This window comes from Urocitellus parryii, chromosome 16 (assembly GCF_045843805.1).
Source record: "Urocitellus parryii isolate mUroPar1 chromosome 16, mUroPar1.hap1, whole genome shotgun sequence".
Classification (NCBI taxonomy): Eukaryota; Metazoa; Chordata; class Mammalia; order Rodentia; family Sciuridae; genus Urocitellus; species Urocitellus parryii.
Window position 1 is genome coordinate 3,240,865 of NC_135546.1, and position 71,249 is coordinate 3,312,113.

Genomic DNA, 71,249 nt, shown 5'->3' on the forward strand with positions numbered 1-71,249 from the left:
TCGGCTGCCTGTGAGGTCTCCGCACGCACAGCTGTCCTCTTTAATCGCCCCCACAGAGAGTTCCATCGATACTTTAAAATATGATGATTATGATTGTTATTTCCTTTGTCCCCCAAGCTGGTACTTCTACCCCAAGCAGCTCAAAGAGCTTTCTGAAATTGTCCAGTTAGTCGTCCCCAAATTCCTGTGCAGGTCAGTGGGAACCTGAGTTCCCAGAGGAGGGGGAGGAGGTGTGAGGTGAACGTGGAAACTCGGGAAGAGTCCCACATGGGAATGGGGGACCCCTGTTCTCCCGAGTGGCTCTGGGAGACCAAGTCCGTCCCCGTGCCAAGTGCGTTACTGTTCGGACTTCGGTGCCACCTCTGGGTGAGGCACAGGCCTCCACACGAGTCACGCAGCCTCCCTGAGCCTCAGTTTCCCCATCTGTCAAAAGTCACAGCCACCTGGGTAGCTGTGGTGTGGACAGGGCAGCTCGGCCACCCAGAGCAGGGCTCCTCCCTCCCAAGTCCTCCCCAATGGGGGGCACAGCCTCTGAAATCCAGTCCCCAGTGGGCTCCTTTGGAATTCAAGCCCTGGGCAGTTTTACACAGTGCCAAGGGCATGATCTGGGGCAAGAAAGCCCAAGGACAGGCTAGGGAGGTGGGCAGCCTGGGCAGAGATTGGCCCCGGCAGCCTCTCCTCAGTCCTGTGCTAGGCCACTTCACCCCTCTGAACCTCTGTTTCCTCCTCTATAAAATGGGGGTGGCCATGATTCAATGAGATGGCGCATGAAAGGCCCTGGCATCAAGTAGGTGCTCAGTGTATACAGAGAGGGAGCATCAAGTAGGTGCTCAGTGTATACAGAGAGTGCTCCTAAGAAGGAGCCTGGGGCCAGCACATCTGTTCTCAAATCCTGACCCTCTGCTCTTTAGTCACCCTGGGCAAGTCCTGGGAGCTCAACAGGCCAGAAGAACAGAGTGAGTTAACACTGTAAGTCATACAGGGTCCGGCCTGGAGCCCATGCCGGCTAGCTGTGATTATTAATTGTGTTTTAACCACTGCTTAATGTCTGTGTTCCATGTCATCATGGGGAACCATGGGCCCCACCTGCGCCCCAATACAAGGTGGTTACTCTACAAGGTAAGGACAACGGCGGGGGTGGGAGCTCACGTAGCGCCTCCTGGTGATCGGGAAGCAGGGTCTCTTCAGAGCCAGCCTGCAGTATAGTGGCCATCGACTTGTGGCTTTGACCTGCTGGGAAGACCCCCGAGTCCCTGCCCACACAGGCACCGCGTGGGGTCTGAGGGCTGCACAGACCATGAGCACCCCGAGCCCAGCAACACGGGCCACTTCAAAAGCCCACAGGGATCTGCGTTGGCATTGGAACAAGCGAGGACTCAGCTGTTCCTTGTGTGTGTTTCTGGCTTTCCTTCCTTTGAATCACAAGGGAAAAAAAAAATGGAAAGCTCTTGTCCCAGGTAGGAGAGAAAGTGAAGGCACTTTCACTTCCGGTGGTGCCAGCATGTGGGGTTCGGGCTTTGTCACCAATGCTGTAAAACCAGACCAAAAAGGGGACACCCACCCACCCAGAGCACCGCCCGTCGGTCTGAGCTACCTCTGCGGAGCTCCCCAGCTCCTTCCAAGCCCGGAGGCCCCGAAGAGGTCCTGCTGCTGAGTTCCCTTCACCAAACACGGGGAAGACTTCAACAAGAGAGGCAGCAGCCCGCCGAAGGAGAGGGGGCACAGAAGAGGAGGAGGGTGCGGGCAGGCTGAGCCCAGGAGCAGAGCCTGGTCACCTCCCAGGAGCAGAACACGTCAGCTGCAGGCAAATCTCGGGGTCCCCCAGCTCTGCAGCCGGGGGACAGTTCAGGTTGTGGCCCAGGAACACTCAACAGTGAGCTCGAGAGGGGGGAGGGGAGGGGAGCGAGTTATATTTCATCTGCCTGATCATGATTATGTCAAAGGAACCCCAATATTAGGCATGACCATGATGCACTAATTAGCACCCCCCAAGCAAACTTGACTGAGCAAATGCTATAAATCCTTCATTGCTGACCCTGCAAGCTGCCATCCCCATCACAAGACAAGTACAGGACCCTTCGAAGGCATAGCTGGTCCCGTCTCCCTCTTGGTGACTCCAGCCGGGCCCCTGGAGGGCAGCCTGGGGGCTCTGCCAACCTCGCTGCTGGGTTCCTGCTGACACTGAGGTGCACACAGCTCTAGAAGACTCTAGAAGTACATTATTTACCTACCCGGCTACGGACCAAGCTGGGGATTTCTATGACTTTTTTTTTTTACCAGGTACCAGGGATTGAACTCGGGGCACTCAACCACTGAGCCCCATCCCCAGCCCTATTCTGTATTTTATTTAGAGACAGGGCCTCACTGAGTTGCTTAATGCCTCGCTTTTGCTGAGGCTGGTTTGAACTTCAGATCCTCCTGCCTCAGCCTCCGGTGCTGCTGGGATCACAGGCTACAACTTTGAAAAGCAGACCCGCTCACCTGCTGTGAGCGTCTTACAACAGAGAAAGCCACTCTGAGAATCAAACATGTGAAGTCTGTCTCTTAACAGGGTCTGCTTTTGAAACCTGTGCTGTCACAGACGGGCACATTCTGTCCTTCAACCCTTCAATCTCTAAACTGATTAGGTTGGTGGGTTTTGTTTTGTTTTTGTCTGCGACCTACGCGACTTTGAGTTGGGTTTAAAGATGACAGGCACCATGGCCACTGAGCGGGGAGAATGAGGACGCGTCAGCACCATGTCACGGACACCTTCCCGTGGGTGGAACCTTGGGAAGCACCCACTCAGAGTCTGGGGACCCCCTGACACCTCTGCCACCCCCACTCTCTGTTCTGAAGGACACGTGAGGCTCCTCTGAGGACACTGTGTGGACGGAGACCCCATAGACCAGGTAGCAGATCGGGGTCACCCGGGGCCATGAGCCTCAGATTTTTGCCTTCCCAGGATCCAGCACAGACTTTAACTCTCTGAGGCTGCCCAGTGAGATCGTGAACCGGGGACCCCTCCAGCCCTGCGCCTGGCGCTCGGCTGTGTCACCGCTGGTGTGACGTCCTTGCATCCACGCCCCACGCTGGCAGAAGACGGAGAGCTGCCCTTCGTCGGCACTTGGGTTTCTTCAGGCCCATTTCTGCCTCTTGGTGTGAAGACAGGTCGCCTGTTGGCCAAGGTGAGTGCTGGGCTGGTTCTCTGCAGGCAAGGGGCTTCCAATTCCCTTTTTCTTCCTTCTTTGGAGACGGGTCTTGCTGGTTACCCAGCCTGGCCTCGAGCCCCTGCCTCCTGCTGCCTCCTGAGGACTGGGGACTTCCGGATGTGCTGACCTGTCTTCTGTCTGTAGAAGTTTCCGGAGGGACTCTAGGTTCTTCCTGGCCTCACACCTCCCTCCTACCTGCAGCCAAGGCAGAGTGGAGGAGGCCCTCCTGGTGTCCCCACAGGAAACAGGGCGCTCATTTCCCTGCAAGCATGTCTGACTACAGGAGGAGACAGGGCTGCTGATAAGCCGTTTTCACAGTCTCTCCTGAGAGGAGGCAGGTTCTCTCCACACACCCACCTTAATCCCTCTGTCCCTCCTCCGCCCTTGCTCAATCTGCTCTTATCTCAGCCCCTGCTCCTGGCCTCCATCCCCCAGCAAACAGCTCAATCTTCGTCCTCGTCTTTACGTATCCCCAGTGTCATGTCCTACGAGTGTCTTTAGGATCTTTTAAAAAAGTCTTCTCTTAGCCAGGTGTCGCAGTACCCGGTGTGCACCCATAAATCGCAGCTCCGGGGGAGGCTGGGGCAGGAGGCTGGCACTTATGAAGACCCCATCTCAAAAGAAAATAAAAAAGGCTGGGGGTGTAGCTCAGTGGTAGAGCACTTGGCCTGGGGGGAGAAAAGTGTTTTTTTGAATTGGTGGGGGGAGTTCACTATTGTTATGGCTGTATTGGTTAAACTGAGCATGAATTATTTTTGTCGTAAGAGTGAGAGGTTTGTGGATAAAAAAGAAAAACACCTTTTTTTATGATTTTAAAAGAAATGGCTAAAAACAGGCCACCTTGACCGGTGCCCTGGGCCCAGGAAGGGTCAGCGTCCGGCCTCCCCAGGAGCAGCACTCCACCTGGGGTGGGGCCAGTCTGCTCTTCTCAGGGCGCACTGGGTACTCCTGCTAGCCAGATGGGCCAGCTGCACCTCAGCAAAGCCAGGCGGGCACCAGGTCATCGGGTCAGCAGCTGGGGTACGCTGTGGGCTGGGGGAGCTGTTCTCAGCCACGGCGTGGGCTCTGTGCACACCAGCAGCCCCCTCCCCAGGACAGGGATCAGGCTTTTTAAAATGGGATCTCCCTCGAGCTAGTGGAAAGGTTGCTTTTGAGTTCAGCCCACAACCCTTCCCCCGCGAGGGGCTGCGTGTGGGGTGGACAGGGGAGAGGCCAGGAACTCTCAGTCGCACTTACAACCAGCCACATGCTGTATGTAGGAGTCGAGGGCCACCGGGAGGCCACAGAGAACATCAGTGTCCCCTACACTGCCAAGGAAGAAGGGGTGCTGGCCACTGTGCTCAGAACAGGCGTCCAGAGCAGGGGCCTGGGCTCACAGCTGCCCCAGGAGGCCAGCCAGCGACCGGGGGCTGAGCTGCATGGAGAGCAGAGCAGGGAGCAGCGGGGCGGGGGTGGGGGGGCGGTAGGGCTCACCCTGTATTTGCTCATCACCGGGATCTAAATCACAGCTTTGAATTAGGAAGCCTCGAATGACGTCACACACACCCTGAGAACTGCCCGTCAGGGACAGAAAGGTACTTGGAGGAAGAATCTTCAAACCAAGAGTCAGAAAGGAGACATGGGCCTGTGGGAACCCTCTGCAGATGGGTGGCAGCAGCGTGCCTGGAAGTGGTCCTCCAAACCCAGGTTTGCAGATGGGTGCCCTCTGCCTCCACAGGAAACATCCTCAGACCTTCCTTCTGAAACTCGGCTCCGGAGGTCTGGACCCTTCATTTCTCTAAAGCACCCAGAGCAGTCAAGTGACCATATTTTTGCAACAGCAATTGTTCTAAATCCAGAACACAGAGCCGTCCCAAAAGGAGGAGGAGGAGGCAGGCGGTGTCCTTGGATGCTCCCTGGAGGAGCGGGCCAGGAGGAGCGGCCGGGAGGCTTTGCACTGGAACCCTGCGTGCCCTGCTTTAGCAGGGGGCTGCCTCTGTGCTCGCCAGTGGGCACACCCCTGGCAGTGGCTTCTCCCCACCCCAGCCTGCCTTCACAGGCACATCCATTTCCCGGGCTCAGGGAATGTCTTTTTTTTTTTTTTTTTTTTAACCCTGCAAAAGAAAATGTCCCAATCCAAACCCGGGCCCTCGGTTTCCATTTGCCGGGGAGCACAGGCTGGTGGTTTCTCTTCTCCTTTCAAGTCATCTTCACAGTGGAAACTTGAAAGGGGCGATCTATAAACATTTCAGATCCATAATATACTACTTCCTCTAGGTTCTTCAGAGCGGAAGCTTTGCTCTTGAGAAGAGGTGGTGTGCAGAAAAGCCCTTTTCTCTGTCAGGAGGGCTCCCCGTGCACTTGGCCGCAGCTGAAACCTGTTTTAATCAGACCTTCCTCTTTTACAAGCGGGGCCGGCCGCAGCCACGGCCGGCCAGGAGCTGCAGGAAGAGGGCTCCAGCGATCCTTTTGTTACCCTAATCAGAGCCAGAAGGGCTGTATTGACTTTTGGGCCTTGGGGACTTGTCCTTCTTTTGTGTCCATCTCATTCGAGAAATCAAGTTTGATTAATTTGTCATCAAGCAAAACTGCAGGATGGGAAGCCAGCCCTTTGAAGTGAGAGGAGGATGAACTTGGACTGTGAAGCCCAGGTCAGCGGGTGGACTGGCCGTGGCGCCCCGTCCACCCAGACTCTTCTCTGCAGAGCTGCCTCTTCTGGTTTAAAACCCTTTATTTTTTCTTCTTTAAACCTTTCCTCCATGAAGGGCTCGGAGATGACCCCCGCCCCTCCGCCTTTTGTTTTCTTTAATTGTTAAAAGCCAGTCACCAGGCTCCGCAGAGCCAGTCGGATCCTGAAAACACTTAGCGGCTCCACCAAGCCTGGGGCTGGAGGACTTGACCTCCCGCCAATCTTGAAAGACCACTGCGCGCGGGCGAGGCCACGGGACTGAACCCAGTGTCAGCGTGCACTTCTGGAATGAATAACCGGAGGGGGCTCCAGCTGGGTCACGGGACAGATGCTCATTTTCGATGCCCTGGTCTTGTTAACCTGCACTTAGCAGAGTCCCCAAACTGCTGAGATCGCATGAGGCGGTGGCCCCGAGATATTATTTAATCCTAGACTTAGTGTCATATTTCTTGTTCAGATGGTCTATGTGCTTTATAAGGAGTCACAGGGCTTTAAAAAAAATTACAGAGTAAGCAATCTTGATCCCCCCACCCCCACCCCGGGTAACAAAGTCCCCACGGCTGACAGTTCAGTGCACAGGGCTTTTTAGGATGCTGGCCCCTCAGGTAGGCACAAAAAGCACAAGTCCAGGGCTCGCTCAGCTTTGAAGAAAGGTTTAAAAGTCTCCAACCAATTATAAACAGCCGTTGTGGTTACTGAGTTTGGTATCGAAGCGATTGTTGGGGAATTTTAAAGTAATGAGATTAGTGAAAACACTCGGCTTTAGAAATCTAAGGCTATTTTGACTTCAAAACCCCAAACTAAACCAAAGCGGCTCACAACAAATCCAAACATCTCTTCATCGGCCGCGAGGTGGGCTGGGGACGCCTGCCCCGGGTCTGGGGCCCAGAGATGTGGAGCACACACTTCCTGTCCTTCCCGTGGCCTGGGAGTTGGGTTTTAATGGTCTTTCTCAACCTGTAAATGGCAGGCTCCGTGAAGTAGACGGACGTCTTGTTTATTTTTGTAGCTGCAAACCTAGCACATCAGAGTAGTTTAATAAGTACTCGCTGGGCGGTGGAGTCAATGTCACACGTGGTCCTTGTCGCAGCTCTGCCGAAGCCTGCCGACTGTCCTTTAAGGTGTCCACGATTAAAATAATATGCACATCCTGCAGGGGACGCCTGGGAATGTCCCATAATCACCCTGTGATGGCAAGTGTGAGTATCTTCCATCCGCAGGGGACAATAGGAGGCCTTGGCTTCAACCAGAATTTGTTCAGGCTGGGAAACATTTCTACCCACTGCACTTCCTTCTTATAGACTTGAAAAAGGATGGTAATGATGTCCTTGGAAAAGGATGGACTGGAAAGTTCACCTAGGTGGTTTTTTTAGTTGTACATTCACAATGCCTTTAATTATAGGTGGTGCTGAGGATGGAACTCAGTGCCTCACACATGCTAGGCAAGCGCTCTACCGCTGAGCCACAGCCCCGTGAAGTTCACCTAGGGTTTAAGTGAGCTCTGAAGTCAGGTATACAGAACTCAATAAAAGGGGCCACCTGTTTGTCCCAATAGGGTGCCATCAGGCAGGAAGGGCAAGAATAAAGCAGCAATCAGGAGACAGGAGATTTGGCCCGAGGATTGTCACCACAGACTCGTGGGGCCTCAGACAGGCAGGCTGGACCCACACCTTCCCCTTGAGGGTGGAGTGAGTTTCCTTGGGTCGTGCCTGCACTCTCCGTGCCGTAAGGACGAACGGACGTAGACAGGAGCACCATTTTCTAACTCTGCCGTGTGCCAAGGGCTGAGCTGGGTGCTTCCTATCTTACTTGCTTTGAAGCAGCTCAGCCCCTTCCGCTGAATGCTGAGGACATTGTGACTCAGACGTTGAGTCACTTGCTCAAGGCACAACCTAACAGGATTCCAACCCAATAAAGCAAATCCCACTCTCAGCTCCTCACATCCGGGCCTGTCTGCTCCCCTGCTCATGTTCAGGGTCAGGCTGGGCACCCTGCAGTCTCTCTGTAGCCTTAAATGGTGACGCTACCGACCCTTTGCCAGGACACTTAATGCTGTGGTCTGGAAACCAGATTCCATCTTCTCTGGGCTTCCCCTTTCCCATCTCCGGCAGGAGCCTTCCCAAACACCAACAGTTGAAGGTCACCGGGGAGAAGTAGAGGAGGGATTTTTGCATGATCCATTTGTGCTGGGATAATCCAGAATTGGCTGTCAATGTGTTTATGGGCCTACATACTGCACAAGTAATTCTTTTTCACCTGCCATCCACCCCAGTCAAATGTGTTATTCTTGTACATTTTTCAGAGAAGAGTGTTAGGCATGTGTGCCTACAGATTGGGCACTCAATAAGTGAGACAGAAAAGCAAGCTTCAAATATAAATTTTTTTTTTTTTTTAATTCCCAGTTCAACTTTGAAGAAAAGGAGCCAGTAGCTGGTGTGTCCTAGCTGGAAAGCCAGTTTCAGGGCCAATCTGCTCACGTGGACCTGAAACACGGAGGCAGGTTAGCAAACGCATACTCGGCCCACATGAGGGACAGAATTAGGAACAATCGCTGATGCTCAGAGCCAAGAGACAGGCGGATTTGGTTGCACCTTTGCCACCAACCATTTGTGTGATCTTAAATAACATTCTTGATCCTGGGTCATTTTCTTCATTTGTAAAGTGAAAAATTAGAAGCTGGACAGGGATTCTTTTTTCCTTCCCATCTCCTTTGTCATAGCTAACGAACCTTTGCTTTAAAAACGAACTCGTTACGAATCACAAAGTTCTTGTCCACTGGAAGCTAGCATGAGAAGAAGCCGGATCCACCGTACCGTGGATGTCCCTTGGCTCTGGGAACGACTCATCTGTTCCCCTGGGAAAGTTATGTCACACCCGACCTCAGTTTCCACGTACAGAATGTGGAACAATCATAGCTCGGCTCCCTTAGGGCTCTGGGGAGAAGAAATCTACATGCCGAGGTGGCCTGGAACTCGATACCTGAGCCATCCTGATGGACGCTGCCAGTCTGCCCAGGCTGCAGGAACGCGTGTGGGTCTGTCCAGTCACTGGCTGACAGGGAGACACGTCCCTATGGTGCAGAGCATTGCACTTCCCAATCAAAAGGCTTCTTATGGGTGACTTTTGTAAGCAAAGTCATAAGAAAAACGTCAAAACTGGTGTTTATCACTTGTGACAAAGCCAGGGAGAAGTGCAGGTGCCAGCATCGGCAGGGACAGTGGGTATTCCAGTGAGAGGGAGGGGCGTGGGAAGCAGGCCACCAGGTCTATGTCTTGACCTGCTGTTGTAAGAGTCTTTTGTTTGTTTGTTTGGTACCAGGGATTGAACCCCCCAGGGGCACTTAACACTGAGCCCCATCCCCAGCCCTTTTAATATTTTATTTACAGACAGGGTCTCACTGAGTTACTTAAGGCCTCACTAAGTTGCTGAGGTTGGCTTTGAACTTGGGATCCTCCTGCCTCAGCCTCCTGAGCCGCTGAGATTAAGGACAAGAGTCTTCTTTTAACAACTCACTGAGTTACACATTTGTTTTGTGTGGTTTTTTGTACCTTTGTTTTTATAGGAAAAAGGTCTTAAAAAGTGACTCTCCCTAACATCGGTGCGTACTTAACTGATGCTTCCTGACTCCCCAAACTTTAAAATGTCACTGTGCAGTGCACATTGGTGTGGGTATATTATTATTATTTATTTTAAAACATACTTTAAAAATGTGTCTTGCAAGAACAGCTTTGAAGTATGTGCCGTACCTCTGTGGAAGCAGCCTCCTAGGGAACACTCTTTGAAGCCGACCAGCCTCTGTCAAAGTTTGATTGGATTCAAAGATGTTTGGTTTTTTTTTTTTAAGATACATTGAGAAAGCTGCAGTCCTTCATCCCTGGATGACCTTCACAAAACGTCACTTACTTTTGCCTGAAAACGGAACACAGCCCTAGACTGTACCTTCATCTCCACACTTCCCCAGAAGGAGACCACCCCAAGGCCTCAACGTGTCCTCAGACCTGAGACCCCCCTCTGGACCCATCCTGTGTAGAACCCTAGAGGTGCAAAGCCCAAACGATGGAGAGGAAGCTGAGGAGTCGGGGCTTGCCCACGTCCTCGCCGGGCTGGGCCCCACATCTGTACAAACCCTGCAGAGCCCAACAAGTTCACGATCACAAAGCCTGGTGATTTATGCCCGCACGTTAAGCATGCTTATGATTTAAACTTATTTTCTCTGGCAAGAAATAAGCTAGTCAGCACCGCAGCCCAGCCAGATGATCGGAAGGAGAAATCTATTTCAATGATACATATTTGAACTTGCTGAGCCTTGTAGAGGCTACTGCCGTCTTTTCTTCCTATAACAAAGGGCCTATCATCCTGGAAGAGTCCAGAGATTTTTAACACATTCACTAGAGGAAAGCGGTGAGTACTTCTTGCAACAGCAATTATTGGCACCTAAAGAATCCCGTGGAAAGAAAACACAGACAAGGGTCTTGGCCTCCCACACACCGTGTGTTGGGGGAAGTGGGGTCTCTGCCAAGAGAGTCACCAGGAACTCCATCCAAACAGGGCATCCGATGACCAAGGGCAAGGAGAAGGAGGGGTGGCGGCAACAGACTCAAACGTGGCAAGGAGGTATCACGAAACTTTAAAACCTCCCATTCCTGGTGCCCTGCCCCTCAAAGAGTTCATTAAATTTGTTGTGTTAAAATTAATTGGGCATCACACACATGATCTCGGGGCGCTTGCTTCTACAGCGTGAGATAGGACCGTCTGCAGGTGGATGGAAGAAATTAGAGTCTGCTGGGTTTGTGCTGTTTTTAAAGGGGGGGGGGTATTGGACAGCAGGAGAGGAAGAGCTCATTCACTTTGCTTGGCCCAACAGGGGACCACTGAGTCACGTGGGCGAATTACAGTGCGAAAGAGGAAGAGATTAATCGACTCGTTCTAAAGCAAAACCATTCTGAGTTTAAGGGCAAAGGAAATTAATTCAACAAACAAAATGTGTTTTTTAAGAGACAACCAGAAGCCCCACGGCCGACTGTGTTCCGCGGAGGCGGGGACCACAGAAATGGCTGCTTCTCACCAGAGTGCCAGGTGCTCTGCTTAGGAGCCCCAAACACAGCGGGTGGAAAGTTCTGACCCACGTGGAATGAACAAGGGGGTATGGAAGCCACCACACACACTTGGAACTTAATTAAAATTCTGCAGGGTGGCTGATAAAATTGCATAGAGTTTTAAACCTGCAGGATTAAAAAAGACATTTCTACACTAGAAGAACCCAAAGACAGAGTGGGAAATCGGTGGCAACAGATCAGGAAAGATCTCAAAATAAAGCTCTGCAAACTAATAACACTTAAGCACACTCTGTAAAAAATCTAACTTGAAAGAGGAAGGAGCACCATTCATAGCAATGGAGTCCCAAATTAGAACGCGGCAAGAACTTTGGCATGAATAAACATTTGCACTAAACACATAAATCACTGCATTTTCAAGTAAGAAGAGGACAGACTAATCTTACCTTATTGCTGCAAGAGGCTGGAATAAAAATTACTGGCTCCTAGAAGCCACTTTCACATGGATCCGAACATCAAACACCACACACAGTATAAAAATCAAAAATAACTAGAACAGAAAACTTTTCAGTCTGACCTTAAAAATACTGAGCAAATCACTAGATGAAGCCAGATCAAAAGGGAGGGCATTACACCAGCTTGTAGCCAGATGTGAAAGGGTCCCCGACGGCACAGGGCACAGATGGTATAAACGGGGGCGGGGGGGCACTGGGGGATCCAAGACAGGAGGCCAACAAACCTGGTTCAGCTGATGCATGAATGCCTTTCAAGCAAGACAACTGATAAGATTTTAAATTCGGAGCAAAGGATGCTCATGGTCTCAAGTCGAAGTGTGCTCATTAGTTCACACTTCTAATTCTTCTGAGCAGCAATTCAAATGAAACTAAATTGTGCAAAGTTAGAGTGACTCATTACAAATAAATATTAAGAAGATAGCATTCATGCGTTAAAAAAAGAAAATCATACCAGTGGCTGAAAGGCATGTTACCTGATTAAGGTCTGCAAAATTTGGGAGGAATTTATTGTGTGCTCACAAAATTAACAACTCCATTTGAAAACACAGACCCTATAGATTCATTGAAATGTTCAAAGTCCTTTAATATGCCCTGTTCATTATATAACGAAAAGTGCTAAAACTAAAAAGCTTTTCCTTAAAACTGCTTCTTTGTAGGTAAAAAGAAAATAGGTGCCATTCATGCTCTATAGAGAACTCAGAAACACATACATTAAGTTCATGCTCATTTCTCTAATGCAGTGTTGCTAGTTTAATAAATCCCAAATAATCACTTGCTCCAAAATAAATGTTCCAAAAAAAATCATGACTTCAATATCACAGGTTGAAATTAGAAATCTTCTAATTCTGTGAGTTTGTAACTTTCTCAGGCAAAAAAAAAAAAAAAAAAACAACTCAAATGAAACACTTAACACAGATTCCTTCCACCTTTCGATTTCCGAGGGACACAATAGAATATCCAAAGGCTCTCTTATTGGATATTCTAAGGCACATTCAACACACACATATAAGATGGCACTCTAAATTTTAGGAGCAATGGAGAACAAAAAATATTGACTTCACAATGCCTTTCTTATCCTGTGCAGGGTTTGGGGAAACTCACTGGATTTTTCTGAGACTTCCATGTATTAAAGAATCCCTTCAGTTTAGTAACAGCTTTGCTAAGCTACATTTAGAAAGTGACAATTAATTTTAGTGGAAATTCATTCCCAGGCTACTTTGATAGTCATCTGCACAGTTTTGCGTTATTTTACATGCAATTTTATAGCTCTATAACATTCATTTAATCTTGTTCAATGATGCTGAACCCCAGATGCTATAAGACATTATAGAAAAGTAGTTACTGCGCATATGGAGTAGCTACTTTTTCTGAACGTTAATTTCTTTTCTCTTAACAGGCTGAAATGGTATTTATAAAAGAGAAAAGAGCCAGCACTCTGCATGTGAGGTTTTATATTATGGACTTCCAGAGATGGGCTGCTTAGGATAGCGGTGGTCCTGGCCATAAAGTTCTTATTTATGAGCATCATCTACTCAATCTTGGTCATAATGGTTTTCGGTAGCTTTCCGCAAGATTGTTGATGTTTCAGATTTGAATCGGGACTCTCGGGTATTGGAGCGGGCGTGGGGCGGGGGCGTTTCTCACCTGTCATATGCAGAGGTGGGGTAAGACCAGGTATTCTCAAGGGAGGACCATCAGCATTAGGGTCCCTGGGGGCCCAGGTAAAAATGTGGATGTCCAGCCCTCTGCGACCTCCAGGGGAGCTGGACACAACCCCAGGTGAGTGAGCACCTGGGATTCTTTTGCGTGCTCAGAAGCAAGAAGTCCTGGAAGATGATCTCAGAGGTCCCTTCTGCTCTCAAATTCTAAGAACCCCCGAGTTTTCTTCTAGATAATCTGGCCAGGTCAGGACCATGAAATCAGGGACTTGCAGCTTCCATGTGTTACAAATAAGGTCTCGAATTTTGATGCATTATGTAAAAGATAACAGAAAACAAGCCCAGAACAGTATAGTTGGGTGGGTAGGGAATCTCCGGGGGCCTTTTGCTTTTTGAGAGAATAGAGGGAAACCTGTCTAACTGTTGCATGGGAACTCGGCTTGGGGGGCTCTTCTCTGTACCTCATCTGTTTCCTCTTTGCCCTCGGTCTCCTCGGTGTCAACAGAGATAGTTATCCAGGCTTTTTATAGTCCTGAGCCACCAAATCCAGAATCGTTCTAACTGGACTCCGTGTATTGAGAAACTCCCACAGTGCACAGGCAGCCCACCTTCTTTGGAATGAGTGAAATCTTCCAGAAACCCAAAATACAGGAAAGGTGCGTGTCTGTGTCTGTGTGTCTGTGTCTGTGTGTGTGTATGGGGGAGGGGGTACATGCTACGTTCAGCAAATTAAAAAGGAAAAATAAATCCTATCTTTTTGTCTTCAGGCATACTATTTGATAAAACACTTACTGAATCTCTTATTTGTACGTTTATTTACTCTCCATGACTGCCCCTAGGGCCGATGAGAACTGAGGAGTCGATATTATTTTTTTAAGCGTGTCTATAGAGTTCTCTATTTGACCCATTTTTATCAGGTGTGCAAGAACTAAATGTCGACCACTAAGAGTGATTTTTTACACCTTCTAATCTACTTTATATAAAAGCCTCAAAGCAACACGCAGTAGGATCTTCAAACAGTCCCACTAACATGGCTGGGCAGAGTCTGGGGCGGGCAGGGGCCTGTTGGCTGGGAGGCAGCGCCACCCAGTGACCAATGCAGATGTTGTCAGCTCTAGGTCAAAGTCAGGGGCCTGCAGAGCCTGATTCACGGCCAAGGCCAAGTCACAGCGGTCAATTCCAGACTCCAGCCCTCAGGGTGGGCCAGAGAGGATGAGGAGATATTTACAATAGGCAGCCACGTCTGGGCAGACATTTAGTGCTGACCAGGGAGACCTGCAGGGGACGCTAGGCCTCCACAAGGAGGCCAGAGTCAGAGGCGGTGTGCTCAGACTGGAGCCCTCAGCTCTGGTCTGCTGGCCCCATGCCCGGGGGAGGCACCGTTGGTAGGCTGAAGACTGTATCTGCCACTCCCCACTCCATCTAAGGGTCCTCCCACTGTACAGTCCTGTGACTGCCTGTGGGTCAACAGAGCTAGCCCAGGAGAGGCCAGGGCAGAGAGTGAGCGTCACCTAACAGTGACTAGCATCCTGACTTTGTTTTTCCGTTCTTTCCCTCCATCAAGGGTACCACGAATTTATACGACATCATATTCCATGTAGAGGTTTGCTGTAGACTATCATCATTTCAAACGCGAGGGAAAGCTGGGGTGGAAGAGAAAACCTAAACATTGAGACATCCAGCACTTCAGAAAGTGCTTACACAAAAGAACCCAAAGGCCTACAAGCCAGTCTCTACGGGGGCTGCTGGCCCTCACCTCCGGGGGTCCAGCTCTCCTCAGGAAGCAAGCCCTATGGTGTGGCAGTCACAGCTGTGGGGGTGGGGGCAGAAAACATACCAGCTTCAATCCAATTTCCTGGCTCTGTGTTGCAGACCCTAACAATTTGCAAGAAGGGAAAGTGAGCCCCTCGAACTCCCTGTGGCCGTCTTCCCAGACTGCGAGGCCTTCCCTAACCAGGACTCGGCTGATGGCCCCAAGATCTGCCCCAGCGCCTGCCAAGAAGGCTGAAGTGCCTAACGCGGAAGAAGTCACATGCCCTGCGAAAGATTCCCTTCTATCTCAGAGGAGTATTAGCTTCTTTAATCTAAGAAGGTAATGAGAGGTTTTTAAACTGATTAAATCAGCTTAGTTCATACAAAGTCTATTATGACTAAATATTCAATTAAAACAATTTCCAAAGCAAAATCTGACAAAAATCCACTCTTAAAGTAATTTAGATGATAGGTTCTTAACATTTGGCAAATTAAATCCTTCTCATGGTTGGTATTTTCCTGAGGGTCAGAAACAGTTGCAGAAGTTCATTGAGACTACAAAAAAAAAAAAAAAAAAAAAAAAAAAAAAAAAAAAGAAAGAAAGAAAGAAAGAAAGAAAGAAAGAAAGAAAACCTACTCTGTGTACTTGTCAGGTTCCAAGATCATACACAGTAAAAACTGGAAATCATTAACATGAGCCTAACATTCCTATTTTATTTTATTTTTACTCCAAAGGCTACATACAGGCAAAAGTTAAACATGTCATCACAAATGCTTTAAATAAAAATAAAAATTCCAAAAATAAAAATTCCTCAAAATCCATTTACTTTATGGAAATATATATGACAATTATACTGAAGTCGATTTTATCCTATATTTCTCATCAATCAGAAAAATACGTATATTATAAAAAAGAATTTCATGTCCAGAATAACTTTTTTTTTTTTTTTAGATCCTTGAGGAATAATTCTAAAAGAAGCTGAATGTTCAGAGAAACGTGTGTCGTTGAGAGATACAAGTCCCAGACTTTTGCTATATGGACGCCATATTCTTATACCTCATAGTGGAACTGCTGAAAAAACTTGAGTTTAGAAAAAAGCACTTTTAAAAACGATGATTGGTGATTATCATGGCTGACGGGGTGAGCGATGGGAGGGAAGGGGAGGGACCCGTCACCCACTGGCGCTGTCGACGGTCTGAATGGAGAGTCTTACTCAGGGACCCACCGGAGCTGCCTGCCACAGGGTCTGGAAGTCCTGGTACCTCGAGGTCTGGGCCACGTGTGCCTGTACCAGTTCCCACGACTCCAGGCGGCCAGGAGGAGCGGGCGCCTCCTGCACCTGCCCTCGCCCAGGTAAAAGCACCCAGTGGGACAAAGCTGAGAGAGGAGAACCGGCACGTTTTGAGTGGGTCCCCCCGATCCCCACTCGGCCTTTTTCCTCTCCTGAGACTGGTGTTTCTTTCGCAGTGATTACAGTATATGTCAGCATCGCCAACAGTCAATATGGGCAAGAGGCGCTCAAAGCTCAGTGCTGGGAATGCTCACGTGAATCTCGGAAAGGAGATCGAAGCTCCTTGTCCTAGGTGTCAATGCAGGGGACAGCTGCCAGGCTAGAGGCCATGGGGATCCCGATTGACGGATCAGGGCGGATCAGAGGAGCAGGGCTCTTTCAACAAAACGTGATCGAGGGGATCTGGGAAGTCCTCAGTGGGGGAAAACACACCTCAACAGTGGAAGAAGCTCAATTCAAACACTGAAAAAATGATGGATTCCTCTTTCAATTGGAAACAGCAGGTTTACTACCAGGAGAAATCCCGGGCCGCAGCTCTGAGCCGTCCATGGAAAAGGCCCAGCTGAAATTCTGGTTGGACCTATTTCCACGGAGGGTCGGAAAGACCTGGAGCCTGATTTCTATTCTGATACTAAAATGTGCTGGTACTTTTCATGGGACGCAACTCTGACTGTTGCTTCCCTTTTACGGCTTAAGGAAGAAAAAAAAAGTTTTAAAACAGAAAATCAGAGAGAAGTGTGTGATGTCAGGGCAAAATCAGCCTAAGTGTGGTTTTTCTTTTCCCTGGGACAGAAGAAACAATGGCCACAGCTCATGGTTTGCAGGGATGTGTCACAACAACCAACCGGGAGCCAGGCTCCCCCAGCGAGTGCTCAGACTAGCTGGTGCGTGCAGCTTCGAAGACTCATTAACTAGGGGAAGCGGGGCCATTCAGAGTGAACAGGGAGCGCAGAAAACAACAATTAGCCCAAGGAAGGAATTTTAAAGGGCCAAAAAAAAAAAAAAAAAATCCGAGTTAAAAGAACAGAATTTAAAAATTAAAAAAAAAAAATCTTAAAAAAAAAAAGCAAGGAACATGACGGTAGCAACCCACCCCACCTCCCCCACCCCACCTGCCGCTGTTGCCACTGCGAGTCCTAAACCCACTCTAAATTGACCAGCATCGGGCTTCTGAGGGTCTTCTCTTCACTCTCCCTCCTGATAAGACCGTTTCCAAAACCACTCAGCAAAGGACAAAGAATTCTTTAGAGTGCAATTAGTGTTTTCCACGTCCACCTTCAAAAGCATGATGCTCTTCATGGGCTAAAGGACAGAAAAAAACAAAAAAAGAAAAAAAGGAAAGAAAACTTTAAGCAAAGGATGGGCCAACCCTCCTCCAGGCATCTCATTCCGCTTCCCCAAATTCTGGCAAGCGCTCAAACACCTTTTTTTTTTTTCTTTCTGTTTTCTTTTATGCCAGTGACTGTTAGCTAAGGCGTGCACTTCCTGAGAAACGCAATCATGGAAATTCAAACAAGGGATCAACAGGCAGTGGGCATGCGGCCTGTCTCTTCTTGCTGGGCCTGCGGGGGTGACGCATCCCCAGCACTGATGGAGGGAAGATGGTGGGCTGCAGGCAAAGACCTCAGGGTACAGGCACCCAGAAGACGCACAGTGCCAGGCCAACTGTCCCCGGCCACGCACCAGCCCAGCCCAGCCCAACCCAGCTGAGGATGCAGTAAACACTAAAGCTAAAGAAAACAAGAACCACGCCAGGCCACGCCAAGTCTCTTCTGCTTCCCTGCTAAACTCTCAGGAAACTCCTGGGTCTTTCTTTTGCCCCCCCCCTTGCCCCAGCCTCCCAGGGGATCCTCAGCCCCCTGCTGTCTGCTTGCAAAATTAGGAATTATAATTGCCAACTCCAGGATAAAAAAAAAAAAAAAAAACCACGCAACAACAAATGTTTCCAAAGACTTTTAAAGCACAAGACGCGAAAGGGAGGCACCTATTGTAACAGGTCCTCCGAGGCGAGGGCCACGTTTGGGGACCTGCTTCTGGACCTGGTTAGTTATCACTGTGGAGCTGGGTCTGGTGGAGCCAGGGAGATTCAGGATCCCGTGTGTTGGTCCCCATCCTGGCTCCACTGTAGTGGGTCCTAGGGAGACTCAGGTGGGCTGCCCCTCTACTTCTGAAGCCCTCCCCCTGTTTTTCAAACAGACTCATCTTCAGACTATTGCTGGGCAGTAGACGTGACGTCCTCTTCATTGGGCCAGCACCAGGGAGACACACCAGACAGCCCCCAGGGTTACCTGGGGTTGGTCGAAATCCTGGGAGTGGCCTGAAATCTGACCTAATTTAGTGCTTCTTAGGGCTATCGCTTTGCAAGTATTTCCCTGTGCTTGCTTTTTTTCTTTCTAAGGAAGATATTTTAAGGCAGACACGAAAGGAAGCCTGGTTTGGCCTGCCATGAACATTCTGTGCTGCAGAGTCAGAGAAGCCACAGACAAGAGCAAAGCTGGTCTACAAATGATAAGGCCGGAGACACAGACTGCCCAGAGACTCTGAGTACTTCTAGGTGTGAAGAGCAGTCTGGGCTAGCCTTCACATCAATGCGGCACGGCACACATAACCGTTGAAGCCATACTGCACAGCACTGGGAGAGGGGCCCCGGAGGGTGCTCTGGGAACCTCAGGGCAGCGGGGTGGGAGGGGAATGGACACTGCTCTCCAAGCCAGCAGGAGCCAACTTTTCCTGATAGTAGCACTTCCTGCTGCATTAAAACAGCTACAGGAAATATGGATACCAACGGGCACTTGCACAGGCCAAAGAGACTACAGACTCTGAAATTTGATATTCATATAATTTTCATGTCTCACAAAATATAGTTCTTCTTTTGATTTTCTTCCAGCTATTTAAAAAACCATCCTCTGGAGCACCTGTACAAAAGCAGGTGAGGAGGGAAGGAGAGGGAAATAGAGACCTGGCTCGGACTGCTGGTTTGCCTGCCCCTGTTTTCAACAGTGTTCACTTCAGAGAGGACCCTCGGTCACACCTGGGATGTGTGTGTGTGTGTGTGTGTGTGTGTGTGTGGTACCTGTACACTGTGCATTTCTTTCTTTCTTTCTTTTTGGTACTGAGGATTGAACCCAGGGGCACTTAACCACTGAGCCACATCCCCAGCCCTTTTTATTTTTTGAGACAGGGTTTCCCTAAGTTGCTTAGGGCCTTGCTAAGTTGCTGAGGCTGGCCTGGAACTTGCGATCCTCCTGCCTCAGCCTCTCGTATGGCTGAGATTACAGGTGTGCACCACTGTGTCCGCTGTGCACCAGGAATGTCTTGCTGAAATAATTAATCTGTGTGGAAATCACGCAGCAATGGCCCAGTCTTTGCCAACCCCTAGAGGCTGTGACAGAACATGCTGGTGAGCTCCACTGTTACCCAGCTTCTACACACTGGTGGACACTGACAGGAGCCCATGACCAACACAGAATAAAGGCTGGTTGGCGATTTCTACCCTAGGTTGGCCCGGGACTACTTTGGGAGCTGTGGGTCCTGATTTTCGGGAAACCTGGCAGGGCCCTGCTGAGTCGAGGTAGCACTGTCCGTCTTCCCATTCCAAATTCTGAGAATCTTGCGAGGTTTACGTGCTCCTCTGTGCCATTACAGTGTGGGTTCCGCTGAGACTGTAGCCAGTCCTGCATTGCTCACAGGCTCGACCTCGGCCCCTACCGTCAGGTTTTACCCACCTTGATCGGCTGGCAGGTGGATCTGCCTTCCCGTGTGCCTTTTCTCTCCCACCACCTGCTACCACATAGCCAGGCAGAGTCCTCCTGCCCTGCTCCTGCGGCCTGGTCATGGCCGCTGCCCTACCACCAGCCTAAGCCCCCGTAGCCTGATCGCCTAGTGAAACACGCACACCAATGCTGACCCTGCGGCCACGGGAAACCTGTTCTTAGGATTCTGAAGAAGAAGGGACCTTGCAGATCATCTGCCGCCAACCTCCTCCATGCCCAGGTGAGAAAGGAAAGGGAAGGTGCTGCGGGAGGGCTGCTCTGGGCGGCAGCTCGCATCCTCAGAGTCAGCATGGGCTGCTCAGAATGGTGAGGGACGTCTCGGCCCCTTCGTGAGTGGCAACAAAGCCCATGCCCTTCTGAGTTTCTGATTGTTGGTCTTGTGGAGCAGAAAGAGCCTTAGAGGCCTTTAAATTTATATCTGGGGTAAAGATGCAATCAATGTGTCCCTGAAGAATAAAAACGGCACCGACCAATGTGGCCTCTCCACGCTGCATGGCCAGCAGACTCCTGCACAGCGTGTGGCTGATCTCTTTTATTTAACCTTTCCTTTAAAATTCAAAGGATTGGTGTCTCCTGAGCACCTGCAGCTCCCCATCAGTCTCCCCAAGCCAAGCCTGAGCTGTCTGCAGGTGCCCGGACGATTCCCTATATGGGGCGCTAGTTTTCATATCAGCTACCTTTAGACCAACACTAAACAATCTGCTATTTTATTCTTTTTTGGAAAGGAGTTGGGGAAAGAGAGATGATGATGACATACATGTATTTCAGCAATTCTCAGATGTTCCCATCCCGCCTCCCTCATACCTGAGGAACTATGGAATCGAGATTATGCTCAGAGGGTAATTGGAGACTTTTTTCCCCCCCTTAGTAATAATAAGAAATGGGACCTCCTATCATCAAGAGCATCTTAGATTTGCTGAAATACAGTAGTTAAAACAAACAAACAAACAAACATGGATTAGTAACTTCGGGGACAGTTTGGGACGTAGAAAATTTATCACACGTCTGTAGGGCTGTCCACTCTTTCGACTCCCTGTTCAAAGTGTACCCTGAAGCTCGATCTACCCAACGCTGGCTTAGCAGCCTTAGGGTGGTTTCATTATGAAGAAAAGATGACTGTTTCAAAAGAACACACAAAGCAATGCACGTGGGTCACGATGGAGACAAGGGTCACACAGCTCTTCACACTGCTAACATTCCACACTGTGCGCGGAGTCCTGCTCCTCTCTGGGCCCCAGCCCGTGTCCTGAGCCAGGCTGAGGCCCGCAGTAGGTTCAACCATGCCTGTGCGGGATGAGCGGCCCCCCCAGACACAGACGTTATACATTATAGACTCCCACTCATGAAGGGTGATAGAACATCTACCTGCCGGCTCATATAATAGCAGTTTTTTGTTACTGTTGTTTCCAATGGAGTCTAATTTGTGTGTGTGTGTTCCTGAGAAGGACAAATTCAAGTTCAGATTTAAACGTTTGAAACCACAGACACAATGTGTTCTTCCTTCTCGGAGGCCCAAAGTTAGGCAAGGTTAAAGCCTCATTTTAATTTTGGAGATTCAACTTGTTGATTTAAAAAAAAAAAAACAAAAAAAAAAAACCCTTTGTTTTGTCACCTCATCTGAGTGGCAGGATTTCAAGTGGCCCTGCCTGTGCCTGGCCTACCACACGGTCTATGTTTGAAAGTCTGATTGAATAAGCTGCAAAGTAGTAACTAAAAAGGAAGCACTTACGTTTATAAAACACGGCCTTAAAGGAGATGTGGGGCAGGAGCTCATGGATCTTCTCGAGGACCGTGGCTTCGCCCACCAGGGAGGCGTCTACATTCCAGACCTGGATGACATCTTCCCGGTCCCGCACGCTGACACTCACTCCTATGACTTCGTCATCTACAGGAGACGGGGAAACAGGACTGAGAGGGCTTCAGGTCTGTGGGATCACTTTTACGCACCTGTGCACTACAAGTCAGGTGGGGCCGGAAAGCGGGTCTCGGAGGCCTCGTGGGGAGTTGTTTTAACGGGGTGCAGCTGGGAAGGCAGTGGTGTGCACGGCACAGTGGTCTCATCCCCCCGGGGGGCTCACATAAAGTGCTCCAGCCCAACGCATTTTCCAGGTAAGTCATTTTGCCCTTTAAACATGTCACCAAAGCTTTCTTTCCATTTCTTACCCAGGGATGAGACTTTCTCTGCAACAGGTTGCGCAATCCCTGCCCTCGGAAAGCCAAGTGCACTCAAGTGAACCCTTCCCTAACCCTTGCTTAGTTGACAAGAACGTCCCGACCCTTTGCCACACTCTGGCAGAGCCTGAGGTGGCTGGTCCCTTTGCCCCAGTGCCCTGCATGCCCAGCTGCACATCTGCTTTCTATGGCTGGCCTGCTCCTTCCCTGGGAACCCTTCCCGCCCTCTGGTGCCTCCCTCCGGCTCTCTCAGGTTGCACTGAAGGGTGGACTGAGAACCAGGGACCATCTGTTAGCACTGTGTGTGGAGCTGGAGGGACACTCCCTGAGGCTCAGCTGGCTCCGTCCTTCAGTGCATGGCCACGGAGGCTGCCTGCACGCATTAGCAAAGGATTTTTTAAAAAATATTATTTATTTTTGGCTTTGTTTTTTAAACGAATCTGATTCCAGATTCAGGGCTGTCTCGTGGACAGCCAATGGTGGCCACACAGCAAGGTTTAATCACTGGTATTCAGCCTTTGCCGAGGCTGATGGGCAGGGAAGTTGATATCAGCACAGGCCTCGATGCTGGCCTTCCTGTCCACGGCAGGGCATGGAAGAGCTCGGCATCGGTGGGGGATGTGTGGGAGACGAGCCCACCACCAAGAGGAAGCTCTGCTTTGGAAACGCGCTGCGCCTGGCTCGCTGGGCCGCAGACCCCCGTGTTCACGCCCCGCTCTCTCCGTGGTCTTCTGCAGGCCAGGCCACCTGGGGATCTGAGTAGGAGTTCCATAAGGGCTCGTCCAACTTCCTCAAATCATCTTCAGCAAACAATTCCTCCCTCTCCCTGTCCCTCTCCTCCTCCTCTCCTCTGTAAACGCAGTGGAACCTGACTGCTTACAGAGATGTCCAGGAACGGACAGGATGGGACCAAGGGTAAGAAGGGGCACTGGCGGGGAGGCTCTGGGGGCTGTGTGCTCGTGACCGGGACGTACGTACTCTGTGAACATCTACCAGACTCTAGGAAGGGTGGGCCTTGTATGTGCATCCCATTTAGACAAAAGTGTAAAGAACACACAAAACCGCACCCTGCCTCCTGTGGAGGCCAACCTCAGACATGGTTCTCATTTAAATATAGAGTTTCTAGAGCTCAATGATACATTTCACATAAAAACAGAATTATCAAAGGAAGAGGGAGGCTGGGAGGCCTTCCACCATCAGGAGAGGCCAAGAGGCCACTAGACCAGCCTTCTGGGGAAATCTGCGCATCCCGGCCTCAGGACGGCCTTTTCTACACCACTGGTTGGCAGGAGAGGTACCAGGTGGGTGCCAACAGGTTGAACCGTCTGGGTTTGGGCTGGGCTCGGCTCTGGTGACCTGGTAGCTAAGAGCACAGGCTGTTCCAGAGCACGGTCAAACAGCCCAGGCCACACAGGCCCACCAGCAAGAGCCCTGTCCATACACGGAGTCAACCAGCAGCACAAGACAGCACAGCCAGGAGGAGCCACCACTCAAAGGTGACAGACGTGGCCCAGAAGGACTCCTCACTCAGTGCCGGGTAGTTATCAGTTAGACTTCTCCCTGGTTCTGGAAATGGGAATGATTCCTGCACAAGCCCCCTCTCCCAGGGCTCCGCGTGCTCAAGGTCATGCACAGGAGGCCCAGGGTAAACTCGCTAACGCTCCCTGCGGACCCGGAAGGAATCACGACTTTTAGGACACTTTTACCTTCACCGAAGCTTTGCCTCACGTGGATAACAAGTAGTGGAAGAAGTAAACAAAACAAAGTGGAAATATCTGAGATTGCTGGGGAGAGGGGCTGGAGATGTGTGGGGGTGGGGGGGGGCCTCAGGGTACGCACTGAAGTCTCCCGAGGGCCACTGTGCAAGCCTTTCAGCAAGGAATAGTAAGAACAATGGTAAGTAAGAGTTGACTGAGGGCCTAAGTGAATTCAGGCGGATCAGAGAAGCTGTTATGCTAAGGTCTACCTCCCAAGCCTTCAGAAAAAGGTCCAACAAAACCCTACCAGTCACCTACCGGGTCCTCTGTGGGGTTTCCTCATGGACGCAGAGCAAAACTGAAGTGCTGGCCGAGGGGCGGGCGCCCTGTCAGGGGAGGAGCTCAGCCTGCACAAGGCCCCGGGTTCCATCCCCAGCACCAAAAGGAGAAGGGTGCTCATGGGGCCCCCGTGTGGACCCCTGGGGTATGGCAGTGGGTGCATCCCGGCTCCTGTGAATGTCCTCTCTGAGCAAAGGCCAGGAAGGATGAGAGGAAGGGGCAGGGACTGAGCAAGACGGAGGGTCCCTGCCTCCCTACAAACCCTACTGGACACCCACGCACCTTCCCCTTCCAGAAGACACCAAGGAGACAGGGAAGACGAAGACCAGTTCATCCAGGGCCCTCGGACGGCAAGGGGTGTTTTCTTTCTGCGTATTTTGGACAGATGGTGGTGGATACTGTGAAGTTGAGTATGTATGGAAATATTCATAGGCTTGTGCGTGTGTGTGCACACACACCTGCGGGTCTGCATATACTCCTTGGTATCTGCAGGGGATGGTTTTAGGACCCCCATACTAAAATCCTTGGATGCTCAATTCCCTCATATAAATAGCACAGTATTTGCATATAAGCCCCTGGTACCTTAAATCCTCTCGAGGGCCCTGATACTACACAGTGACTTACATTTATTTATGTTACATAGCAACATCAATGCTATGCAAATAGTTACATTGTACCGTTTCAAGAGTACAAGGAAAAAAGGAAGTGTGTGTTCCGTCCAGGCACGGTTCATCTTTTCCCATATTTCTGATCTGTGACTGATTGAATCTGTGAGTCAGAACCCCTGGATGACTGTATACATATGGCAATACACCCACGCACACAGACATCCATACCCAAGAGGGAATCGTGTGGTCACATGAAAAATAAATGCCAATAACTTCACGGTTCCCCAGTTGTCCCCTTCCAAACATGCAGCAAGAGTACCACATGGACAGCCTCGTGCAGGCGGCCAGCGGGACGGAGCCTGACAATTCGGAGGACAGAGTGGCCACTCCCTTACCTGCTGCTGCACAGCCGGTGAACTGTTCCCCGATGGTGGCCAACAGGAGCTCTTTCCAAACCGTGGACTGAAGTGGGAGCATAATAAAAAGACAAAACACAGTTTCAGATGACTGTGCTCTGTAGGTGAGTGAGTCCCAGCCCCCTCGTCACCCACATCGCACGTGGCCACACCTGCAGCCCGCAGACGGCAGGGTAAACCCTACCGTGGGCACGTGGCGCATTGGTTCACAATCAGCGTTCCCCAGTAAACACGAGTGATCAAAGTCAGGCCAGCCAGCAGCTGGCGCGTCCCTGGTGAGGCTGGGAGAAGGGCAGGGGTGGGAGGCACTCCAACAACGGTCATTTTCCGGTTTCTTTACCTCTTCCTGACTTGAGATGATTGTATTTGAGAGCTACTGGTAAAATCTTTCTCCTTTTTCCCTGCACCTGATGAAGCACTTCAAAGGTCACCCCAGGAAAGAACACTGAAGGGAGTTCAAGTTCGCCGGATCCTAGGGACTCCCACAGTCCCATTCTCTCGGCACAGACGGTCCGTGCTGAGTGGCAGGTTTACGTGTGACTGCGATTTCCCTGGAAGGACTCGTCCATGCCCTGTCTGCCTCCTGGCCATGGGAAATGCTAGAGCTCGGCCAGCCCACATCCACTGACACCGTCTAACGTCCACTCAGGCCCTGGAGGCCCACCAGCCCTCTTCCTTCCTCCCCTTGAGAAGTTGGTCCCCTTTGTCTGGCCATAACTTAGCACTCTGTAGTCTCCCCTCCTGAATCCTCAGAGGCTGATGGGCAGGTTAAGGGACTGAGCATCCGTCTCCATGGGTGAACAGGGCAGTCACAATGGGGCTGACCTCTGGGGATTGAGAGAGTGGCCTCCATTAGTGAAAGGCATCCAATGGCCGAGCACCGCGATCACCAGGACACAGCGCCACCTTCAGGATGGTCCCCTCAACAGCTGCAGGCGCACCCTGGGCCAGGCACTGGACACACAGTAACTCAGTGTGATGGCAGGTGTTTGGTGCTTCCTGGGAGCTGACGGCAGCGCGCCCTTTAACCAAGCCACCGCCCTTCACCAGGGAGCTGAAAGGTGGCCCCCCACCCTCAAGGAGGTTCCCCTCTCCCTAGACTGTCCCTCCTCATCTACTGGCCTCCCCTCTGGAAGTCCTCCCTTCCACCTTTTACCTGTGCAACTCTGGCCCTGTGCTGTGTTGGGGACGAGGCCGGGGTGGGTGGAGATGTCCAGGGCAGGGGAATTCCCACTCCTGTTCAGCCTGCAGGCAGGCCGGGCCCACCAGACTTCCACTGGGCAGCGGGGCCCAGCAGGTCCAGTTGCTTGGGCTCCAGGCACAGGAAAGGTTCCCTGGGACCAAGTGTGGCCCAGGGGCTAGCAAGGACAGTGGACCCTGACAGCAGGGCTGCTTCCTCCAGAATTCAAGGTCTCATGTGTCAACAGCCCAGAAAGACAAACAGAATTCTCTGGGAAATCTACGAACAAAGCCTAAGATTCCGCCCTCCTTTCATTCCCGCAGTCTCTGTGGTGGTGGGGGGCTGGTAGGCTGGCCCGGTGTGTCCTTTGTTCCTCTGAGATCTTTGTCAAGTATGACTAGTAACACATCTTGGAGGTACCCCGACAGGTGAATTCGGTCCCATCGTTAAGTCTGTGTTTACGGGGAACTTGCTCCAGCTCAGACATAGGATTCCCAGCAACATTTCCATCTTGGAGCTTCTCCATTAAAGGTGAGGCTGGGCAGCTCTTTCCCTTTGTCCATTTTTGGTGAAGCGCTGTGCTTTCCTGGGGCTGAAGACAGACACTTTTAATGCCCATGTTTATTTTCAGACAATCGAAGACCTGGAGCCCACTCCCACGCCCGGAAAACCCAGGCTCCTGAGGTGTGGCTTCTTCAAACCAGCCTCCTGCCAGGCCTCTGGGAGAGGCCAGGTACAGCCTCCCAAGACCCAGAGAAGGTCAAGATGCACAGCCTGTCCTGCACCCCGTGGTCACTCTTGCGGGCGCTCTGCCTTCCAGTCCAGAGTTGAGGAGTCTTGGAGAGAGGGATCCTGCATCCCTCTTGGGAAAACCAACTTCTCCGTGTCAGTTGGGCTGGCGAGGAAGGACTGCAGCAGAGACCGACGGCTGTCTGCAATGTGGGCGGGCACTGCCCCCACACCATGTCCACACAGGGCCCAGCGATACACTTGAAGGTGACAGTGTAAAGAGGAACATTTCCCGGGTCAGAGAGGAATCTCTCACCCCCAGCCTGTCGGGAGACCCACAGGCCGGCTTCTGAAAAGCCCAAACCACCCCAGCACACAGCCCCGGCAACCCCAAGTGCACCCGCTCTGGGAAGTGACGGAACCCACCTACCGTGCTGTCCTTGGGGACTTTCATCTTCCAGACGCCGCCCTTGGCATTACTGTCCTCTTCCCTGGATCAAAGAGCAACGTCCACAGTTACACCCAATGGCACACAGTTCAGCCTGGCTGAGAAGGGGCGTTGCTGCCTGCACTGCCTGAACACTGATGACCTCAACAGCAGAGCCCGCGGGCGTCCTGGGTAAGCTCCCCCGTCCTTGAACTGGAAGGGGTGGGGTGCAGAGGGCAGAAAGCAGAGGCCAGGGCAGGCAGAGTGTCAGAACAGGGTCCCCCATCTCAAGGAGGTGGTGCCGAGGCTGCCTGGACCCTCGGGGGACGGAGGATGAACACACAGCCCCAGCTGACACTCCAAGTCGTGTCTGTGGGGTGCCTGCGAAGGCCATTTGTCACCACAAATAGGAGGCCACCTGAAACCCACCCAACCAGGAAAGCTCCGGGGAGAGCATCGAGGGCTGTAACGGCTGCAGACCGGGATCTGAACCATGGGATGACCCCGACCAGGGGACTGGATTAGGGGGCGCCAGAAAAATCCACTTTGGACTCCATTTAGGTTTCTGTGTTTGCTACCAAGTGAGCTGAGAATCATTTTCCTGTGAATGGTGAGAACATAGCAGACCAGATGAAGGTCTGAGGCAGGACTTGCTGCTAATTGAGACTCTGACCCTGGGCAAACTCAGGGTCCCACCCTCTGGCCCAGACACTAAGCTATTAAGACCCTGGGCCACAGCCAGAATCACAGGCTTGCTCAGGGTCCACGTGAGAGACACACAGGTGAAAAGACCTCTCTTGAGGTCCCCAGCCATCTCCCTCCCACTGTGACCTCAAGTCACAAGTTAGACACTTACCAAAGCGGTCGCCTCTCTCCTCTCATTAAGTGGTAACTACATCTCAAAGGCAGGCTGGTCACAGGGGGTATGTTATTGTACACACTCCAGAATATCTTTAAGAGAGAAGACGGTTTGTTTAACAGACCCAGTAATGATTTACCAAGCCGAGTCACATTAAATCCTATCCTTTTGAAAGACATTTTGCTCAGTATCCCTTCTGAATTTCTGCTAGAGAATGTAATATGACTAAAGCGTGTTCCTTGCCAACTCGGGGCCCGGGCTGTCCTTCAGGAAGCCGTGTTATTAGTGAGCATTCCAGGCAACTTGTCCACACACGAATCTAGGAAGGCGATACCACAACAGGGCTGAAGCTACCAGGCTGTACCTGGGGTTTTCCCTCAGTAAGTGGATTCTGTCTGCACTTGGAACAAAAAAATGCATCTGGGTTTAGCTGCAGTAAACACTGCCCTACCTCTGTGAGTCCTACTCCATAAAGTCATAAACCTGAAACACACGCAAAAGAAACGTTTTATGAAAAAGAAATGATCAACTGACACTGTGAAAAAAATGTTTTCCCCCTAGTGCATAAATGTTTAAGTTTGTCCAGTTAACTTGCATTGCTATGGCAATTAGATCTTTTTATACTTCTGAAGACTCAACTTGAAAAAATTAGATGAGCGTGTTTGACTACATTCACGTGGGTTTTATTGGAATATGACTTTTTTCACACAGAAGGATCCACAACAGGTACAGCTTTACGGTCACTGATATTCTGTTGTCAACTAAATGACTTTGTTGTAACCTGAGCAAGACACACCGAGGGGAAAGGACCTTGATGGTGGTCGTCCCACGGGAGGCCTGGGGAGTATGTCAACGTAGATGGCCATGACAGTGGACCCTCTCCTGACGCAGTCCAAGGTACGCACCCTTCTATCCGATCACGTTTCCTTATCATGGGTCTTGGGGAGGAGGCCATGGTGCCTGGGCTTGGAGGTGTGAAGGAGAGGAACTGGTACCTGCTGCCCCCTGTATGGGTTGCCGATCTGCACCCTCCCCCAATTCTCGGGACACAGGAGCTGCCGTGAGGGCAGGAGTGGGCTTCTGAAGGCAGGGAGTGCATCCTTCTCCACATAAGGAGGCAGGAAGCAGCTGCCGCCTGAGAACCCTCTGTTAGCAACCAGCCTGCAGCTCAGGGAGAGCCTCTGAGGCCCTAACCTGACGGCCTTCCACAGACCAACTCCTCAGCCAGGTGGCCGGACCTCCCAGAGGGGAGGAAGTCTGGATGTCACCGGCCACGCACAGGACAAGTTTGCCCTCCCGTGTTAACAGGCTGCACAGGTTGTTTAGGAAGACTTTCTGGTTATGATAAATGATGCTGAGATTCTATTAATAGAAGAAATAGAAGTTTCTATCCTATGTCAATTTAAGGTAAGAGTCCATTTGGGAGGAATACCGGGTAGCACACAGGCACAGGGGACAGGTGTGGCTGGTCTTGGAGGTGACCCAGCAAACTTTGGCTGAGGTTGCCACAGTACTTTCAGAGTGGACTTCTCAGTCTTGTGACAGGCAAGGCTGAAAGACCCTGGGGACGAGGGAGTCCTTCCCTGCCAGTCTCACCCAGCAGGAAACTCTGCCTTGTGCCACACGGAAGCCTGGGCATGCATGGAAGTCACATTTGGCTCTGTGCTGCACCCACCAGGACACAGACTACCGGAGAAGCTGGAGATGGAATCAGCACCAGAAAACACCCTGCGCAGAACATGGAGCTTCCCAAGATGGAGAAGGGAAATAACTTCAACTCCAGGTGGACAGAAGCTGCTGGCTGCAGTGAGGTGTCAGGGGGTCCTCTGAGGTCACCGCTCCGTCAGGGGAGTGAAAGAGAACTGAGCTGGGGCGGAGGAGTCTGGCCCCATGGGCACAGTGTGACCGGGTGCTCCCTCTGGACATTTGGGCCACTGACCTCCCATCCTCGATCTCAGCAATGAAAAATAGGCATGAGAATTCCTCCCTCACCCCTTGAACCTGGGTTTGCAGAAGGGCCTCAGGGAACAGAAGGATGGATGGCGTCTTGATGTGAAGCGCTCATTAACAACAGGTGCTTCTTAAACGTAATGAGGTGCACATATACAGGGATCAGACGTGATGAGGCAGGCAGACGGTCAGTGCCCACAGAATTAAAGCGTCGGCATGCAGTCACAGAAGGCAAGGACAGTGGGTCTGCAGGTGACTCTAAGGTCAGCACTTGCCTAGCTCCTGAGCACCAGTAACCACTCCTGGGAGGTGAAGGACACTCGGGGCTGACCTCCCTGATCTATGGGTGAGTCAGATGTGAAATCCAGGGCACCATGGACCAAAAGGGACCACCGGACACAGAGGCACACACTTCTCCTACGTAAAGCATGGTTGGGGAAGTAGGAGAAGATGCCCCAGCACGTGTCGGGGACTGGAGCACTCGGGGGATAACAAGGAAGACCTGGCCATGGTGCAGACTGCCTCTGCTTTGTCTATAACCTGTTCTCACTCTGCTTTGTCCTTCTGGCTTCCTGCAGGCCAGCATCCCATGCTGGGAGCAGAAAGTGACCCCTTGCTTGGGCACCAGCAGAACACAAGCTGGCCAAACCAAGCCAGGCTGAGCCACACTGCTGCCCGTCAGCCCTCTCGGCTCTCCACTGCGGACCTTCCCTGTGTGGTCCTGGAGCTGTGGCCAGAACCAGGCGACAGGTTCCTTAGGAGGGCGCTAGACCAGCTGTCGCCCTACATGACCACACTGAAATAGGGTGCTTCCTGCTTGGCCACCCTCTCTGCTAACTGGAGTCTCCTGGGGGTGGGTGGCAGCAGCTGGTTGCTAAGTCCCCAGGGTCAGGCTGCTGCAAGGACCCTGTCACAATAGGGGACACAAATGACGGCAGAGGGGCTTTCCATGGTCCTTGGGACACTTCCCGTGTGCCTGACCTACGGCCCATGGCCCTCTGCCAACAGCAGGCGGAGTCACTATTGTGGTTCTTCCCTTCTGTAGATGAGTAAAGGGTTACAGAGAGGCCAAGTCCCTCGTCCAAGCTGCAGGGTGCCAGGTGGGGCACAGGAATCCGGGCAGCATGACCACCTTGTGCCCAGCCCACCCCACGTCAGTCAACCACTGAAGCAGAGTGCGGGGTCAGGAGCCCCCGAGTAAAAGCTGGCAAGACACGGCCTTCCTGAGGGCCACGCCCTGCAAAGTACCCGACAGGTCCCATCTGGCCCTCCTCCAACCTGGTGTGTAGGCGCAGGCCCTGCTGACGCCTCACTGTACCGATGGGGAAACTGAGGCAGACAGCGACCTCGGACTCAGGAGGCTGCCCAGCCTCTCCCTTCACGGTGGACCCCCACCACTGCCCTGAAGAAGCCCTTTTCCTTACCATCCTGACGGAGTGTCAAAGCCACAGAGAGACTGAACCTCTCCACAGAATGCATAAGGCCTGTCCATGTTTTATGCCACAGTGTCAGGCTTGTTGCCCAACCTTCCAAGAACCAATATTTGCCTCCATCGAGAGAGTATGGCCCTAGACAGCGGTGTTTTGTTTTGTGTGTGTGTGTGTGTGTGTATGTGTGTGTGTGTGTGTGTGTGTGTGGTATTGGGGATTGAACCAAAGGGTGTTTAAGCACTGAGCCACATCTATCCCTGGCCCTTTTTATTTTATTTTTTCAATTTAGAAACAGGGTCTTGCTAAGTTACTTAGGGCCTTGCTAAATTGCTGAAGCTGGCCTCAAACACGTGATCCTCCTGCCTCAGCCTCCCAAATTGCAGGGATTACAGGCGTGCACCACCACGCCTGGCAGATGGAGAGATGTTCATGGGGACGACCTGTTGTGGCCCTGGAAAGTGGTTCACTTGTGATGCTCTCGTTCATCCCTTCCATCCCTCGATGTCTACTGGGTGAGAGCAGACACAGCACAGCGCCCTGTGATCCGCTCCTTGCTGCCTGAACCAACGCTGCCCTGGAGTCCTGACCATTCTGACATGGTGATGGGGAGGCAAGCCACAGTACCTAGGAACCGCAGAGGAGGACGGGCCTCAAAGGTGGGTGCTCTGAGGCTCACAGAGTGGCTGGGGAGAGGTGGCGATGTCGCAGACCCAGAGAAGGGGCAGCGGGAGGGGGTCCTCCCAGACCTCGAGGGCGCTCCTTTCTCTAGAGGGGCCGCGCTGCCCATGACGCTGCCTGTCCCTGGCACCTGGCGACTGTTTACAGTGGCACTCTCCCTTCCCTTTGCTTTCCATGTTGTCACTTTCCCAACTAGAGAAGAAATGGCCAGAGGTGGGGACTGTCCTTCCACCAGCCCATTGCCCTCGGTGGCCACAGGAAAGCGCCTGAGGGAAACAACCCAGACGCCCACCCGCTGGGGTTTCTGAGACACGGTGAGATGAAGGGTCACAGCAGGAAAGCTCTTTATCACCGGGGCCTTCTGAACCCCCAGGACACTGGACAGCACAGCCTGAAGCCACACCCAGGTCACTGTTCAACACAGCCTGAAGCCGGGCCTTCTAAACCCCCAGGACTGGTCAGCATAGCCTGAAGGTGGCTGCAGAGACTCATTCTGCCCCAGCAGGAGCAGCAACATCAGGCGAGGAGAGAACCTGGTAGGATCTGCTTGTAAAGAAACCAGAAACGAGACCCATTAAATAACTAGGCTTTAGAAAACACTGGCCTCCAGAGCTGGACCGAGAACTGATGGCACCACTCGGCTGTGGGCACCTGCGGTGTCTTCGATGCTCTGCCAAGTGTGGCACCAGCCCTTTCTTCTTTCCCGTCCTGTGGAGCCGGGCTGGCACGGGGGCCTCGTGCCTGTAGGCAAGTGCCCTACCACGAGCTACATCTGGCCTGATGCGCGACTCACGCACTCCTCACACAGCCCGGGGCGGGGGCTGCCGCTGGCTAGCACTACAGTGTCACAGCACCTGTCCAGGGTCCCCAGCACACCTCTCTGTGGCTCTTACCTGCACTGTTGGCACTGTGTAGATTTTCTTCAGATTTGAGGCGCACTCGGCGGCTGTGGCACCAGGGAGAGACCTAGGCAGTCGCCAGCAGAGGAACAGAGAGGCAAAGAGACAGGTCAGCGTTTGCCCGAGAGTCCACAACACCCTCCGCAGCTCTTAATAAAAGTCGGGTCTAAGACCGCAGATTCGGACACTCAAGGGGTGCTCGTTAGAATGAAAACCATGAATTTCTTGTTTGTGAAGACCATGTTTGCTTCTCCTAAAAATGAGCATCTTCATTCAGAGGAAATTGCAGAGGGAAAACAAGGAACAGGAAGAAGACAGGCACTGGGAAGAGCCGTGTTTGTAAAATACACTAGAACAACCCAGCAACACCCAGCGTTTTGCCCAGGGCTTTAGAGAAGACACTGCGCACTACAGCAGAGACACAGGAGCTGGAGGGCCGTCCCCTGCGGGTGTCTGCAGACCTGTGGTCATACCACACACCCTTGGGAAACTGCAGGGCCATGCTGCTCTAAGGGCCTATCACTAAATGACCGCTCTCCTGAGTCACCTGAGTTGGCAGGTTCCCGACGCCTTCCTTCAGAAGGGACGCAGCTAGTTCTGCAGCAGGCTGTGCTGGGCCATGGTCAGAGTGCCTTCCTCCTTAGTGTGCTCTATGCTCCACCAGATGGCAACATTCTACACATTTAGTCACCAGCACACCCAGGGGATGGGAAGGGAGCCACCAGGCACCACTTCCCAGGACTGGGGGTGCGGCCAGGTGGTTGCAGGGATCCTTAGATGCTCAGGCTCTGCGTTCTTGGCCCCGCTGTGGCTCCCAGCATTTATGCTAGAGCTGGGGGCCAATCCGGGGGTCAGAATTCATCCCCCACTCCATGCTCCTCCGGATCTACACCTCTGCGCGAGGAACCAGCACCGGCCCAGCGACACATCTCCCAGAACCCCTGCATGTCACGCCTTATGGACACTGGTTGGCCGCTGCACGCTGGAGATGCGCACAGCACACAGGTTTGCTCAGAGGCAGAGGAGATGGCAAGGGGCACGCCGGGGCAGGGTGGTGTGGCAGGCTACAGAGACTCGTGCCTGGAAGTCTGGAGGACAGAAATAAGGACCCTAATGGGCTAGTCTGGGGCACAAGGGACCTCACAGGGCTTGGGTCTGGAGATATCTACCCTAAGGCGCTGGGGCACTGGGTTACAATACTCTTTTCTGGTTGTGATTATATTTGCCTGATTTTTGCTTTTAAAAAGCAACTCCACTATTACCATCACGATTGTATATTTTTTTCCCAGAGCTAACGTCTAAAACAACCATCCCATGGTGGCAAAGAGCCAGGTGCCAGCCCCCCTCACTACTGATCTGGGCCCCAGATGAAATTCAGCAGCTGCGGATGTGATGGGCTTGTGGTTGCTGAGGCACTGAGTTGGGTAGATAACACTTGGTGATTCAATGGGAATTTTTAGCTTTTTTGGTTTATATTATGAAAGATTATGGGGAAGAAAATGAAAATTATACTCATTCCTTCTGAATAGAGCGCTCCATGAAAATTCTACTGCTATGACAGAAAATCTCTTGGTATTTATTCCAATACTAGTTTTCTTACTTTTAAATATCTGGCTGGACTGTTCCAGCAAATATGCCCCCGCCCCCCAAAGAAACCCCATATATTCCTGGGTCCCCCAAAGCATACAACAGGATACACACAGGACTCTATCCCCAGCTGTACACGGGGGAGGGAGTTAGACCTCAAGGACAGGATCATATTTCACATTTTTTTCATTTTGGAGATGATGTAGTTCAAATTTTTACCGACTTTTAAGTTATACTTCATACAGGATTGTGTCACTTTCAGCAAATACTATAAGAGAATATTATCATTTAGCTTAAAAAAGCATCAATGAACCGATGCTTTTCCGATGCCTCTTCCCAAGTGGCTCTGTCTCCAGTCTGGTCTTTTCCTCCTAGTCCAGCACAGGGGAAAATTACTCCAGGACATTAGGTTTGCTCAGTTGTACTGTTTGTGAAGATATGAAGTTTCCAGACCCCAGGAAAAACCCGTGGAATAAAAGCCCTTTCCAGGCTTACTAATATAACAATGCCACCCGCTAATTCGTATGTGCTAAATTCTTTTTTTTTTTTTTTTTAAATGCTGCTGGGACTCAAACGCAGGGCCTGTGCATGCCAAGCCAGCACACTACCACGATGCTGGGTGCACCCCAGCCCTGTAGTGCCAAGTCCTTGACTAAGCATCTGACCTCGACTCAGCGCTGAACCCCGGGCGATTCTGCTCATGCAGTGGTCAGTGTTACTTATGACCACTGTGCAGATGAGCCAGCTGGAGTTAGAGGGCTTCATAGCTTGCCCCAGGGCACACAAGCTGGATCTGAATACAGGTTACCTGTGGATTTTCTGCTCCCATCCCAGGCTGCTGAGCTGGCCCATCAAGTCGCAGAGACACTGGGGTTTTGTGCTGAGGATAGAAGCAGAGTCTTGCGTGTGCTGACCACGTGTCAACCCTGAACTTGGACCCAGCCCTACACTTGCACTTTCTAGGTGTTTTGCAGTGGATTATTGGCATGGTCTCAGGAAGGCCTCTAGTTTTTCTGAATCCCATTTTTAATGCCAGATTGTGTCCATATGATTTTCTTAGAGGAAACAGTACTAACTGTGTCTTTCCAACACAGAAGGGCTGGGAGAGTCCTCAGATAAGGCAACAGGATCACACTGAAGGCCTGTCTCGCATTGACAGATGAACATCCTTGGTGCGGAAGCCCTGGGGCGAACAAGGAGATCTGTCAGGTTCCGTAGAAACTCAGTTTCTTAACTTCTTCCTGGAAGAGGCTGAACTCATGATCTTAGAGGTTCCTTCCAGATGCTGGGAAGTTTTATAAATATCCAGGTTGCAAAATACCAGGACAATGACGTCAGAACTGCAAGGCTCGGCTGGCCAGCGGGAGGCTTGGTGTCCTGTGTCACCACGTCTGATTCGGACGGTCACTGGAAACCACCAACATGCTCATACCTCAGGCCCAAGCCTCAGACTTCTTTCACAAGCCAAACTGGGCCACAGCCACCAAATCCATTTTAAAAGGGCAGGCGATCTGAGAGTTCTAAACCGTCTGCCTTGTAAGCAGGCTGGTCTGTCCCAGGCTTGCTGAATCAGAGTGGAGCCAGAAGCCACGCTGGGTCCCATGTCTGCTTCCCAAGGTAGCAGTGCTGGGTGTGGGTGGGGCCTCAGCTTTGAGGCAGGCAGCCACACTCTCTCTGGGGCCACTCTACCAGTCAGCTGTCACCCCCAGAAGCCAGGGTTTGTGACAGATGTCAGTGAAAGAGACGTCTTCCTAGTGTCACACGCACACAGGATATTCTCTTTAAGAGATCATTCATGTTACAAATCCCAGACTCCAACAGAACCCAAATCAAAACCCTCTTTCTGCTGATCAGGCTTGGCTGCCCAGGGATGGCACTCAGGGGCGACACTGTGCCCCAGGGATCTTTGGCCTTCTCTGCAGACTGCTTGGTTCCAGGGTGGAGGGCGTGCCAGGGCTGCTGTTGACCCCTCCACAGCACAGGACACAAAGCCCTGGTGATGGTGAACCACCTGGTCCAAAGCTCCTCAGTGCCCAAGCTGCGCCCCGCTGCCACAGGCCTGTCACAGTCTCAGAGGGCTTAAAATTTACTCGACAAAGATGTGAGGCACACCTCTTTTAGCTGCTGGGGTCCTGTGGTGACCATTCTAGACAAAGCCCTTGTTGCCATGGGATGTATCTTCTAGAACCCTCTCGGACTTCTAGAACCCTCTCTCCTGCTCAGATCTCCCCAAAGACAAAAAAGCAATGGCCCAGACCTCTTTATCTGCCTAGAAGAGTGAAGGCAGGTAGGAAAGTCAAGAGGGGAATACAGACTGCTTGTGCCCCTTCCTGGAAGACGGGGCCACAGCCAGGGGTAGCCGAGAATCAGGGGACCAGTAGGTTGCACCTGCTCTGAATTTTATGTCACCCCAGCACAGCCCACAGGTGGAGCCCAGAACATGGCCTCAGAAAGACAAAGGTGGAGCCCAGAACATGGCCTCAGAAAGACAAAGGTGGAGCCCAGAACATGGCCTCAGAAAGACAAAGGTCCCCTGGACAGCGCAGGGTAAGAGATCTGAATCGCCCCACAAACAGTTCCCCTCCGCTTGAGAGCGCTACACAAAGGCTTGCTCTCACTGACCACGGGTCATCTCCACTGCTTCCAGAAATCCTGCTGGACTGTTTCACTAACCCCAATTCACAGATTTGGAGGCAGAGGCTTGCGAGCCTGTTTTTAGTAGCAGATCTGGGTCTTTCTTCAGCTGTCTGGCTCTGATGCTATGATCGGCCCCCTGGAAAAGGCTGTCTCCCACAAAAACTGTACCAGCACTGTCAACGGGGTGTTCCCCCACAGCAGGCCTCACAGCACCTCTCTGCCCCCTTTGAGATCATCTCCCTCCCAGGCCCACCCTCCAACACCAGGTGTCTGTCACTCTGCTGGGAGGAGCGGGGCAGAGATGCCAGGATCCCTGGAGATAAGGGCACCCCAATGGGAAATGAGCAGCACAATCTGGGGGGACCACGACTCCACGACCTTGTGTTTGGGGGCCAGACAACAGAGGAAGGTAAAGCACCAAACAAGGGCCACCCACAGGTGGAAGCAGGGGACTTGGGGACTGAAAGGAATCAGCAGGTCTGAGTTCGAGTCCCAGCTCTGCCACTCAGCAGCCGTGGGACCAGCCTGACCCTCGCTCTCTTTCCAGAAACCTCCACCCACTACCGTGCTGCTTGGATCACGTGAGATAATGTTGCACGGGGCTTGACACGTGCCTCTGAACACCTCCCACGTAGCCCTGGGGACACGGCCATCATCAGCTCTGAGATGGACAGACAGGTGCAGGGCAGAAGGCCTTTAGACCTGGGGGTCCCGAGCACGTGTTCCAATCTGAAGGACAGAGACTAAGAGAGTCACATGCATAGCTGGGGACCTCCGACATCCAGCGTCAGAAAAGCAAGCATGCCAGGTAGCAGCCTCCCTGAGCCCAGGGACTCAGCCACAGTGCAGGTCATCGCCAGTGGATTGGGCTGATTCAGAAGCTCTGCAGGTCAGTGCAGGGGAGGAGAGGACCTTGGTGGGCCCAGCAGATGATGGACGTACAGCATCGGGGAACTGCCTATGTTACTTAAGACCAAAGCTCCCAGCTCTAGCTTGAAATTACTGCCATCTCTTGAACTCGACAGAGTCACGGGAAATGCATCTTAAGCTCTATGTGAGATTGGTGCGACTTCCTTCTCATTTGGAGAGACAGGAGAAGGCAGGAAATTCAATAATGTTGGACCAACTGTTCCTGCGGTGGTTTCCAGGCCCCTAAGCCCCACTCACACACAAGACTGCAACAAGCTGTTTACAAATCCCGCGCGCTCCTCATTAAAGCAGGTCCCTGAGCACGGTCAGGATGAAACTCTTAGCTTGATTTAAGTCTCCAATGCTTGAGAGCATTTCATTGCTTCCTTATTTAGGAAATGCCAAGTGCCCGATAAATGAGAGGACTACTCATCTGGCCACACAGGCAGACACTGACTCACTGGAACCCCACTTTGCAGGTACAGAAACCAAGTCTGAGGGTGGAATGGGAGCCTGCCCAGATGTGTAATCGCAGCTGCAGAGATAGGGCCTGAATCAGGATGAGCCACCCTGGACACGTCCCCCGGGGCCACCAACACATTCTGCACCCAGCACAGCCCCAGCTGCCCTGCACCCTCCTACCCTGCCTTCTCCGTCAGCCCCAGCTTTCAAGAACAAGGGGGCTTTGTGAGCTCCTGGCCAGCTGCAGAGGCCGTGGCACCCCACACCAGCCATCTGAAAACCTGGAGGGGCCTCTGAGAAAGTGGGCACCGAGCAAGCCTCCTCACACCTACTTGACTGTCACTGAGGGTGTGATCAGTCACCATCGTTAGAGTTGGAAGTTCGTTAGAGATGCACCTCCGGACCCTCGATTTGAGATGCGCCGGCGGATATGGGCCACTGCAAGGCGCCTGGAGGGGAAGACCCGTGAGTGACAGCATCGTAAGAAGGACACAGCCCTCACTGTCCTCCTGGGCTCAGCTGGTAAAACCAGAACCTCAGGACAGGAGCCACATCGCCCTGAAGGAGAGTCTGCAACAGACTCCAACATGTGTTTTCGGGCAGGCTCTCTGCAAATTCTGAAGCAGGGGGTCCCTGGCTTAATGATCTCCCATGTCACTGGCCCTCCGTCTCCCCATCTGTGAAATTCAGTGGCAGGCCCAGTTCCCACGTTTGGGGCTGGGGAGAATTATGCTCCATGCATCATTCATAGGCACAGGGAAGTAGTGTTTGGGGGGTCGGGGACCCTGGTGCTTGGGGTCATGCAGTCCTTAATGCAAAGCCTGTTTCTGATCTTTTTATTGCTGTGTGACCTCAGATAAGTTACTTCTATGGGGTCCCTTCTTCCTCCTGGGAGGGTTGTGGAGTCCTCCTACTTCATATGACGAGGGTTTTGTGGCTGGTTCTGCACAGGGCTTCCCCCATGCTGAACACGCAGGAGTGACGCACACTTCCTGCCAACAGTGCACACTGGAAAGAGACACTTAGGATGTCACACAGCATGGTATGCCTCCTTTCCGGACACAAGCCCCCAGGTGCATGCACACAATATTTTGTGGAAAAAAAAATAAAGAATGATGAAAACATTCCACCTCGGATGGGAGATGGTTTCCTTTCAGTCAAGAGAACCAAACTTTCGGGGGAGACTTTAAAGGCAGGCTCCTGTGGACTGCCATCCACCCCAGCTCTGCTGGCCGGGAGAGGGTCTGCACAGGCCCAGCTGCCTGACTAAGCCCCTCATCCATCATTCACTCCATTAAAGAAGCTGTCACTATAATCACTTTTAGATAGATCTGTGGCTTGCGGCTACATCAGCTTCCTGTTGGAGGATGAGTCACAAAGGAAGTTCATCTGAGCCTGTTATTGACAGCTAATAATGCATCTGTCAAGACGACCCGTGTCATCCAAGGGTTTGGCTCTGCATGCTGATTCGGTGTTGATCCCTCCATCTCCTACCACTCCTGGTCCATCACATAGTTCCTTGGCGGTAGCCGCTGAGGCTCTTTCCATCTTGATAAACAGTTCACCCTCTGTACCCAGCCTGGGTGGAGGGGAGCATGAGAGACGGAGGGGAAACAATCAAATAAACATGGAGATTTACAAATCAGCTAAAGAAGGCTGACCCTTGCAGCATCCCATGTCCTAAAGCTTAAGTCTCGCCCACAGCCTTGGGTTCGAGAGAGTAAATGCCACCTGCAATATTACCCACTAGGGATGAGTGACCTTCCCCAGTGAGGCCACTGGAGGCCCCTGGCCATTCCGTAAGAAGCAGCTGCTGACCCACAGTGGGAAAGGCTGAGTCCCCAGGGGACGGCTTCTTCCTGCCAGAGAGATCTATCCAGAGTAACTCAGAATAACATCCTTGGCCATTTTAAGATTTCAGAGGGCAAAAAGGGGAGGAAGCCAGAGAAGCGGCAGCAGAGCCACTCTGCCTGCCCACTGTGGCCCACCACACAGCCTCTTCGCTGGCCTCACTCCTGAAGGCTGCTCTGTGAATAAAGATGAGTCTGGGGTCCCTGGGAAGCCCACCTCACCTCCCCATGTCAGGTCTGCTGTACAGGCCACACCACTGCCTGCCCCCCAAAGCACCTCCCGCTCCCTGTAAGGAGGGTCCCTATCGCTCATGCCTCTCTGTACCGTCTGCCGATGCTACTGAAGCACATGGCATGTGAGCCGTCCCTCCTGGGAGGACAAGGACCTTGTTGTAGCCATCTTTGCCATCTCCTCTCCCACCACAGTAATGGCCACTGGTACGGTCAGTTCATAAGGTCAATACCCAGAGCAGGGACTCACTCCCCAGTGTGGAGGCCTGAGGCGTTGGCTGTAAATCCAGCTGCCTCCGCAGAGGGCTGATGGAGCGGGTCTGGGGTCTCGCATTCTAATTAGCACAGCCTGGTGGCCCTGATGGAAGTGCAGGAGGGACTTTCACACTGAGATGCACAGACCTGGTGCAGCCAAACCCGACGAGGCAGAACTGGTGACGGTATGTGACGGCTCACCCCTGTGACCCAAAATGGAAGCCTGCACAACCTCGCTAAGCACCTACTGTGTGCCAGGCACTGCAATGTGCACTCCTAGAGTCGCAGACACAGCCAGCACAGGGTCTTGCAGCCAAGACCTTGCAGCCAAGAGTGAGGGATGGATACAGGTACTTGTCCATGATACAAGTATTAGCCTATAAAAATGCCGTGGGAAGGCCAGAGGGGAACAGGGGGTTCAGGACCCCTGGGCTTGAAGGAGACAGGACAGGTTTTTAAAATTATTTTCCAGGAAGACAAGGGGGAGAAGGGCACCCCAGGCAGCAGGAACCTCATGAGTCCAACTTTACTAGCTGCCAAGTCCACGGTTCAGCTGAGAAAAGGGCCAGAGGTCTGCTGTGGGCTCCGCCTCCCCAGAAATACAGACCGAGCAGTGTGTGGGAGCTGGCGAGGGCTAGGTGACAACACTCAACTTCGTGTGGCCTGCTCGCTTAAAACACTGATATCTGTGAATTTCCACCACAATCTGTAAATCTGTGATTTTCCTTAAAAAAAAAAAAAGAGTGAATTTTTTCTTCTAATTAATATGGCCGGTGTCTATAAATAAACCAACGTCCTACCACTGCTCAGAGCTGTTCAGATAGAGGCCCAGGTCCAGAATCCTCCCTCCTCCACCACCTGGACCACACATCTGCAGGAGTGGCAGTTAAACTCCACTGAGTGGCAGAGAGGTGGCTATGAAGGCCAGCCAGGCCAACCTGGTCAAGGCCCTGGAGGAGGGAGGAGCTGGGAAGCAGGCAGGTAGCCCAATAGGCTGTGGGCAACGAGGCTGGTGCTGACCAGAGCCTGGAAACAGAGGGACAGACACAGAGAGGAGGGGTTGACTTTGACTTGGGCAAGTTTCAAAGGGTCATGGACAGGTCAGAGCAGGACACCTGGGACAGAAGATTCAAGGACCAAATGGAAGGCAGAGGGTGTGGTGGGCCTGAGCCACACAGTGGCAGAAAAGGAAGAGGGTGCAGAGAAAGCCGCTCACTTGGTCACTGATCACCAGGACGACATTGAAAGCATCTGCAGACTTCCTTGGCTCTCAGAAGTGGCCAGAACTGGGGGGGGCCGGGACTAGAGGTGGTAACCTGCGAATCATCACCAGGGTGCAATAAGCCCCTGTCACTTCTGGGAAGGGCAGTGCTGCTGAGGGTAGCGTTCAACGCCTTGAAAACTGACCATGCAGGCAGGGCTAGGCGTGGAGCGAGCATCAGGGAGTGAGACCCTGGTGCCCTCAGGCCGACATCCCAGTGACAGAAGACCACAAATGGTGGCAACACCACAGAGAGAATGAAGGGGGGGGGCTGGGCACACATGTCAGCATGTGTGGGCCACGACATCAGGGAAGTTCTGGGGAGCAGACATTCGAGGGCAGAGCCTTGCAGGGAAAGTGACCTAGCACAGGGCAGTGGGAGGAGCCTCTGGCCAGCAGGAGGACCTTGGCAAAGGCCTTAGGGGATGCTGGAGGGAGAGCCAGGGGTCAGTGTGGGGGAGAGGGGGAAATGGGAGCAGGGAGGTATGAACTGGAGCAGGAAGCACAACTTGTGGCTGTGGGAGACCCTTCTGGCTTCCGATCTGGGTGCAGCAGTTACAGGTGACTCCAGGATCTGGGATGGAGCACCGGGGGATGGAGTTGCCTCCATCTCTCCTGCCTGAGCTCAGAGGAGCAGGAATGGAGGAGGCACTTCCACACTGTTAGGTGGGCTTCAGGTGGAGTTGAGGCCCCAGTTGGAGGAGTCCAGGGGGACAGCTCAGAAGGAGGGGGTACCAGGGAAACACACAGGAAGCAGAGTGGCCTCCAAGAATCCAGAAAGGGCTGGGTTAGAAATATCAGCAATGTAGGAGAAACCTCACCCTCTGTCTCAATCCAAAATGCTTCATCCTATACCTCTCCCTTAAAACAAACCAAAACAACGACAAGGGCTGAGATGTGGTTCAAGTGGTAGTGCACTTGCCTGGCATGCGTGAGGCACTGGGTTCCATCCTCACCACCACATAAAAATAACAATATTGTGTCTGCCTAAAAAAAAAAAAAAAAAAAAAAAAAAAACTAAAAAATATTTTTAAAAAACCCAACAACAACAAAACAAACAAAAACCCCAATCGTTACTTAAAGTTATTTGAAAATGCAAATAACTTTAATGAAGCATCTCCAATTCACCCAGGGGGTCAGTGAATCTAGGAACTTAGCCTGCTGCCTTCCTCCTACTGAATTCTCATAAGTTGCTCCAAAGACCTTGGCGGGGGTGTGGGAGGAGCTGGTAACTTGGGATCCTGGCAAGCGTGAAGTTAAGAGTCAAGAGTTGTTGAGGACTTCTTCCAGGCTGGGCGCCTGGTGGGGTTTTGCAGTCAGTGCCCTCAGGGAACCCTCAGAAGCACGCTCTGAGCTGCGCACTCAGTGCACAAAGGGCTGGGGAGGCCCAGACTTGCTCATCCTCCCCACACAGCAGACTGGAATGCAGGACAGGTCGGGAGGCAGACACAGGGGGAATGTTAGGTAGCTGGGTGCTACAGAATCACAATGGAGGTCCCCGGAGGTTAACTGGGCAGCACTGCAGTGAGGGTGGTCCAGAGAGGCTCTCCTGAGAACCTTCCAGGCTCCACAAATGTTACTTCTAGGAGAGTTACAAATGAACTCCTGGAACATGGTGTGTTTACAGTCCTCAGGGGAAGGGGGAGCAGCCCACATGAATACAGAGCATTCCCCGAAAAATCAAAAAAGTCCAATAAAAATCATGAGATGATTGATTAGGCAAAATGAATTCATATGCACAGCGAGGAAACTAATTATGACTTCTAAATGAACACGGCTGTTTCTATTAAAGATTTGACAGTGTGGCAATAACATACTTCAGTTGATGACTGACTTCAGAGAAAAAAAAAATGGGCAAATCAGCAGTAGGAAAGACACCATTTGGGTCCTCGCTAAAGTTCCATATTCTTATCTTAAAAGATACTAGAAATTCTTAAAAACTGTGTGTGGTCATAGGATACTAAAAGTCTTAGACCATTCCTACAAGGTGTTGTTCTGTGCTGTAGACCGAATTTTGACCTGCTTAAAAAGAAACTTTCTTCACATGTTCTTTCCCTGGGTCCTCGGCATCCACAATTTAGGACATGGGTGGAGGATTGATGAGGTGAAGGCTGGTACCACCAAACAGCCTGAATACAGCACAGCTCAGAAAGTGAAGGCACCTGGTGGGACCCGCCACAGCCATCCCATAACCCCATAGCGAAAGTGAAAATGTTTCGAAAACCAGACTCACTCCATTTCTCCCACCCCGAAACAAATTTGGGTCCTCAGAAAACAAACTGGCTGCAAGTGTCAACTCTTCAGAGATGGGTGCTAGTTCCACTAGGAAGAAGGGACCCTGTTTGTCTTTAGAAAGTGACATGCCACCTTCTGAAAATCTTGCCACTGGTTCATATAAGGCTCTTTAAAACCACAGCTGTGTCCTCTGTGGAATTGTCTCATAAAATTTTATCACACACATTCTCCCCTGCCCCCTGACCGCGGTAGCCCCCAGTTCCAGCAGAGTTTCCACAGGCTTTGGGGGTCCACCCTGAGGGGTCCTCACTGGCCCCCGTGGGACCCAGGGAAGGGCAGTGCACTCCCAGGTCTATTCCCTCCTCAACATTTTCCCGTGTCCCTAGGCACAGTTCTAGGTCCTGGGAGTTTTTCAAGCGTCCAAAAAAAGCCCAGCTCCGTGACCCTCGGCTGCGGGGAGGCCTTGAGGACTGGAGATAAACAAGTTCGCGGTGGCCCAGGTCCCGCTGAGCGCCACGAAGGAGACTAGGCGGGACAGGTGGGCGCCGCGGAGGGGGCTGCCGGGCGGACGCCAGCGGTACTCTGGGCCTCTCTGAGGAGAGGCTACGGCTGTCCCTGAGGGGGCTACGGCTGTCCCTCGCGGGCAAGGGGAGAGCGACTCCGGTGGAATCCCAGCGCGCGGTGGCACCGCAGGAGGCGGGGGACCGGGAAGGAGAAGGTGTCACCGCGGCCGCGCTGCCAGGACTGGCCAACTCTGCCCGCTGCTGTCAGCTCCGGGGGCGTCCGGGGCAGCTGGACGGCGCGGTCCGCCGAGGACCCTCCGCCCACTCGCCCGCCCGGTCCCTGGGCGCTGGCCCGGGGCGAGGAGGGGTGCGGCCGAAACTTGTGGACTGCGCTGAGGCGCGGCGGCCGGGCCACCTCCGGCCAAGACAAAGCGGCGGCGCCCGCGCCCCTCACCTGTCCAGCCAGAAGGTCCAGGGCGAGTGCAGCGGGACCCCGCCAGGCTCGGGCCGCAGCGCCGACGGCGGGGGCAGCCCCGGAGGCTCCGCGGCGGAGGCCCGCGGCTCCGGCGACTCCCGGGCCCCGGCGGGGGGCGCGGCGGCCGGGGGCAGCGCCATCTTCTCCGCCCCGCCTGCCAGGCCGCGGGCGCGCGGACCCGGGAGCGCCGCTGAGTCACCCGGCCGCCCCGCCCCGCCCCGAGCCCCGCCCCGACCGCCCCGAGCCCCGCCCCGACCGCCCCGAGCCCCGCCCCGAGCCCCGCCCCGCCCCGAGCTCCGCCCCGCCCCGGCCGCCTGCCACCCGCGGGCCAGGGCACCGCTACCAGGGCCAGGGGCAGGGCCCCGCCACCACCCGCTGCAGCCCAGTCCCGCCCTGGCAGCCGGACCAGGCTGCACCCCAGCCGCCAGCCAGGGCACCGCCAGCCAGGCACCCTCCAAAGGCAGGCCCACGCTGGTTGCCGGCGATTCTGCTGAGGCGCCCTGCAACCCAAGCGACCCTGGAGTGGCCAGTAGGAGTGAGGGACACAGCAAAGGCCAGGGGCGGGCTCTGCAGCCGGCAGGAGGACAGCAGGATGGAAAGGCAGGCCACAACAGATGGAGGCCAGGATGGACCCTTGGATGGAGGCTCAGCCTCCCACGGTGCAGAGGAGCAGGGACAGAGACACACCCGCAGCCTACAGGATGGACAGGGAGGCTGGCAGATGGCTGGAGGAAGGAAGGAGGGGTGGAGGCACGCAAGGGCAGAAGGAGGCACAGTTGGATGTGACAGATAGATGGAGAGCAGGGACCAATGGCCAAATGGATAAAGAGACTCCGGTGCCCAAGAGGGCAGAGACAAAGGGCCAGACAGACAGAGGGTGGACCAGAGGGACCACTGACTCAAGGCATGAGGTGTAGCAGACCAGCTCTACATTGCACACGACAGCGAGCCTCCTAATTCAGCAGATCTGAAGGGACCAGAGCCTCCTCCCCACCTCTCTGGAGTCACTATGTGGCCACAGAGAGCGGCTCCAACCTGACCCAAGGGTGGCCAACTTCCAAGAAGGGTCTCAGAGTCAAAGTACTCCAGGCCTCCCCCAAAGCATAGGCAAGAAAGAAGGAAAGCAAGGCATTCTGAACAGAGCCCTGTGCTCCTAGGGCCTGTGCACACCCGGGTGTCATTATGCCATGAGATTCCGTAGCTCCAGGTAAGAGGATCCTCCTACTCTAGCCCTGCCCAGGTCTGTTACTCTCTCTTTCAAAAGCAAAGCAGAGTCATATGAACACACACAATGCCCGCGACATGGCTGTGGACACGCTCTCTACCTTGAACTTCTGGACAGTCCCTCTCTGTCCTTGAGTTGAGAATGTGGAGTTTTCCACTCATAGATTTTCCACCTGGCCTAGGGCATGTTCTGCTCCTGACTTGAACATCCACTGGGAGGGGGTAGGAGAGAAACTGGAAAATGAAATGGGTTCAGGGACTTCTTAGCAGGACAGGCTATGCTCAATCCAGGGTAGTGCCCTCCCCAAAAGGTAGCCAAGGTGGCATAACATGTCAACGGAAACAGGATGGGCGCTTTGTAGTCCCTGCCTCCAGCATAATCTTCTAGCAACATAAGACGCCAGACGCAGCAACATATTTTCTAAAGCCCTTCCACAGAAATCATGGGCTCCGCTGGTTAGACACAATCTCTCCTTTAAAACACAAATATGGCATCATATAGGCTGTTCTGCACTTTACCCTCTTCATTTGTCTAATAACAACAACCCAACGAGGAAGGTGTTACTCACCCTTCTTACATGTGAGCAACAGAAAGGTTAAGTTAACCTAAAGGTCACACAGCTAGTAAATGGTAGAGCTGGGATTTGAACACAGGTGTTCAAAGACTCTGGAGTCCAGGCTTTCAACTGCTGGAAGCTAATGTCCAGATGATAAAAATGAGCCATGACTAGTCGGTCTCCCTTCCTCTCAAGACTCTCAATCTTCCTGTCCAGAGGAAACTGCTATAAATAGGTTCCTTCCGGAAAAAAAAAAAAAATGCAAGTAGGTACCTAAAAGCACATATCTAGATTCATAAATTGTATCTCTGCATCTTTTTAATAATAGAAATAGAAGCACTTAATACCTAGGGTGCCCCTTCTTCTCTTACTTAACATTCTTTGAAGATTTTCCCCACCAAAACATCCACTTCCTCTTAAGGGCTGCAAAGTAATTCATTGTAAAGAAGTAATATGATTTAATCCCGTAGCCTTCAACGTGAATACAGTTTAGAGACATTTTCCTTTGTAAATAATGCCACCGTAAGCATTTTTATATTCATGTCTCTCTTGATCAGAATGAATTTGTCTCAGGATGAGTTTGGAGAAGCAGGGTTGCTGGCTGCGTTGAGACACTCAAGGCAGACTGCCACGCCGCTGTGCAAAGTGGGTACAGGGCTTTACGTGCAGCTGATTTGTAAATAATGGTCAGCTGCGGAAGCTTATGCTCACTGAGTGACGTTTATCTAATTTCTAAGGCATGGGTAAAGGAAGTGTTGCTTTCGGATGATGAAGAACCTAGTCAGACTGTCAAATTTTTTGATTCATCTGCAGGTGCTTTCACAATGCACTCGGCAAGAAAGGACCCTTTTAATTTCTTTTCCTCTGGGGTTTCTATAAAAGAAAGTGGGGACCCAGGGTAAATTCTTTTCAGAGCTTAGACACAGGAACAGTTCTATGGAAAAGCAGTTAAGTGTCTCCTTCTGTTCTCGCTCTGGCCTCCAGGAGGCTCAGAATTCTATCTGCTACTCAAGCAGAAAAATCGGGATGAACCAAGGAGGAAGCACCATGATTTTGATATTTATTCCTAATTCTATCAGAGTCACCTTACTGCATCTATGCACCTTCTCCTGGGCTGTTTGGGAAGTTGGTGGTCTAGAATTAAATCGAATACAAAGGATCTAAAGCTAATAAAAGAGGCCAGACCCCAGGGCTACATGGCCAAGGCAAGGAGGGAGCCAGAGGGGCACTCTCCCCCCCTTCCTGCTCGGCATGTGTAAGACACTTAATTATTCTTATGGCTCTTTAGCATCACTAAAAGAAAACAAATCTGGAAAATTCCCTCATCTTCCCCACTTTGCAAGTGGATGGCAGGAATTCAACTTTCCAGGTAGGAAGGGGTTTTGGAGATCCCCTGAGCAAACCTACGACTTGACAAACGCGGAAACTGAGGCCCAGAGCAGCGAGGCCACTTACCTGAGGCCACAGCTCTAGGGAGGGAGGCGGGACTAGAAGGTGGGCGGCTTGAGGTCCAGGCCAGGGCGCTCCCCCACTGCATAACACGCCACACAGACGACTTGGGGTGGCAGGAGAGAGGAGGAGAAGGTGACCCCACAGCCCCTAGCAAGGGAAACAACAAGAAGGACTTGAGGCACTCATAAATAATTAAGCAATTAGCTGCAGCAGCGACTCCCTCCCCTCCAGCATCCAGTCACCAAGGCAACTTGGGCAGGGTGCCTGCTGGTTGCCTAGTAACCGTGTGGTCTGTTCCCCTGACATGCTCCCTAGGCATCAAAGGATTGGAGATCCAGGAAGAACCTGACCCAGGCATCACTATTCCAACACCTTTATTTTTCCAGCTGAGGAGATGGAGGCCCAGAGAAGCTGGGTAACCTGCTCAAGGTCACACAGTCACTCTGAGGCACAGTCAGCCTCCATTTCCAGGTCCTCTCCAGTGCATCCGGGCCACCTTGGGGAGGCTGCACAGGGAGGAGAGGAGGAGGTCTCCCCACAGTTCCTAGAAGAGGAGGAAGTCAGAGCCAGTGAGCAAGCAAGCCAGAGACAGAGACCTTGAGAGCTCATGTGCAATTAGCAGGAGCTGGTAATCCCATCAGCCCAACTTTCACCATCACCATGGCAACATGGGTGAGGCGGGCGCTGGTTGCCTAGTTACAAGTGGTCCTCTCTCTTCCACTCTCCTCCTGCTCCCTGGGATGTCATAGGAACACAGAACGGTGGAGTTGGATGGGAAGGCAGGGATCCTAACTGGGTCTTCGCCTTCAAGCAACCAGGAAGCTGAGGCTCAGGGACACCACACAAGCCCCACAGCCACAGAGCTGGCTGGTAACCTTTCCTCCACTGAGATGACCTGTCGCAGCACTGCAAGAAGGGAACCTGTCCTCCGTAGTCAGACAGGCATGGGAAATGCAGGAGGTCCTCCAGAGGGGACTCTACTCTTGTCTACTGGGTGGCAAAGCCACATACACAAAGTGGCACACAGCGAGGTGCACAAGAACAGTGCCTACACACCCAGTCTCCTCAACGGAAAACCCGAGCCAAAAGCCACTGCTTCCCAAACCTAGCAAGATCCTTATGCTCTCTGCACCTCAGTCCCCACACCTGAGGAACAGGTACCCTGACAGTCCAGATTTCCAAAGCCGTCATTAAGATTTAAAGAGAAATGTAGCTGGGTGCAGTGGCGCATGCCTGTAATCCCAGCGACTCAGGAGGCTGAGGCAGGAGGATGTCATGTTCAAGGCCAGCCTCAGCAACGAGGTGCTGATCAATTTGGCAAGACCCTGTCTCAAAACAAAATATAAAAAAGGGCTGAGGATATGCCTCAGTGGTTAAGTGCCCCTGGTTCAATCCCTAGTATCAGAAAAAGAAAAGATTCATCTCAAAGGCGTGGTGTGCAGTAAGGACAGAGTGAATGCTGGGCGGCCAGTAATTCCACATCCAGTACACACTTGCCCATGCCTGCTCTGCAGACGCCCCAGCATGGGCTCTGGAGAGATTCACTAGTGAGCATGACTAAGGCGGAGGACAGACCCCCCTGCCTGGGGCCTGACGTTGCAGGTGTGTGTGGTGATTCGGTGTGTGTTGCACGGCTGCAGGAACCCACTGGCAGTGTGTCCCGGGGCTCCTTCTCTAAGCCTGGAAGTTTCCTGTTTACAGGGTGTGATGCTATAAATACTCAGGCCTGGCTTCTCCGTGGGAACTCTGTTTTCCTTTCTGTTAAAAGCTCTCAAGAGAAAAGAAGGCAGTGGCCGCTAGATGGCAGACACCAGGTCCCCGACAGACAGCAGAGCCAGAAGGCACGGGCCCCAGGCTTCCAGCAGAGCCAGAGCGGGTCAGCCCTAGGCTGATGGCTGGGAGGCCGGTCCTGGGACACTGGGGGTGTCAGGGCAGCCTGCAGTGTGGGTCCGCACCATTGCTTGGAGGGAGATGGATCTCAGCGTCAAACAAGCTTCTGCTGTGAGCTAGCTCTGTGACCCCAGGAAGTCATCAGCCACGCTCAGTAGGGGGCCCTCCATCTGGGACACAGAGATGGCAGCGAGGGCTCTCCTTCTGCAAGCTGCACACAGACAGAGCTCCACCCCTGTTAGCTGGATCCCAAAGAGTGACTCTGGTGGAGTCCAGAGTCAGGAAGTAATATGGGGTAAGCGTGCTCAGGGAGGAAGCTGGGCTCTACCCTGTCCCTGGGCAAAGCGGCAGGGAGCCTCAGCGGCCCCACTCTTCACGGGCACCCCCCTGTCAGTCTTAGGGCCCTCACCCTCTTTGACTGGCATCCCTCTTCCTTCTTCATTCCCATGGTGCCCCCAACCCTGGCCCCTCACCTGAGTTCCAGCCTGGACAGATGGCCATGACACAGTAGTGCCCAGGCACCAGATGGACCGGCCCTAGAATGTGCTACACTGGCTTCTGACAGCTCCCAGGACCTGGCTGAAGTCCTTCCAGTACCCACAGAGTGCGGCTCCTCCTGTGCTTCTCCTGCCTTTTTATCCCCTGGACAAGCCACTCCACGTCGCTCGGGGGCCGTGGGCATCTGCTGCTGCCTCCACTGTGCATGGATGGCCTTTCCCCAGCCCAAGCCTCCACCCTCTCCCACTCGGCCTCTCTCCCTCATCTCTGCAGCCCCCCCACCTGGCACAGGCGGGTCCCACAGCTGGTGCCACCACTGCCATCAGGAAGTGATCTTGGCAGGCAGCAGACCTTGACTGCCGGGAGGAGCCTGTGACTGTCTCCAGTTTCTCCTGTTTCTCTTCTGCCACTTTCTCCTCGCCGTGGACAGCCTGTTTGGTCAACTCCTGTCATATATCTGTCCTCAAAGCCTGAGGGCTGAAATCTCCAGTCGAGCCTGCAACGTCCTGCCCACGGCAACACACCTTCCAGAATGCAGCTGCAGGCATGTTTCCAAATACATTTTGGGGTGTGTGTGTGTGTGTGTGTAAAAATATTACATATTTACATGTACTTGGAAATATGGATGTATATGTTAAATATGTGGACTTGAAAAATATATCTATGGACATAATTTGGAAACACAGATATTTCCAAACAGATCTGCCCCACTCCTGGGAGCGTCCATCCTCGCTAGCCCTTGCCCCAACAGGAGCTCCTGGGCAGGCCTGGCCCCACCGCCACCCCCCAAGCCCCTGAGACAGTCAGGGTCCTGCCCCCACGTGGTCACACACTCCACTCCCACCTCCATGTTCTTGCCCGAGAACTTCTCTTCTCCGAGCGTCCACATTCTTTAGGCTTCTCTAAGGACCGAGGAAAGATCCACTGCAGGACAGGCCAGAGAATCCTGGAGCCGTGGCGGAGCAGGTTCCCACACTCCTGTCCCCAGGAGCCCCTCTCCCTGGCCGGGAACCCTGGGGAGTGACCATGTTCTTCTTTGCTCATGGAAGGTCCCCGTGGCAGATGCCTAGGGTCTGGGGCTTCTGAGTGAGGTCCTCAGGACCACCTCTGTTGGGCACTTAGATGGTCCCCAGGGTCCGCGTCCATCATGCACAACCCTCCGTCAACACCCTCTGCTGGTCACTGGCTTCTGATGCAGAGGTGGTCAGTAATATCTGGGGACCAGCCAAGCAAACAGAGGTGTGGCCATCAGTGGGCAGGTGACGGGGGCTGGTGACGGGACTGGCAGGTCTCCACGTACCCTTCAGTGAGTTAAAAGGCAAGAAAAGATGGTCAGTAGGGAAACACTGGGATCTGAGGAAAGTCTAAAATGGGTGCCTGAGCCCACGCTGGGCAGGGATGGTCTGGAGGAATCCACCCTCTGGGTCCCCTGTCCTGGCTGCACAGTGGGTGTGTCAGGGTGCCTGCTCGGACACATGGTGAGGCCTGATGTCGTTGGTCATAGCTTTCTTTCTGCGATTCCTGTGGGGACAACCCTGCATCTTCTCTGCCACGGGAGTTAGAGACCAGCTTGGAGAGTGCGTAGCAGAGGCAACCGTCCCAGGTAGCCTGGCGCTGTCCTGCTTCGACCACTGGAGGCCAGGTCCCAGTGCCAGGTCCAGGAAAACCCCTGATCCTGGGCCACCTGGAAAGGCTGGTCAGCTAGGAGCAGGTCCGCAGAGCACTGCCTGCCTGGCCTCATGTCCTGAGGTCCTGGCACAGGGGGACCAGGCTGAGGTAAGACAGCAGAGCCATGGGGGTCCCTGGACCTTTTACAGCAAGCGCTCCTACTCATTTTTCAACTCTCTCTCTTCTATGCACTAAATTTTAATATCTAAGACAATTTTGGGGAACAAAGCACCATCAAGAGCATCCCTCCTTAGTACAGGTCCGGGTCCAAGGTCTACTAAGACCCCAACTAACAACCAATACAAAGAACCCACCCAGAAGTTCACAGAAAGAGAAGTCACGTTCCCGGGGCCAGGGCATCTGCAGCCTTGGCTCTGCTAATGGCCCTTCCTTGGGACTAAAACCAAAAACAAACAGCACAACAAACAACACAAAACTCCAGACCTCTCACCCAAATATGCGTTTCCCACTTGCTTTTTTAAAGGGAAAAGTGATCCTAAAAAGAGGAAATTTTAAGAAATTCACAAAAGAAAGAATTATTCATGCAGAAAACATCCACTCACTCAGAAAAATGTCGGGAAGTGACCGCATGGCCACCTGCACCGTCTGTCCCTACTGCGTGCCCAGCCTGAGCTCCCTGGGGTGCAGCGGACCTTTGCAGGCCTGGGAGAAGCTTATGAAGAAATGCTCCTGCAGTGGGAGCCCTTCTAGAATATTTCCTTCACGAAAGCCCAGATGGAAATTCCTTACAGGTCGCTTGTTTCTTTAAGCTAAGTAGGTCACAACTGGAGAAGCCACTGTCAACTGATGAGCACCATCAGAAAGGAAAAGAGTTTTTAAAAGGAAGCCACATTATTTGTTTGTTTGTTTGTTTTCAAACTGCATGATTTTTTCAGAGCCCTTGTCACTGTGCAAAGTGCTACGTTAGGAAACAGGAAGACACTTTACAAGCGTTTAGGACAAAGAAACCCCTGCAGTTACAAAATCCCTGTCCTATTATAAAAAATACAAACAACAGTAAGTGTTGGCAAGGATGTGGGGAAAAGGCACACTCGTACACTGCTGGTGGGACTGCAAATTGGTGCAACCCCTCTGGGAAGCAGTGTGGAGATTCCTCAGAAAACTTGGAATGGAACCACCATTTGACCCAGCTGTCCCACTCCTTGGTTTATTATACCCAAAGGACTTAAAATCAGTGAACTATAGTGACACAGCCACATCAGTGTTTATAGCAGCTCAATTCACGGTAGCTAAGGTATGGAACCAACACATGGGTGGATAAAGTGTGGTACATAAACACAATGGAATGTTACTCAGCCATAAAGAAGAATGAAATTATGGCATTGGCTGGTCAGTGGGTGGAACTGGAGACTATCGTGCTAAGTGAAATATGTCCAGGGAAATAAGCTAGTCCCCTAATACCAAGGGCTGCATGTCCTCTCTGTTATGCAGATGCTAACACACACTAGGGGAGGAGGAGAATAGAGGTTCATTGGATTGGAGACCAGGGAATGAAGGGAAGGGAGAGAGGCTAGGAATAGGAAAGACACTAGAATAAGTTAGACCTATGACCAGTGTAAGGCCACAAGAACGAATTCCAATTAGAATAAGTTATACCCCATGTATGTATAATAAGTCCGAATGCACTGTACTGTCAAGTGTGTCTAAAAAGGAGGAAGGAGGAAGGAGGGAGGAGGAGGAGGAGGATGAGGAGGAAGAGGAGGAAGAGGAGGAGGAGGGAAAGGAGGGGGGAGGAGAAGGAAGGGGAGGAGGAGGAGGAGGAGGAGGAGGGAGAGGAGGGGGGAGGAGAAGGAAGGGGAGGAGGAGGAGGAGGAGAGGAGGAGAAGGAGGAGGAAGAGGAGGAGGAGGAGGAGAGGAAGAGAAGGAGAAAGAGGAGGAGGAGGAGGAGAGGAGGAGAAGGAGAAAGAGGAGGAGGAGGAGGAGGGAGAGGAGGGGGGAGGAGGGGGGAGGAGGAGGGGGAGGAGGGGGGGAGGAGGAGGAGGAAATCCCTGCCCTCATGGGGTTTGGCTTCCCCACTCAGGGACCATTCACACCTCCATTTTTACTGCTTCTCAAGGGTGTCCCAGAGGTGACCGAAAACAGTGCTTGCTTTATTTGGTCATGGACACAAGGGACCTGTTACTTTTTTTTAAATATCACCTACCATATTCAGTCATTCCAAGCCATGCAAGAGAATCTCACAGAAATGGGAAAGAGGAGGCAGGAGGAGGTGGGGCAGGGAGACCTTGTTGCTTGATATTGATACATTGTTTCAGGTCACTCTGGGCCTGAGTCAGCTTAAAGGAGACACTGTGTGTTCATCAATAAACTGGCTCTTCCCCCAAACAAACAAACAAAAATAAAAAACAGAAGCCGAAGTCCCTCTCCTTCGCCACCAGCAGCGAGGGGACTCTCCCAGTACAGACAGGTGCCGTGGGTCCTCCCTCTCGTCTTGTCTGGTTCCATCCCTACATACGGGGCCCTGGGGTTCCGCTGCACGTTATGGCATTTCTTTGAAAGTGTCTTAGCATTTGTGGGGACACAGCTAACCGTCTGCCCACGTTGACATGGAAGTGCTGTTCTAGAACACGGGCTCTAACTGAGGAGGGTGCCCCACAGGTGACTTCCCACTTCCCTGCCACCAATATTGACTGTCACTGATGGTGTCCTTGGAGGTAGATCAGACTCACTTTGTCTTTTCAACATCTACCAGGTTCTGGTATTCTGAATTCTCTGAATTCTCCTAAACGTGGCTCCAGCCTCCTATCATCCTGTTATAGTGTGGACATGAGGTGTCCCCCAAGACTCCTGTGTGAATGCAGGAATGTTCCGTGGTGAAGTGACTTGACCTGGACGGTGAGGGCTGTGATCTAATCCGTCCTTCTAGTGGGAAGGGTCTGGCGGGGCGGGGACTGTAGGAGGTGGGGCGTGGCTGCAGAAGGTGGTCACCGTTTTGCATCCTGTAAAGGAAGTGTCTCACCTCCCTGCAGGCCCTCCCTGTCCCTCTCTGTTTCCCGCCTGCCATGAGCTGAGCAGCTGCCCTCCTCCACGCCTTTCCACCACGATGTGCTGTCTACCTGGAGCCCAGAGCCTTGGAGCCATCCAGCCATGGACTGAGCCTCTGAAACCACGAGCCAAAGCCAACTGCACCTCCTGTAACTTATTCCTGTTGGGTATTCCAGTCCCAGCCACAAAGAGTTGACTGCCATACGTCCCTCAAATGCCTAAGGTGGATGTTTTTCTTATCTTATTGGACTAAGATATTTTGTTAGATCAAATGTCATCTTGTCAATAAAATGCAATACCGTATTTTTTTCAGGTTTTGCAAAAGCACGGTGACCGATGCAAGGAATTTTCTATTTTTCATTCTGAGAGAAAATCATTAATAAAACCATAGTCCTTGCAAGACTCGGAATTTAGCTGTTCGAGAATGCGAACCACCCATAAAGGCAAGGAGTAAATCACCAGTGAAGGAACAAGCCTTCTGCTGGTGCCATCCGGATGGAGATGAGCAACTGAATCACGCTTTGCAGAATCGCACAGCCTCTTAACAAGCTGCTGCATCATCTCTGTTGATTTAATTCAGCTGGAAGACACCAGAAATGCTCACGACTTGCGAAAGCACCTCCATTTCCTGTGCTCCCAAGGCTTTGGCCGGCAAGTCCTCTCCCTGGGTTGGGAAGGTGGATTGACCTCTAAAATGGGCTTCAGGTTTCTCTCCAAACCAGCCCAGGTTCCAAGGAAACGAATGGCCCCAAATGGAAACTGAATGATTGGAATTAAGAACCTGGAACCCCAGTGTTTGGTCAAATCTTCTATCAAAGAAAGAATCCCAACACGTGTTTCACCAGGCAAGCCGGTGAGCGCCAGTTGTCATGGAAACAGGATGTATTTCCATCCCACGGGGATGGCTGTGGAGTGCTCATCTCCTTGGAATGGAAGTGTTGGCGGGAATCCACTCTCTTTCAAATCTGCATTAAAAACAATCATTTCCTTTATCTTAGAAAGGAACACAAAGCCACAGGGCTGCACGCTCCTCAAACAGAGAATTAAAATTACTTGCAAAAGAATCTGTGCTTAGGTTAAAAAAAAATTAAATTGAAAATGAATCCCATGATAGGAACCTGGTGAGGGTCAGAGGGCGCCTCCTTTGCCTTGGTGGGGGGCACACTCTGGGGCACCTGCACCTGGCAGTGGTCCAAGCCAGCACCGTTCCCTGGTAGCTGAAGGGACGTGCTCCGGGTGTGAGGTCCCCACCACGGGTGACAGCAAGGCCCTCCTTACCCACAGATTCCCCTGATACCCAGAGGCCCCGCGACTCCTGATACACAGGCACGTGAGCCAATCCCAGCCTTTGAGGGCAGGGTCCGAAGGAGGCCGCAGCTCTGCTCCGGAGGCAGCCTGACATTCCTTCCGATCAAGGCAACCTACAGGAGCGTCGGGTCTTTTTCCTTTGTTTCCAGGAGAAGATCATTTCTCCACCTCCCTCCAAAAGAGAGAAGAGAGATGTGTGTGTGTGTGTGTGTGTGTCTTTGTGTGTGTGTGTGTTTTACAGCCTAGAACACCGAGGTCTCGAGGAAGCCCTCAAGCTCTTCAGAAAAACAATGATCCAAATAAAAATCCCGGCAGTCCCGCAATACACAAAGAACCTCTTCAGCAATAAGAAAAGGAGCAGCCTGGTGTTCACATGGGCAGGAGCCTTGACCAGACATCTCACTGGAGAAACACTCACGGCAGACAGCGTGTCTAAAGATCAGCGCCGTGTCACCAGGGAAGGGCAGACTGAAGCTACAGTGAGAGGCCTTCACAGGCCCCTAAGGAGGGCTAGAACCAAGACCACTGACAGTACCCAGGGCAGGTGAGGCCGAGGCAGCAGGGACTCAGTCACTGCTGCTGGGAATGCAGACTGCTCCAGCCACCCCGGAGGAGATTCGGCAATCTTTTTTTTTTTTTTTTTAGTTGTAGATAAACAGTATCTTTATTTACTTTTTTTTTTTTTTTTAATGTGGTGCTGAGGATCGAACCCAGGGCCTCACACATGCGAAGCAAGTGCTTTACCACTGTCACGCTAAGTGAAATAAGCCAGCCCGGCAGTTTTTTTTACAAAATGAGACAGACTCTACCATAAGATCCGCCCTAGACCTTACCCAAAGCGGCTGCAAACTCATGTCCCCACAAAAGCCCACACACAAACATTTAAGGCAGCTATATCGGTAACTGCCCTCACTTTGAAGAAATCAAGATGTCCTTTAGCAGGTGGGTCGGTCAGTGAACCACGGTGAATGGAGACAATGGGAAATTATTCATGGCTGAAAAGAAATGAGCTATCAAGCCAATAAGAGACACGGAGGAAACCTAAATGCATATCAAGAAGTCAGTCCGCAACAAAGGTCACAGACTCTACGATTCCAATATATGATGTTCCAGAAAAGGTAGAACTCGGGAGACAAAGAATCAGTGGTGGCCAGGGCTGGGGAGGGGGGAGATGACCACGAGGGGCACAGGGATTGCAGCAGTTAAGCTACTCTCCACGGGACTCTGCCGGTGGACACCTGTCATCATCTGCTTGTCAAAAGCCACAGAATGTATAACACCAAGCGTGAACCCTGACGGAAACTCTGCACTTTGTGTGACAGCGCGTTGGCATAGACTCAGGAACCCTAGAGAACGCTCCACTCTGGTGTGACATGTCGATAAGGAAGGGGAGTGTGCATGTGGGGTGTGGCCTGAGGGACACCCCTGGATCATCGGCTCCATTTTGCTGTAAACCCAAAAGTATTTTACAAAATAGTTTACTAAAGAAAAACACCATCAGAAATCATACAGTCCTTTAGTGTTTAACTACATGCTGACACTTTCCTACCTAATCCATGCCTCAGCCGCAGCAGGCAGGTATGATCACCTCCCCCCCATTTATACACCAGAGGCTCAGAATGGAAAATAACATTCACCTCCAGTGGCTAGCGGCTTGGAGGACCAGCCCGAGACTGCCTGGTTCCCTGCCTGCGCTGCTAACACTGCAGACTCCTCCCGAGGACACCTTCCCTGTAACCCTGGGCAGCACCTGAGAAATGGGTGGGCCCTGGACTCGGGAAAGCATGTGCATTATGCCCCAGCATGTTCAAATCAGAGCCCTGTGGGCTGGGTGCTTCCATGGCTGGTGGCCAAGCACATGGACACGCGTTCAAGGAACAGCAGAGGGACAGGCAGACGCAAGCTAACAGCCACCTAGGGTTTGTCATCTGTGTCTGGAGAAGGACTGTAGGTGCCACAAACCCAAGAATGTCCATAAGGGCTGGCGTGCAGCTCCGTGGTGGAGGCTTGGCTAGCACACGAAGCCCTGCATTCTACCCCCAGGGCTGGGAAAAAAACCAACGAACCCCAAGCGCAAGATATATGAAACTCAGTCACACCAAGGAGTGCATGGTTAAATTGCTCAATATCAGAAAAAAAGCCCAACACATTCTACACCAAGGAACAAAAGCAAGGTTAGATAAATTTTCATAGGAAATAACACAGCTAAGAAGATAATGGCAAATCTCCTTAAAGTACTGAGAGAAAAAAACACTGCAGTCTAGAGTCTGTACCCAGAGAAACAGCTCTTCAAAAAACAGTGCAGATAGCAGCTCAGGAGGCTGAGATAGGAGGATGGCAAGTTCAAGGTTAGCCTCAGCAATTTAGTGAGGCCCTAAGCAACTTAGCAAAACCATCTCCAAAATAAAAAAATAAAAAGGGCTGTGGATGTGGCTCAGTGGTTAAGTACCCCTGGGTCCAATCTTGGTACCAAAATAGATAGTTAGACAGACAGATAAATAAAATGCAGAAGAAATCTGTAGTGGACATGGAGGGACAGGCTTTGGGATGTCTCCTGTTGAGCACAGCAAAACCGTGAATACTATACAGAGGGAAACATTAGATGACAATAAAAGATAAGACCCAGCCAGGGACCCTAGGGTCCAAGGCACATACCATGGTGAGTTCTCTAGGTTTTCTTTTTGCCTCAGTCTCCCAGACTTGGAGCTGGGGAAAGTGGAACCCAGAAGCACCCATGAGGACCGACAAGAAAAGTCTGCTTCCTCTAGCCAAGGGGCCAGGAAAGGAAAAGTCCAGCAATTAAAATGCTCCTACGCAGAACCATGGTAGCCAAACACAATGGCAAACTGTGATCCCACCGTGCCCAAACCAGCAAAGCCATGCAGGAGGCTCAGACACTGACTTCCAACAGGTTAGAGTGGATTAACCAACGACAATAAAAATCATGATCCAACAAAATGCTATCTACAGAAGACATCCTCCAAAAGAACCACATGGGTAGGCGGAAAGGAAAAGGATGGGAAAATTTACATCACTTGACTCCTCTCCCAAAAGCAACATCAACTTCAGATAAGGTAGACTTCAGGGCAAAGTTTATAGTGTAATTGCGAAAGGATCCACCCATAGGGAGGACATGAAATTCTAAACACATATGCACCAAACAACAATGCTTGAAAACACACAAAGCTAAACTTGACAGACCTGAAAGGGAAACAGGCAATCTACAATGATAGCTGAGGATTTCAACAGAAATCCTCTCAGAGACAGACAAAATCAGCAAAGATACACAAGAAATAGGTAACAAAACCAGCCAACAGAATCAGATAGCCATGTACAGCACTTGAACAGAACACACATTTTTTTTTATTCAGGAGCATGTGAAATCTTCAGGAAGACGGATTATATACTTAGATAATAAAACAAATCTAAGTGACTGCATTTCACCGCAAAACCTTCACTGCTGCATGATTGTTGCACCCTGGTTTTTTTTTCTTCAGTCCAAAAATTGATTTCTCACCTTCCGTTGCATGACCGTTGCAAGGTGTGATTTTGTTTGTTGCTTCAAAGTGAACTGAGCAGTGACATAGTCCACAGTGGCCCATGGATGCATGTTTGTCTTCTTGCATACCACAAGCTGTAAACTTGGAATTCTCAGTGCATGTGCACGTCACTGTATGTCCAAAAGCTGGCTCGCATAGCTTGATTATAGCCTATAAACACGTGACATGAGGGGCACCTGGGGTGCCACATCAGACAACAAAAACAACAACCACAGCACAGAATCTTCAGACAGAACATTCAACTTTCTAAGTATGCACTTCTCAGAACAGTGGTAAGGTTTCTCAAGTGTAAGATTTTGACTGTTATGCCAAATCAATAACACCGAATATGTTTTTTTTTTTTTGGACTAGGAAAATGTTTGCCAAACTTCCATGAAGAAATGATGTGCATTCATTTGAACTATTCCTTTTTAAGGAATATTTGTGAGTATTCCACACATCCTGATTTTACACCAAAGACAGTTTAATAATAAATGATTTTAAGTAAGACCAGTGCAATTTAAAAAAATACACATAATGGTGTCACCTCACTTTTTTTGCCAAAAAAAAAAAATGGCATAAAATCTGGGATGAAATTTCCAAATGCTTGAAAATTACACAATGTTCATATAGATTAAAAAGGAAAGATCAGAGAAAATTTAAATATAGTTCCACCCGAAAATGAATGAAAAGACAACATATTAAAATATGTCAGATGCAGCTAAAGCACTGGTGAGAGGGAAATTGATAACATCCAATGCTTACACCAGAGTAGAGGAAAGATCTCAAATCAGTGATCTAAATTCCTACATTAAAAAAAAAAAACTAGGAAAAAGAGAGAGAGAGAGAGAGAGAGAGAGAGAGAGAGAGAGAAACCAAACCCAAAAGCAAGCAGAAGGAAAGAGAAAATAAAGAGTAAAATCCTTGAAATCAAGAACAGATATATTAATAGAGAAAAATTGATGAAACAGAGAAAGAGAGTCTTTCAGACATGCAAAAGCTGAAAGTGTCCATCTCCAGAGGATCAACAGCACAGGACTCTCTTGCAGGAGCAGCATCATGGAATCAGAAGGGCTGAGATCTACAGAAAAGACTGAACAGCACTGGGAATGGTAGTCACCTGAGCAAATGAAAGAGAACTTCATCATTTAAAAATCCCTGGAGGTTAATGGACAGTTTAAACAAAAAATAACAACCATGGAGTGTGGGTCTCATAACAGACAAAAGAAGTATCCGACAAGGACGGTACAAAGGCTGGAGTAAGAAACAAGAGGGTGCCCTGGCCAGGTCTCATATACCATGTGGACAGTCGAGATCACATGCAGGGGGCTGGGGTTGTGGCTCAGCGGTAGAGCCCTGGCCTTACATGTGCGGGACCCTGGGTTCGATCCTCAGCACCACATAAAAATAAATCAGTGAAATAAAGGTATTGTGTCCAATTACAACTAAAATATTAAAAAAAAAAAAAGATCACATGCAGGTGGATGGTGGTAAGTTGAAGATGTGCCCACCACACCAAAATCAAACACATGCACAGCAGATTCACAGCTACTCTTCCAGCAATGAAATTAAAAGGAAATCAGACTTAATATTGTATTAATCTAACAGAAGGCATAAAAAGAGGGGGAAAAGGAACAAAGAGCAGGTAAGAGGAGTGGTAAACAAATAGCAAGATGATGAACTTAAGTTTATCTTACCATCCCAATGTCCATGCTAAATGTAAACAGTCTACACACCCTGGGGGGATGCTAGGGATTGTTAGAATGGATAAACAGCAAGACCCAACAGAATGCTTTCTACAAACATGCACTTTAACTTAAAAGACAGACATAGCAAAAAAGTAAAGGACCGAATATTTTCTTTCTGTGTGCTATATTAAAAACTTTCAACTATTTAAATAGCATTTACTATTTGCCAGGAACACATGAGAAAAACTGTTAAAGGAGCAAAATAACTGTGATAATTCACTAAAACCCACAGGTCTTGAACTCACAAAAACACAGGCACCTACCCTGAAATCCCAGACTGAGATTGTGAACAAAATCAGAAGTTATTTTGATCCTTAGCTTTTTTTTTTTTTTTATGAGCAGATCCTACAATAAAATAGTATGTCATGTTAAAAAAGGGAATGAAAGAAGAAAACTAAAGAAAGAAAACACTCTCAAAAGAAAACTGGAGAGGCTATATTAATGTCACATTAAGTAAATTTCAGAGCAAAGAATATTACCAGGTATAAAGAAGGCCAGTGAGAAACGAGTTGGCTCACCAAGACGACATCATAATTCTAAACATCATTGCTCCAATGTTGCTCCAAAGAGAGCCCCAAAATACATGAAGCAAAAATGGTTAGAAGTGCAAGGAGAAAGACAGATCCAACCAGGGAGAAAATCAGTCAGAACACAAAAGATCTGAATGCGATCAACCAACTTTATCTGATTGACATTGACAGAACCTTCCACCAAACATCACACAGCTCATATTCTTTTCCAGTGCACATGGGCTGTCACCAAGATAGATCATGTTCTGGGCCATCAAATAAGTCTCAATGAATTTAACAGAATTGGAGTGGAGTAAGTATATTCTCTGATACAATGGGGTCAAATCAGAAATCATAAAGACCTCGAGCTTTGTGAATCCCCAAATACTTAAAAACTAAACAACCCATGTTCTGTGTGACCTGTGGACCAAAAGACAAATCAGAGGGGAAACGGGTGAATATGAAGACACACGTATCAAGTCAAGGGATGCTGCTTGAACAGTTCTTAGAGACAACTTTAAGACAATGCTGTAAGAAAGACCCCAAATTAGTGAACTCAGCTCCCACATGAGGAAACTAGATACCAGAAGCCTACTGGACTCAAATAGAAGGAAGAAAATCAAGATGAAATATAGAACACATGGAACGGAAAGAAAATGCCAAGAGCAGCCAGAAAAGTAATACAGAAAAATCAATGACCCCAAATGTGGTCCTTTGAAATTAAAAAAAAAAAGTTCTAGCTAGACAGTACAAAGAAAAACGGAGAAGACAAAAGTGGCTAATATCAAAATTGAGATACCGTGACATAAATACAATTTATGTATTTAGATATGTAGGAGACTATAAAATGTTATTATCACAACTTCATCCAATGAATTGGCAAAATGGATAACAAGGACAAATTCCAAGTTTACTCAAGAAAAAACAGTTATCACAACTATATATTTATAAAAGAAATGGAATATAGTTTCAAAAACAAAGAAAACTCCAGGCTCAGATGGCATCACTGGTGAATTCTACCAAACATTTAAGAAAAAAAATACCAATTGTACACAGACTCAAAAAATTTGAAAAGAATAGAATACGTTCGTATTAGGTCAGTCTTTGCCCTGAAACAAAAACCAGACAAAGCAAACACAAGAAAATAAAGTCAAAGATCAATCTCCCTCACAAATATAGATGCAAAAATTCTAAACAAAATTTTATTAAGTACAATATAAGAATTTATAAAAAAAGTGATAATCTTTGTGGTTAAGTGGTATTTATCTCAGAAATTCAAGATTGGCTTAACCTGTGTATGTCAATCAATATAATTAACAATTTAATAAACCAAAAATATAAATCTATATGATCAACTGATGCAGAGAATATTTGCCAAATCCAACATCCACTCCTGATTTTATATATATATATATATATATATATATATATATATCAGAAAAATAGGAATAGAAGAGAACATCTTTATCTATAGGCATCTATAAAAACCTACAATTAATAAAACTCTTAATGGTGAAAAACTGGATACTTTAGTTTTGATACAAAGGGAGAGACCAATGCAGTTTGATCTCATCACATCTATTTAGAATGGTATCAGAGGTGAAGGCCAATGGAATAAGGCAAGAAAAAAAAATTTAAAAGCATCCAAATTGGAAAAGAAGTAAAACTGTCATCAGTCATGGAAAACATGATCATCTATGTAGAAAATCTTTTGGAATTTACCCAAAAGAAAAAAAAAAAAGCTATTATGACAGATGTGCTTTACAAAACTTCAAAGAAAGTCAGTATTCAGAAATCAACTCTATTTTTATATGCTAGAATTAAACAATTGGAAAATAAAATTTCTTAAATTACCATCTACAATAGCATAAAACATGAAATGCTCATAAATTTCATTATAAAGCACAATAGTCAATACAGTGTGGCATCAAGATAGGGAAGTAGATAAAACTGCATAGAACAGAAATAGATCAACACATATATGAAATTGTTTTGTCAAAGGAATAAAAGCAACTGAGTAAACAATACTTTTCTTTAAATAAAGGGCACTGGAACAATTGAATATCCATGTGGGAAAATGGCAACCTTTAATCATTTATAAGAAATAACTAACCATGGAAATATAATGAAATGTAAAATGTAAAATCTAAATCCAAGTAATAAAACTGCTAGGGAGAAAATCTTTGACTCTGGTTTAGGTCAGAATCAACAAAAGGATGATTCATATCATAATCCAAGTGGATAAACTGGACCTCATCAAAATTAAAATCTTTTGCTTTTCTAAAGACACTATTAAAGAACAAAAAGCCACATACCAGGACCAAATATATACAACTGACATCTCTGAAAAAGAGCTTGTTTTCATAACACAGAAAGAACTCTCAAAACTCAATAATAAGAAAATAAAGGACCTATTGAAAAAAATATGAACAGATATGAAAAAAAATTGAACAGATAAATCTGCAAAGCAGATACACAGAGGTCAATGGCATTAGGGGAAAAAAATGCTCAGCACCATTAGCCCTTCGGTCCAACCTAGCAGAATTCTATTCCCAGCTAAACTATCAATCGTGGTGAAGGTAAAATAAGACATTTGCAGATGCGTAAGATTCTAAGATTTTACCTTTCTCAGGAAGCTGCTAGCCTACTTACAACATGGGAGAATGAAACAGGGAGACAACATGGGTGGCAGGGCAGAGAAGGGGAGCACTGGCGTAAGGAGGGAAGGGAGGGGTGCTCTGGGCCAGAGTACTAGGGCAACAGCTCTCTGTGAGCCTTACTATTCATGTCCCCCGGGGTTGGTTTCCCTCAGTCCTGTATCACTCAACACACTTCCTGTATGGTTTAATAATTCACACTTCTGGGCCAGACATACTGGACTTTTACCTTATGCCCAGACACTCTCTACTACCTGACCTGGACTAGGTCACTACTGCTCTAAGACTTGGGCTTCCTCATCTCTAAAATGGGACTACAGCAGTTTGTAGGCAAGAATTAGATAATGAATACCTTAGTGCTTTACTGGATCTTTAAAAAAAATAATAATAAGACAGCTCTTTCTTGCACTGAGATATAAAGCTATTCGCCGAACAAGAATTCCTTAGTCACCTTTTGTGTCACTGGGACCAAAAGACCTGCCAATACCCATTTTAGAGGAGGAAAAGGTTTGGGGGGACTTTCGGTTTCAGAGGCCTCAGTCCATAGATGGCTGGCTCCTTTGCTCGGGGCCCAGGTGAAGCAGAACGTCATGGCGGAAGGGTGTGGAGGAGGAAAGCAGGCAGGACAACCAAGATGCAGAGAATGTTCCTCCCCAGGAACAAAATATAAACCATATATACACCAAAGGCATGCTCCCTAGGTCCCCTCTCCAGCCACAGCCCACCTGTCTGCAGTCGCCACCCCACTAATCCCTATCAGGGGATTAATTAGGATCAGGTTCTCATAGCCCGATCATGTCACCTCTCACATGTGAGCTTTTGGGGGACTCTTCACCTCTAAACCACAATACCCCCTCCTTCCCAAGGTCACTGCAGCATCAAAGCCCAAGAATATGCCAATGCTGAAGCCCACCAAAGGGCCACCTGGTTCTCATGGCCGTGTGGCCAGGTGTGACACTCCAGGAGACAGTTCAGAGAAAAACAGAAGAAATCTGACCCAGAAGAGATACGAGGACCCACACCCCTGTCAGGCCCCAACCATCGCCTAATAAGGATGCTCCCTGAGGCCACAGCACCACCTAATCTTAGGATATATCCATCACCCCCAAACATGCACCATACCCATATCAGGCTTTCTGTGCTGGGCATTGCATATAAATGGATGCATACAATATGTGGTTTCTGTCTCAGGGTTTTTCCTTTAGCATAATGTTTTCAAGGTGCATCCTGCAGGAGCATCCCAAGCCAGGATTTTCTTCTATAGATTATTATCATCATCCTGTGAAGTGAATGAATAACATCGTATGGACATTTGTCCCCCCATTCTGGTTTGCCCACTGTGAGCTGTTCTTCTCTATTCATCCCTTGATGGATTCTTGCACCTCTTCTTCTGGTTGCAAGAAATCTTGCTGCAGTGCAAAGTGTGTACGGGTGTTCGTCAGGACTGGGCTCTCCTGGGTAGATCCCTAGAGATGGAGCCGCTGGCCTAGGAGACAACTCTGTGCCTCACTTTCTGAGGCTCTGCCAAACTCTTTCCAAAGCAGCTGCTTCACTATAGCACCCCAATTTCTCCAGATCATGGCCACCATTTGTTCCTGTTTTATAACAGACACATGCTGTGAGGTGGGATTTCAGACGGGTTTGCAGTTTTTCTAATGATCTGTGATGTCAACCATCTCTCCCATGGACTCACTGGCCATTTGTGTATCTTTCTGGAGAAATGTCTGCTCAGATCTTTTGCAGACATTTTGCAAATTGGGTTGTTTGTATTTTTATTACTGAGTTAAGAGTTCTTATAGATTTTGGATACAGATCGTCCATCAGATACATGATCTGGACACATTTTCTTTTCTCTTATAGGTTGTGCACTGGCTTTCTCAAAGGCATCCCTTGAAGCACAAACTTTTAAAATTTTAATGAGTCCCATTTATCTTTTTGTTTGTTCTCCTCTCCTTTTGTGTCACATCTGAGAACCACTGCTTGACCTGCAGTCATAAAGATGTACTGTCGTGTTTTCTACTGAGAGTTTTTAACTTTTACCTTCTCATTGATTTTAAATTAATTTTTATGTACAGTGTGAGGTGGGGGGTCCAAGTGCATTTCTTTGCACATGGAGAAAACCACGTGTTAAAAATTTTCACTAAACCATATTTTGCTTACATGAACGACGACAATATGCCCTGGATATACACAGAAAGGTACCTTCAGCCATTCAACCACTACGGCCAGCAAAAACACAACTTTGAGATAAATATTGATCATTTTTCTCCCTCCGTTTTCCTCTTTCCTTCCAAAAATTCAAGCAGAAAGTAGGCTCTTGGATTCCTTGCCTAGGACACATTGATGGAAGGTGCTTCCTGGCTTACGTTTTCCAAACACCTTAATCCACAAATTCACAGAGGAATTGGCTAATTACATTGTCCAAAAGGACAAGAAAGAACTGGATTATCATCCTCTTCCAGAGTGTCCTTGGAGGCAAATGTAGGAGGAAGGAGGAGAGAAGGGGGCACAGGGATCAGGGACCTGCACCGGCTTCCTGGACAGTCTTGAGGGTGAGGCTCTGGGTGGGTCCACAGTCAGGGCACCTCAGCCCAGGCTCTCACACCCGAGTGCCACGACCCTCGGTGGCTGAGGTCAGAAGCAAAGTGGAACCAGGAGCCAACGCCAGGTGAGCCATCCCCACCCACCGGCACACACTGTCTGGAATGCCCAGGGGCACTGGGCACCGGCCTGGCCTTGGTATGTGAAGAAGCAGCAGGCGACCTCAGTGAACCAGCACCAAAGGAACTTAGCAGCAAGATAAAATGGCAAGTCACAGTCAGATTGGGTTTCTAGGACACAGGTGTATTCTTACATTCCTGATTTATGGACTTGCATTCATCCTTGCCATGAAACTCAGAGAAGCTACCACACACAGGGCGTCCATGAGGCTGAGCTGGGGCGGGGAGAATGCTGGTCCTTCAAGCCACCAAGGCATTTATAATCTTGCAAAGAGCAACAGTTTCCATTTATAACTGAGTGCATGGCTCATGCTACGCTCTTTGTAAGTAGATCTCATTTAACCATTTTGTCCCATCATCCCAGGAGGAACTTGCAGAAAACTTAAATACAGCCAGACGTGATGGGGCATGCCTGTAAATCCCAGTGACTCGGGAGGCTGAGGCAGGAGGATCCTGAGTTCAAAGCCAGCCTCAGGAACTTAGAGAGGCCCTAAGCAACTCAGTGAGACCCTGTCTCTAATAAAACATAATAAAAAGACCGGGGATGTGGCTCAGTGATTAAGTGCCTTTGGGTTCAATTCCTGGGACCAAAAACTGTAAAGATTTATAAGAGTATAATAACATAATTATAAATAACAACTGATATATTCAGTAGGCTCTAAATTATGACTCCCAACCTTATTTCAATGCATCTATGTCGATTCCATTGCAATATTGCAGTAAGAAACACACAGGATTTAATGGGGTCACTGCATCTTCCTCGCCAAGGCCTTTGAGATTCAGAGATTCAGAGTAGGCAAGGGACTTTCCCAAAGATGCACAGTTAGTGTGCATCCTTGGGACCTGGATATGAAGCAGGGTCAACCCGACTCCAGAGCCTGTTTCCCTTCTTGAAGTTAGAGTTCCTTTTGAGGAGGGGCCAGCCTGAGTGCCCTGCTCTGATCATCTAGCATCCACTGGCTTCAGACATTGGCTCATCTTTTCCAAGAGCCGGGATGCAGTTCAGTGCATCAACCGTCTCTAACTTGGAGTCCTCTGTGGTCATTGGTAGATGACTGAGGCTGGCCAGGAGACATCGGCCAACATGGCTCCGTGACCCTGGGACCCATGGCCTTGGCTGGACCTATCCAGGCCAGCCGGCCAGCTCCCCTCAACAGTCAGGATCTCCCTTAGCAGCCACACCTTCTACACATGCATCAAAGAGGTGACAACTGATTTTGGGGGAAATTCCAACTTTAAATCTACGTGCAAAAGGAAAAAGTTGGTTATTAACAAAACATAAAAAATTTTTTATAGAGGAAAAACCTCCGAGAGCTGCTTTGCTCTGATATGCTCTGGGTCCTAAGGAAGCAGGAAAAAGTCTCCTGGAAACTTCCTAGGACCAGCACACGGAAACGGAGTGGATGCTGGTCAATGAAATGCTAACGGTCCTACGGATTGATTGACTGCACAAACATTGAGATTGACTGCACAAACATTGAGAATGAGACATGCACACTCATAAAGGCTGCAAGACAGCCAGCTTCTGTTCTTTGATTCTGTGCAGATGATGAAACCAAATCTCAAGCCCCAGATGGAAGCACATTGGGCCCCAGGTAGCAATGGAAAACCCAGAAATTTAAAGAAGAAGGAACTAATGGCTCTTCTTGGGTGCCTTTTCTGAAGACTAAACCTCGCCCCACTGGGTTACACGACCATCTACCACCCGTGTCCTCGTGAACCGCAGAACCCAAGACCCCTAGAAATAACTGGGAGGACCATGTCCCGTTTTGCAAACGGGGACATCTGAGATTCCGAGGGGTGAGGTGGCTTGTTGAGGACGGGCACTTGTTAGAACACGTGATCTTAGAAGTTCAACTAGGTGGGGAAGGTTTTGACTCAGGGACCAAGAAGGTGAGGTTCCAGCTCCAGGGCCATTAGTGCCTCTCTTTGTAAAGTCTAAACGTTGGACTCAACCGTTTTGAAACATCCTTCCCTCTCCAGATGGGCTGACTGGGTGCGCGTGAGCATCTGCTATCTGCTTGCTGGTCGTCTTGACAAACTCAAGGGCTTTCTTTCATTAAGAGGCAGACTTTGTGGTGGTGGCAAGGGTAGGCTCTGAACTCAGGCTTTTTGTCTGGTGATCCCAGCTCTGATGCGTATGGGTGGCAGAAAGCCAGAAAACAGGAAGCCTTCTAAGCCTCATCTGCAAAGCAGAGGTTGTAAGAGCATTTACCATGCACGGCCAAGACGATGCTTAAATACCAGTGGCCTGGGGCATGGTGGCACGTGCTCGGTAATTGGAGCCTGCTGTTGCCATCACCGTAAAGCGCCCAGGGAATGTGCCCCTGTAGGTTACAAGAAGACAGAGGCAGCCCAAATGCTGAGGCCCAAATGGCAGGATCTCCGCTAGGACTGTGTCTGGCTGTAAGGAAAGGCATCCAGAACATTTCCCACCTTCCCTTGCTAAGAGTGGTAGCCAGCGCTCTGTGCTTGTTATCGCATAGGGCTTCTAGGAAGCTCTTCTGAGAGGTGCTGGCTTAGAAACACTCATTCTTTCCCTCCGCTCCTTTCTGTGTGGAATGCAGAAGCAATGGCTAGATTGTCTGCAGCCTGTTTTGATCATGAGGGAAGGGCCAAAAGCCTTTCAGAGATTCAGTCCTTCAGCTAAATCAATCAATGCCAGCAACCACGGACCTCCACTTCTCTTGTTTCATGAGGAAACTAAACCTGTTTCCACCTTTTTGCTACGATCAAAATGCAATTCCCAACCCAAACACCCTCCACAATGTACTTCTCATT

At 50.4% G+C, this 71,249-nt stretch overlaps 1 protein-coding gene across 1 annotated transcript; it reads right to left on the minus strand.

Moving 5' to 3' along the window:
* Positions 1-15,526: 15,526 nt before the first annotated feature.
* Positions 15,527-45,869, minus strand: Eif4e3 (eukaryotic translation initiation factor 4E family member 3). The gene is made up of 7 exons (XM_026392689.2): positions 45,672-45,869; positions 33,282-33,354; positions 28,328-28,422; positions 27,475-27,535; positions 25,115-25,181; positions 21,633-21,788; positions 15,527-17,432 (listed from the first exon to the last, which is right to left on the minus strand). The coding sequence occupies exons 1-7, from the start codon at positions 45,830-45,832 to the stop codon at positions 17,386-17,388; spliced, it is 660 nt and encodes a 219-aa protein (XP_026248474.2). The 5' UTR covers positions 45,833-45,869; the 3' UTR covers positions 15,527-17,385.
* Positions 45,870-71,249: the final 25,380 nt, after the last annotated feature.

What these genes read in the sequence shown, in the direction of transcription:
- Eif4e3 (XM_026392689.2), bottom strand. Translation starts at nt 45,832, where the DNA reads ATGGCGCTGCCCCCGGCCGCCGCGCCCCCCGCCGGGGCCCGGGAGTCG. An exon ending in CACCGGCTGTGCAGCAGCAG is followed by an intron (nt 21,789 to 25,114) that starts GTAAGGGAGTGG and finishes CGTCTCCTGTAG; the next exon opens with ATGACGAAGTCATAGGAGTG. An exon ending in TAAGGCCGTGTTTTATAAAC is followed by an intron (nt 17,433 to 21,632) that starts GTAAGTGCTTCC and finishes TCTGTCCTTTAG; the next exon opens with CCCATGAAGAGCATCATGCT.